Source organism: Periophthalmus magnuspinnatus, chromosome 13 (genome assembly GCF_009829125.3).
Source record: "Periophthalmus magnuspinnatus isolate fPerMag1 chromosome 13, fPerMag1.2.pri, whole genome shotgun sequence".
Taxonomy (NCBI): Eukaryota; Metazoa; Chordata; class Actinopteri; order Gobiiformes; family Gobiidae; genus Periophthalmus; species Periophthalmus magnuspinnatus.
In genome coordinates, this window is record NC_047138.1 from 1,396,034 (window position 1) to 1,468,122 (window position 72,089).

The following is a 72,089-nucleotide window of genomic DNA, read 5'->3' on the forward strand; positions in this document are numbered from 1 at the left end:
ATATAATTTCATATTTCATTGTGTGCAGTCGTACATCAGGTGCAGGTGCAAAGAATGGGCTGCGGAAATATATTTAAAATCAATTTAAAAGACCATGTGATCAGCGAGTTTGTGCTCTGCTGGGGTTTTTACGACTACTTTTGTCGTCTCTAACCGTGTCTTTTTTTATATTATGCCACAAAAAAACAGAAATAGTGCTGTTCTTACCTGTGAACTATAAGGTGATAAAGAACAGGACGTGAGAGCGAGACGTAGTTTTGTGAATCCTGCTATAACGAGGTTGTTTGGAGTTTGTTCACTCCACGGACTATTTCTGCGAGACGTTGGACCAGAATATGCAATATATGTTTACAGATCTTGACAATTTAGCAAGTTTTCCTGTGTTTTTTCTCCTGTTTAGTATTCTTTTCTTTAATATTGCTGTCATTTCAGTGCCTGCAGTTGTTGTGATTGGAATCCGAGGCATCTGTGTTCAGACCGCGGTGTCAGGGGTGTCGGGTTTTCGTGCAAAGTCTATGGATGTTTTTGTAGGTCGGTTAAAAGTCACAACTCTTTATAAAACACAAACACATCGTGGGGAAGTTAAATAAAGAAACAAAACAACAGACTTGAGTTAAATCTGATGAAAGTGTAAAAAGAATGAGTTGTCAGGTGCTTGACTCACTGAGAGCTGTGTCTTTAAATGACTGACGCACAAGTCTATGAAACTAGTCTTTTTGCAACTGCCGTCATCAAAATTCTCCAGGGATGTGACGCTAACTGAAGGCTCTGCTCTGTCTGAGGCTCGTTAGACTTTAATCTGAGCTTTATTTGAACACAATCTGACCATAAAGAGCAGACTTAGTTGTCAGAAGCTAGCTAGCATTAGCCAACAGTTGTTTGTTTTTTGTCACCCTTTTTATTTGAGACTCAAACTTCTGAACAGGACGATGAACGCTCAGGCTCCTAAAAACGTGCTGTTTAAATCCATTTTGTGCTGTGTCAGATGATCCTAAAACATTTTTTGGCAGTGTTTTCTAATCTGTGCATTGTGTCACCATGGTAACTGCTGCACATTCCACCATACACATACATGCAGAACACTCCCAGCATGACATCACCGCAATGACCACAACCAAAGTGTAGAAAGGAATCGGTAAGACGTGTTAGCTCTATGCTCTTTATAACATTTGTCTGTCGTAGTTTATGATTTTAGAGATTATTTAAAATGATCTGACTTTAGACTGAAGGGGATTCTGTGGTTAAATATCCCTGATTATCACTCCTAGATAATAAAATGTGCTTATAATCCAGTCTTCAAATAAGTATCCACATTCAAATTAAATTTTATATGACAGGGCTTCGCTTCACTCACTCGAGAGATATAAACTTCTACTGTGCTACTGTTGTCTTTTTTACTACAAAATCAAAGCAAAAGCCACATGTTAATATCTCTGCGCTAAACAAAAGCACGTCCAAATCCCCTAAGCATCGACTTCTTTCTCCGGGATTCATGTGTGGGAATATTTGCATAATGATCTGATATAATCACAACATTAGCCCGCCTCAGCACTCTCGAAGCACGAGCACCAAAGCACGAGTACGCCAACCAGCTCCAGATTTAAAGGGCCAGTGCACGATATTTTATGATCTGTTATGATGCTGTTTCCTTCTACCTGGAGTTTGGTTTTGTTTCTGTCGTAATGAATGTTGGATTAAAGATGCAGAACATAAACCGGGAAGAGCTGGGTGTGGGAGCTGGGTCCAAAAACCTGAAAACCTGAAGAAAACATGAGAAAAAACAAACAAAGTTCTACAAATTACACAACTAAGCAAACTGGACCAAGCAGATAATACACCACAGAGGACACCCTGATGATCTGGCAGCAGGTGTAGAAATGACGAGGCTCTTTTACTCCAGAGGTTGTAGCTTCATTGCTGATCGTCTGCAGGTGAGTCACGGGTGGTGTCGGACTTTCCGCTGAGCTCCAGGCACAGACGTAGACGGGAGAGACGAGACAGCGTCGAAAACACAGAGGAAAAACTCAAATCCTGACACATTCGCACATGTATTTAGGCTAATTTCTTCTCTCAAACTGAAAACACGCTGTTCCACTTTGTGTTTTTAAACTCCACACACCTTCACTTGAATCATTTGGATGATTTCAGATGATTTAACTTGAAAACTACTGTACCACTTCATGACATCACAAGGTGGAACAGAGCAATTTGAGGTTTGTGGATGCAGACAGACTGAATGAAACAAAAGAACATCACAACATGTCTTAAAGTTCACATACATTTACATTTTGTGTACTATAGCACCTTCATTGCAATATTTCCCATCAACAGAGCTACTCCAAGTCTATGAGAGTATTTTCCCCAAAGGTTTCAAATACTACAAAGCGAGCGTTAGTACCATATGGATAACAGACAAAACAATATCATCTTGACAGTCATCCCAAAACCACTAATTATACATTCTCTGTTTAGTTTGAATCCTTTGATGCTGGAGTTAGATGAGCGATATTAACACTTTATGAAAATCAAACAGACAGAAGCACAATCAAACCACAAAAGTCAGCTCTTTTCTAGTTCAAATTGTACTTCACAGAGAAAGCGGCAGACTCACAACGTAAAACATATGTCTGTAGTCGTATTATTATCAGTGAATGTCTCATTAAGGGCTGTAGACTCAGGGATTTGTAGAAGTTGTGCTCTGGTACAACCTGCACTCAGCTCTTTTGGAATCCTTTGCACATTAATACTGTGATATCACCGTGTAGTACAATGCAACCCTGCACATTTCACAGTCCTATCCTCGAGTTTTCAACTGTCTCAGCCATTATTTAACAGGAATGCTATATTACTGTATAGTACTGAAATAATCCCATTACACTGCAGCCGTTTGTGACACATGATACACTGCCTGGCCAAAAAAAAAGTCAAAAAACATCAAAAAGTGTGGCATTGTTTTCGATTTCTCTTCTTCAACGTCACAGATTTATTTCCATCCAGTGTTGCATTAATGTTTCACCTGTCGCATTGATGATGGTCGAGTCTGACGCTGCTCAAAGCTTCTCCAGCACAAAGATTCTCACTGGGGTTAAGGTCTGGACTCTGTGGTGGACGATCCATGTGTGAAAATGACGTCTCATGCTCCTGATCCACTCTGTCACTATTTGAACCCGATGAATCCTGACATTGTCGTCTTGGAATATGCCCAAAAATCCAAAGCTTTGCCATCTGAGCTCCTGTCGCTCCAGTTTGTTGCATCCCCTATAGATCTTATTGCATAATTTTGACTAGTATGTTCCCATTTTTCTGGAAAAGTCCTGTTATAGACCTGGTTTAGATCTGGTGCTACTCACATTGACATCGTTCTTACTCGTTGAGCTGCAGCAGAGGCAGAGAAAGCTCCACTCCTGGTTCTCAACGTCCACAAAAAGCTCTTGTGTCTTGATAAACTCCCCGATAACCTGCTCAAACCACAGCCTTCCCTCTCCCACACGCCGCTCCACGCTTAGTCTTATTTTAGCAGATAACACTCAACTTAATACATCTGTTTTTCAAGCACAGTTAAGAGTAAAAAAGTATTGTCTGTGAGTTCAACATCATCAGTGATTTGAATATGGAAATGGAGCTCGTGTGGATAACCTGAAAAGGCATCTGTGCTTTGAATGTGCTGAAAGGAGCAAAGGAGCACAGTCAAAGATGCTCTTGTGTTCTTCCTCCTCTGACTCTTCCTCCTCTGACTCTGCCTCTTTCTAAAGCTGTATTGTATTGTTGGTTCATTCAGCTCACAGCTCTATGTTCAGTGACTTTCCTCTTGTACAGCGGCTCCTTAAGGACTCGGCATTTACAGAGACAAACAGCGCTGCTCATTGATCCTCTCAGCCCGCAGTACAGTAAGATCAGGACACAGCAGTATTCTGCTCGCCGCCTTTTGTCTGCGGGACTAAACGAGACGTACTAAGACAATAGAGTGGGTGAATAACTTTTCATACGCGGGACTTTGCAGATCTTTGTCCCTGAAATTTAAAAAGGGATTTTGTTGTGAATTTGTGGAAAACCTGTTGAAATGGAGAGATGAAGAGATAAAAGCTCCACTTTCCTCACCTCCTCCTTCAGCCTGGTCCAAATCAATTTCTTGACCTCGGGGTTAAATCCAGAATTGATTTTGCGCTCTATATTTTTTATCACAGCGGACTTTTAGAAACCATAAACCATTTTGTTTAGTGGAAAAGTCTATACCTTTACTATTGAGGATGATGCGCAATACCAGAGATTTTTTTTTGTTTTGATCCAATACCTTGTACTTCTATCGCAAATATTGTGATCCTGATCTGATACGATACCAGTGACTTTTGTATAAATGTATTGAAACTCCTCTTTTATAAGAATCTTACCTTGCCGCATTCACTCCTCCCAAGCTTGAACGAGAGAGAGAAAAATAAGAAATCTAACCTATATTTTTTACATTACAAGCTTTACTTTCAAATACTTAATCCAGTAAAATATCTATTGGTATTTTGGTATCAATTCATCCATCATTTACCATCGTTATCCCCTCATAACAAATGCATTCTTCTATTCTTGGCAGACATTTCAGTGGTTTGGTTCAAGTGGTTGTTTTTGTGTGTTTTTTTTTCTTTCATACTTGAACAGGTGGACATTTAATGAGCTTCATTTCAAATCAAGCTGCCTCCCCTCAAGGTTTCTGTCTTTAACTGTACAAAATGTCTGCGTAGTGTGAAAATATAGTAACTTCAGCAGAATCGAGCGTTATCAGAGCGAGCGTAATGATCAAAGTATCTAAATGCAGCCGGTGTCGATTACCGATAAACGATAAATGAGACGATGTTATTTGTTTAATCTCTTGATTCCTGCGTCCAGCTTCGTGGGATTTGTGGCCTTTTCTCCAAAGAATACGAGGATGTTGCTAGTTCTCGTTAATGCGTTTGACTCATTATTCCCACTGAAATTCCATCCGGGCGTCTGTGATTTGATTTCAGCTCCATCTGAGTCAATTGAGGCTGACTGATTGGAATTTCTAATCAAGGCTGTCGAGAATGTGATGCAGTGCAGCTAATCTAACCAACCAAACCTTCTCAGAGTAATGGCGCACTTTTAACTTAACTCGAATTGTGTGATCCCTCAGTCGTCCAGTTATGATCTTTAGTGAAAGAAAAATAGTGCTCCCTCGTTATGTCGTGGTTCACCCTTCTCAGACTTATTTAGTGCAATTTTTCATGCTTTTTTGTATAAATGTGCATTGTGATGTGCGTCCTGATTGGCTGTTGGACTGTAGACCATTGTGTCGTGCGTCCTGATTGGCTGTTGGACTGTAGACCATTGTGTCGTGCGTCCTGATTGGCTGTTGGACTGTAGACCATTGTGTCGTGCGTCCTGATTGGCTGTTGGACTGTAGACCATTGTCCATCAGTCTCCTCCGTGCCGTGTCTCCTGTCCAGTACAGAATGTGTTCAGACAAATTTACATAAACGTTGGATCTCAGTGTGACTCTGAAGTGCTGTACGTTTGCGATTTGTTTTCTCCCCGACAAAACCCACAATGTCGATGAAACGTTCTGCACCGACAAAGACGCCTACGAAGGTTTGAACTTTGAGAGAGTTTAAACGAGAGAGAAATGTGAGAAAATGTTAACGCCTGTGTGAGAAAAGTGTATAAAGTGTGTGGTGAGGGGTTTTACAGACAAAAACATGGAGAATAATGTAAAAAATAAATCTGATACTTCGCAGATTTCATTTATTGCGGGTTATTTTTAGAACGTGACCCCTGCGATAAACCAGGGACCACTGTATTCAAAACTGTCAACTGGACAAAAAGTTGTAGGAGTGAAGACGTTTGGCCTCTTCAGTTCTGGTCAGATTACTGCTGGACACTGCCTTATATTTGTCTGAAACTAACACAAACTCAACTCAAATAGCATTTTTTCCACTAGTTCTTCCCAGCAGACTTGAATCTTAAACAACTAAAACCAAAGACACAAACGCTAATCCTGCAGCAAGTACGTCCAAGTCTAGATCTGGAGAAGGGTCGACCGTTTCTTTTTCAAAACTGGAATATTTGAAGAAGAAAACCATCTCTGTGCATCATCTCGAACACTTCATGGACTTATTTTTACCATCCAAATGCATTACAAACCACACGCTCAGCGAACAGTACAGCTACAAACACTGAATCAATACTGTGTAACTCGGTGCATGTTCAGACTGTGATGTTGCATGAAGATAAGCATCACCTATTATTCAAAATGGAGATGAGTTCCATTAGCATTTACATTACAAGGTGCCTATTTATCACATTTTAGCATCGCAAGACAGCATTTCCACCATCTTCTCAGAGCTTTTGTTGCAGCCTTTTGCTCCCATAGCGCTCTAATCTATACTATGATTTCAGTTATTGCATAATTTGTATGTGCTGAAGCTCCTTACAGCTCGCCTACACATCGCTTGCATTGATTAATAGAGTAAAATAAGATACGATTGTAATTTTCTGCATAGCGTCATCGCGTTGCAGCGCTCTGTATCTATCTGTACGCGTTCCAATTTGCAGTGTGTACGGTCTGGAGCCAGGCGAGGTTGCCAAGACACAACACAGACAAGTGACAATTTTGATAAATGAAGTGAGACTGATTAATGCAATATGAAAATCACCGCCTGCACGCGATGGATTTATTAGACAAGTAAATGGCCAATCATTTTCAAAGCCGGATTATACTGTGGATAAGTGCATATTTGCTTTATTTAACGCACTCACAGACATAATTCAGGGTTTCCTTACAAGATTTTATTTATTTTTATTCTATCTACAGCAGTTTTTAAGCCTGTCATGGTAATCACTATATCGACTTATCATTTAGTGTTTGAAAACTGGAACTATATTTTTTGGGGTCAATATTTATCGTGTGTAGTTTCTTGGCACTACTGAAGCATTTAGATATATATTTTTTTACTATATGATAAGATTTAAGCCATAAAAGGTTGGATTAATAACTTGTATGACTCACTACAGATGCAAACTAATGATTAAAGTCTTTTTTTCTGCTATTTATTTATCGCAGTTTACGATTTTCTAACAATATTGCAGATTTATAATAGTTTTTGATAAATCTGCCCTTGGGTTTTTGTGTCAGTGACGTAAATTAGCTGCAATATTATCGTTTATTGTCCATATTTATATATTTCTCTTGGGTTTTTGTGTCAATGGCATAAAATTGCTTCAGTATTATCGTTTATCATCTATATTTACTTCAGCCATATATCGAATTTCAAAATGTGTTAGCCCCAGCTGTATTCCAAGTGTATATAAAGTGATATCTAGTGTGTCGTACATTGATATTTCACTTAAAATGACATCGATAGCTGAGCGCCGGTGTCTGTTATTTGGCAACAGTTGGACTCTCACCTCAATTAGTCTTCACCGCAGACTGTGTAAAGAAGTGGAGTAATGTCGTGTATCATAGCAACCAAAGACCCAATCAGGAGCGAGGCTGTTGAAGGTAACGCCCCTTCCTGCACCGCCGGTTTAGCACCGAGCGGATGCTGTCAGTCAAACCCGTTGCCAACGCTAACGGGAGCAACCTCAGGTATAGAAGGCATCTGATATTTTGATTTACGACACCCAATATCAAGATAAAAATACTAGAATCATGTAGAGCAGGTTGATATGAACATTTTAAGATCAAAACCTAGCAGAACATAGAAGAACATAGCAGATTATCACAGTTTTTCAGGGGCTGTCAAAAACTGGCTTCTTGACCATCAGTCCTGCCCACACTAACTATACCAGACGGGTATTTGGCCATCAGATGTTCCCCTCGTGTGTACCATCTGATGGCCACTAGATTACCACATCATGAGTACTGTACTGTCTTAGTGTCATATTACTGTCTTGTTTACATTTATAATATCAATAAGGTACAGAGCGATCAGATGCTGCCCTCATGAGTATCTTCTGATAGCGACTACACTGTATTTATTCTGATATCTGTTGCATATGTCTCGCACTTTAATAACTTGTAGTTTGCACTATGTATTGACAATTTTGCACATTTGTACATTGTCTTTTGTATTGCACTTTTTATATGTGAATTGTTTTTTGTTTTTTTATGTTTGTGACACCAAGGACTACAGATGGAAATTAGCATTTTGCTAAATCTGGTGCAGCCATCTTTTTAATGTATCTGCACACTGCCCTTCAAATAAATAAATAAATAAATAAATAAATAAATAAATAAATAAATAAAACAACGAGCCTGACAGCAAAGAGGGGCCTCAGTTTTTCAATAGAATATGTTTTTTTTCAGAGTCAGTGGAGCCGGGAGTGTGCCAATGCTCATTTCCTATTTGGATCGTAGCAGTTAGCAGGTTAGCTAGTCTATGCTCTTTACCCCGATTGTGAGGATGCTTCAAATTACATGCAGTTATAAAACCTCCAGCCAATGTGCAGAAGGTCATAGCATAATATCATCTGCTCTCCACTAATGTGTGGCCACAGCTAAATGACATTTACCAAAGCTAAATCACATCTGTGGCGTCGTTGTGAGAAGAAATGGCCGTGATTCTCATCTATGAACAAACAGATGAACAGTATTTGCTGTTTGATCATATAACAGAGAACAGCCATTTTGCAGAGCTGTCTAAATCCAAGAAACCAAAAAAGAACTAGCAAATTCTCACTTCGAGGATCAGTTTACATTGTGACGAGGTTAGTGCTGTGCTCACTGACTATTACAATCTGCTCAACAGTTCAGTACTTAAATGATTACTGTCACTGTTTGCCTGCAGTTCAGTTGGGAAGCAGGGCAGCTGGCATTTAGCCCAGATGAGGAGTTTTTAGAGTAATATTGATTTACTTGAGACGGAGGTACCAGGTCAGATAATTCAGAATTGTGACAGGAACAATGACACAGTTGATGTCACATACTCAGCTGTTATGTTCTATGATGAAGTGCTGTTTTGCCTTTTCATCGGTAAGATTTTCGTTCAAATCCACTCTTTTTAATCCTCAGTGAAGCTCCTCATTTTAACCCATGAAGTAAAATATGTTCCAAATGGTTTAACTGTTCACGTAAAGCCTTAGCTAATTTTTTTTTTTCGCAGTTTAGTTGGAAAAAAACATACATTCTTACTCTGAGTGGGCGTGCATCTCCACAAACCTTACTCTTATTTCGCCTGGAGAAGCTTCCTCCTGCTTGTCCCTATGGGAATGTGGTTCCTTTGGCTAAAATATTCCACAATTAGGCCTAAAATGTATCTACATCCATGGAAAGTGTTCTGACGTATGGTTTTAACTTGCTGTTTCCATGGAAGCAGGTGGAGTTGTGGTGTTACCTTTGAATTTATAAAGTATTATTCAGAATCTGTGAGGCAACTGTCATGCATTTATATATTTTTAAAGGTTTTATTTGACACGACGGGGGAAGACGTCCACCAAAACTTCTGAACCAGGAATCAGTCTTTAGCTCTTCGTTGTTAACACGTTTATACTTTGCAGCGAAGAAAATTATTACCTCTGTACAGAATCTAATCCATAAACAGTGAACAGGGGCAAGCTTCATCGTCTGGCCTCATTCGCTCTTCCCTCACCTTTCCCCCGTCAGACCTTGGCATCAATATTTATGAATCGATTTGAATAATGTGAAGTGAAATGACAAAACATCACTTTGAGAGGTTGAAAGCAGAAATGGCTGGAAGGTGAGACGTGTAAGAAACTGGAGGTATAGGAGACTTCCAGCTTGATAAAGATCAGCGTGGTAAATTAAATATGAGTCCGATTGCAGCTCTTTGACTGAAAACTGACCGATACGCTTCTGGTAAATGCTGAGATGTTGATGTCAAAGCGTCGTGTCCTGCGTCGACCTGCCGCTTGACCTTCTCCGTCAAACTGAAACGCAAAAAGTAGAAGCTAGAGCGATTGCACTAGAGCAATGCACGATTCTTGTATCCAGGAAACCAGAGCTGGAGAGAGCAGCGATGTAAATGAATGTCTTCTTTGTCGTATGAAACAAAGGACGAGTATATTAGTCGGGTTGGTAGGCACAGCTGCTCAATGGTTGGATTACGCTGGTGGGTGGAGAGACTGGAGTCGGTATCGGTAACCATATCTGCAGCGACAGTCTCTCCACCCACGACCAATCACTCCGCAGACAGAGTGGGTGAAGTGCCCAAGAGCACAGTCGTAATATGAGCAGGTCAGAGGTGGAATCGAACCAACAAACTTAGTTACACAAGATGACAACACCGCCAACTGTCATTTCCGCTGAGATGCAATTATATCCCAGTGTGCGTCTTCTACGTCTGTCTATTTAAAGCACATGTGTCAAACTCAAGGCCCGTGGGCAAAATATGGCCCATGGCGTCATTTTATGTGGCCCGCGACAAAGTAAATTAAAAGGTTTAACTGTCTTAAAATGTCAGATACACAGTTACACAGCCATTTTTTTCATATCTGTGCAAATTCACACGCAATATTTGTAACTTGAATAAGTCATAAATATAGAAACTGTTAATTAGCAAGATTAAAAAGTAGTTGCATTTATTTTACATTACATTTTAGTTCATTTAGTGACATTTATCTTACAGTTACATCTGGCCCTTTGAGAGCAGCCATTTTGTTGATGTGGCCCTCTGTGAAAATGAGTTTGACGCCCCTGATTTAAAGGTTCACTGCGTAGCTTTTCTGTTGTGGTGTGGCATTAACCCTTTAAGGACTGAGCACATTATAGACCAGTATAGCTCGTTTAGATTTAGTTTTTCTTTTTTTAGCCATAAAAATCATGTTAAAGGAAGTATCAGCTTGCACTTTTGCCTTTTTTCACACAACTTCCTCTATTCTACACATCTATCCTTATTTTTCCTTTGACACGCTCTGATTGGTCGTCTTCGAGGGCGACGTAAGCTCATTACCGTAATGACAGTGTCGTTTGAATTTACATGAAGCACAACTGTTTGCAGAATTACGGCAATGGAAAGTCTATGGGGTTAAATATTTCTACCTCGCTTATTAAATGTGTTTTATTGTTATGAAACTGCCTTAAAACATTTACTTTCTTAACGTGGGCGGGGTCTACAGATCTAACCTTTAACCTTCCATGACTCTGCGCAGATAGATAACTTTTCTGACGTACTGAGAAACATTCCACGGAGAGTAATACTCCACGGAGACAGGCAATTTAATCAATATAATTTAATTTAATTGTAATAAGAGTGGTGTCTGAGAAGCTGAGACTGTTTTGGAATATCAACGCGCCATTATCAGCTGCAAAACACTGGTACTACTTTCTTTCTCCATTGTTCCGTCTCTATTTGCTTGTTGCAGGACTACAGCTCCGTGCATCACAATATAAAGATCCCCATCAGGCAACCACGCTTCCCTCTTTCAGTCTGCAGAAAGTAGCTGAATCTATTTCCCTTATCGCAGCGAGCACAAGACAATGGATAGAGTCTGAATGAATAGTAACAGGGAACACAGTGCTGGAAATTGATTTTGGACAAGTGTAATTTATTCAACAAAACATTGGAATCTCCAGGGAAAACAAACGTGTGCGATGAATGGGGATGTGTTTAGACCGGAGAGACACGTGACACTGTGAGGTAGAAACACAGAGGAATGATATAGAACATGGTCATTAAAGTGATAATGTGTAATAAATACAAGTGGCATTAACTCTGTGTGTGTTTGTACTATTGGGTTTATACAGTTCAATGCACAGTGTGGCCCAAAAGTCACTGACACTTTTAAATCTTCAGTCGCTCCTGTAATTCTTAAGTTAAACTCGCCAAATTTTAGCAGTAGATAAACTGAACCTTCCCACATTTTTGTCAATATATACAGTTATAATTGTTCACTTACACTTGAACTTATCACGACTTAAACTAGGGGAAGTAAAAATTTTGTGTTTGTCCCTGAACAGCCTGATCCAACTCACTTTGCGTCACATTTAAATAATTTCCGGCTTATGTCTCTTATTTGATCCTTGATATTCCGTTTTAAGTCGTTTATCGTCTGAGGTTTATTCACAAACACCTTTTCTTTAAGATCGACCCACAGGAAGAAATCAGGACTAGTCAGGTCTGTGGAGATACTTCCCCCTGTCTGTGAAAAACACTTATTATTCCTTTAATGTCGTTTACGCTCGGGACGTCTCTGGGATTAAAATGTCGACGGTAAAACACCGCTGGGTTTGTGCATTTGACCCATGTGACTCAAAGTCCCACTGGACAATGAGGCTCGTTCCTCGGTGCTGGATTTGCTCAGATTAATGTCAGAAGAGTCGTTCTAAAGGCTCTGGAAAAATACAAGAAACATATTTAGAAACAAAAGAGTTATGCTTTTTTTTCAGTGACTTTTGTGACACCCTGTATTTATACAAAAGTAAAACGCTTCAGTGAATAACCAAAGTCTGTTCTTAGTCAGGGAAACTTCCTGTGTTTTTCTAGCTTCATTCTTTAAATTCAGATTCAAATTCTGCTTTATTTTCATTACATTTGCACAAAAACACTGCAACGAAATGCAGTTTTAGCATCTAACCAGTGTGAAATCAGCAAGTACTAGATAAAAAAGACGCGTTTAACAGAATATTATGTAAACAGAGACATACTTTACATCTATAGTTTCATTTACCTTGAAAAGTTTACATTGTTTACTCAGATTAACACACCTGGCGAACCAGACCCTCCTCCTTTCTGCTCCAACTCAGACCAGACCATGAGCACATCAAGCAACCATCCAGTTTTAGAAGATTTCAGTCATTTATTTGTAGCATATGTCTCTCTCTTCTAGACGTTCAGACAAAATCTATAACTTATTTTACCTCTGATTTCCAGAGTTCAGTGCTTCCTTCATTGATCCTGCAGAAATCCATACTATTCCTCAGTGCTCTTGATTATTAGTTCCAGATCTTGCGTCTTTGCAGATTGTAAAAGTGTCCGGTGTTGCTTCCCAGATAAGTGTTTAGCCAATATAATCTACCTGAGCATCGTTTTCCAATTACTTAAACAACAATGAATTTAACTGACTGTAAGTTATAGGTTAATGAAAACTCTTTTTTACACAGTTTTATTGGCGTTAATGAAGCCACTCCAACTAAACGCAGTGGATTTTGAATAATATGGTAACCTCGGTGGACAATATACAAATATAATACAGGGCTTACGTTCTTACAAAGGTGGAAAATGTTCTGTTTCCCATCATGCAGCAGTGGTTATACGTCACTCTAAGGAAGGACAGCAGCTACGTTATGGTCATTTTGGTCACATTTCTTATCTGTAGCCCAATTTCTTACAGGAATGTGTGACCCCCACGAAGGGAGGGTTTAAAACACAAGTGCAGTCTGACTTTCTTCGATGCTAGAAACACTTTGTTAAACTCTACTTCGAATGTTGCCTGACGCTTTAAGACGACTGTATTGCTGTTTTAGTTTCCATACAGCTGCTCACTTTGTAGCTGTCCTGCAGTCTGGAGGGGGATGTGTTCAGGAATTGAGCCAAAAGACAAAAGCTCTGATAGTTTAATGCTGTTAATTACAAGAACTGAACTCACCGATCCAATATGAGATCCCCCGAACAAAGGAATCATCATATTTGTATCGTATCTTTAGGACGCCTCCTTCATAACCTGACTCCTGTCCTTAAACGATTCCAGATGTTCTACTCAGTGTTAGAAATGTGAGCCTCTGAACCCCATCACATCTATGCATTACGATCTTAAAGGGGCTGGAAGACGCGCAAACATCTAACGGTGAAGACCAAATATCTCGCTGTAACTGACAATAAACATCTACAGATTCCTGAGCTTCTGCGTCTGTTTTTCATCCAACAAAACAGAAACCGACACCTTCCATCCTCCAGCTTCTGCATTTCCTCTCGTGTCATGGCTCTATAACTTCTTAAAAATACATTACCGTGGTGTAAGTTTAATCCTGCAGAACATTAAAACTCTTATAAACTAGTGAATGTAATACTCCCTTTGTTCAGGAGTGGTCCACGGTAAAAAAAAAAAACGTTCCAAATTTGTTTTCTGGAAAATGATTTGATTTCACAAACGTTCTGAAAGCCTTTCTACCATGACCTGAATGAAACGTGTTTTTCCTCCAATTTCTTCTGCATTTCTTCACCTTTTCCAATTACCTTTCATGGCGTCCTCCTTACTAGCACTGCCCCATGTTAATAAAGTCAAATTATCGGCGAGTGCGTGTGAGGTGAGCCTCGCCGTGCACCGGTCTGACAGCGGCTCCACTGGGCACGCTCAGTTGCACTCTTCACCTGGTGTCACTTCTCTTTTTCTGTCCTCCAAAGAAATCAGCCACAACACTCTCTAAATGCAAATGCAGCTCTTTCATGGGTTTGACATTGATGCTCCAGTGAGAGGAGGGATTCTGGGGCTGTGTGGGTGGTGTTCAAAACCTCTCTGGGTGAATGCCAGATTTCTTTTACAGCCGCTGACACGCACGAAATTCAGCCACTAACATCTAATGCTTTGTCATATGCTCCTAATATGGATGTGTAAAAGTAAAAAGTGAGTATGTAATCACCGTCAAAGTCTGGTAGGTTCTTTTTTTGTTTAAAATTGTCCAAATTGTACCATTTAAATATGTGTGGATGTGATAGGAGTGGGATGGTCAAGGGGAAACTGGAACTCTCTGTAGAACTATCTTAAAACTTGCTTAACATACAGAATCTCTTAAAAATATATATAAATAAAAAAATAAAAAAATAAAAATCAAGACCAAAGAGCAATTTGATTTTTAAAAAACAAACAATCAAAATAATAATAATAATAAAAAAAAACACCACATTTTTGTTAGTGGATGTAATTTTCAGAATAAATAAGTTTCTTTAATGATACTGTGTGAAGTTCTACTTGGTCTTATGTAAAAGGTCAAAGGGCAAAGGTGACATTTTGTCATTTGTTACAGAAATGACTATCTACTTTCAATACTTGTTTTTGTATCAGTTAGTATTTCACGATTGATTCTGAATATCTAAATAAACTTCTTCTTCCTCTTCCTCTCCTTGCTCTTCTTCCTCTTCTTCCCCTTCTTATTCTTCTTTTTGTTCTTCTCCTGTTTCTTATTCTTCTTCTTCCTCTTCTTCTTGTTCTCCTTCTTCATTTTCTTATCCTTCTTCTTCTACTTCTTCCTCTTTGTCCTCTTCTTTTTCTTCTTCCTCTTCTTTTTCTTCTTTTCTTACTTTTCTTCTGCTTCTTTTTCTCTCTTTTTTATTCTTATGATCATTCTGATTATTCTGATCATTGTGCTGATTTATAAAACTCCTTATAAACACTAAACACAAGCTGTGGTCATTTCCTCTCATTTATTCTCATTTATTCTCATTTATTCTGATTTCTTGGTTGAGTCAGGACTGTACCTGATCCTCGTCTTTGTCAAACGCAGGTGAAGAGGTTTTGTTTATTTTTTATTTCTGGATAAAGCTGAGTCTCAAGTGTCTGTTCACATAACCCTCCATATGAAGTGGCCATTTATGAACAACACATTTGAATGTAACGCTCTGAAAGGCAAATCAGTGAAACGGAGCTTTATTTCTGGAAAAGCAGAAACTTATTTAATGAGGACTTGTGATGTAAGTGCTGTTCTTGTTAACACATGCAGTCTCTTACTTCACTTTGGCTGAGGTGATGAAATATAGTTAGAATGTATTTCACTGTACTGCAACGGGTACAAGTGAACTATATGTAAAAGAAAACCAAATGCTTTATTAAAGACATTAAAAAAAGGACATTTTCATTGAATTTACAGCCCTGAAAGTGAAATTTGACCTTTATGGAGCAAAGTATGTGAACTTTCTCCACGTCTTGGGCCTGGATATTGTACAGCTCCACATTTTTGGACACTCAAATAATGAAACAGAACTGGTGCGTGCGTCATCCTGATCCACGTGAGGAGTTTCTCGGTGTACGACCTGGTGTTTGGAGCTGTTCTGCATCCTCTCCACACCTGTCCGATCCTATTACATAACACCGCTGAGAGTCGACCGGGCCCGGCAGATGGTGAGACGATGACTGCTCATAATGGACAAAATGAATGTTTAAAACCTGCTTAATAGAAATCACATTGGATTTTAGGTGAGTCATGGGAGCTGTTGGACTCTTTATTAGGTTTAATGTGAGTACAGTGCGGAGTAGACGGAGCAGTGGTCGACGTTTAGTGAAACCGATAAAAGAAAAAAGGAAGGATGTGATTGACAGACACTGGATTATCATAGTTTCTTCTTAAAGACTCGTGCTCTGCTCTGTGCGTGTAGTATTTTGTCCCGTTTATACATTACGCGTCATAATAAATTACCTCAGGGCCTTCATGTTTGTTGAAATATGCCTCTTCAAACTCTCAGATTTCTCTAATCGTCCCCAATCGGCCACAAACAGAAGCACTGACGCAGACTCCAAAGAAACATCTGCTCTGACGTGAGCTTCCAGGAGAATAAAGTCTCTCTAGATGTTTCTCCAGACAGGTTTCAAAGACACACTGTTTACTTTGTGTTCTAAAGCTCCTCTGGATGATTATAGTCACACGTCTTTGTTCGCTCTATAGCCGTCACAACACGTCTCAGAACGGCAGTAATGCAGAGCAGATTCAAAGAGTTCAGCAGGATCGTGTAATGCGTTCAAAGAAAAACAAAACGTTGGCTAATGAACCGCAGCGTTTAGGGGTTCAGGGAGCAGTGAGGGAACGGGTGAGTTTTCAGACGGGATTTGAACAGAGAAAGAGATTCTACGGGACAGTCCTTCTTTCCTTCATCTTTAAGAACGTAAAGTTAAAGTGAGTTCTCTTGCTGCTCGTTTCTTTTGTGTCCATTAAGTCACTGCAGTTTGTCATTTTTGCCCTGTCATTTTAGAAAACTCTCCTGTTTCAGCCTTAATGACCCTATTCAACCTTTAATGGCCCTCCTAGTGTTCTCTTGTGTTTCTTTTTGTTTGCTTTGGGTCTGAGGATGGGATCTATGCTTCAGATCTATGACTCGAGACAAAAGCTGTTTCCAGTTTCAGTGTCGTTAGCGCCTCCTTCAGACAGATATAAGTCAGTGTCCAGCAGGAATCTGACCACAACTGAAGAAGAGACTTGGACGAGCAGCAAATCGTCCTCACTCCTGCGACGATTTGTCCAGTGACAGATTTAAACTTTGTCTTTCGCTATGGATCCTTCGCCCGGACGACTCAGGGTTTACACAGTGAACTTAAAAATAAAGTCTATTCAAAGGCTGTTCAAAGGTGCATTATGTAACTTTTCCAGAGAGGGGTTCGCCGCATGGATGACTTTAAGGAGATGTTATTGCTTTAGTTGGAATGTTCCAAAGGGGAATCTCCAGGGAGAAAAGCAGGTGTTACCAGAGCCAAAGAGGGAAATAGAGCCTCGAGAACCTCTGCATAACCAATCATGTTCCTCAAGGTGTTTCTGTGGGAAAAACACCGATAGTTTAATCCAGCGGTGCTCAAACTCTTTACTCCGAGGGCCACATCTTGAAAAATATTCGACATGGAGGGCCAGTGGTGAAGACAGCGGATAGTTCAGATGGTGCATTTAACACAGTTTTGACTTCATCCTTTAAATAAGGCCTGAAATATTAATATTAGGTCTGTAAAACAATGCAATATGATGTTATGTAGGTTATATTGGGAGGATTAGTCAAATGTGCCATAAAAAGTGCTGACTATGATTCATTGGGCCAGTTCACCTGAAGGCCAAAGGGCGTTTGGTCCCCGGGCCATAGTTTGAACACCCCTGGTTTAATAGATGCAGGATTCATATCAAACTGTTCTGATACTGATCGACTTATTCCAGAAGTCACTGTTCACATTGTATTATCTTACATGTTGCTGCAGATTAGTTCTACACAGCCGTTTGAAAACCTCCCAGAGAATCAGTGCAGTTTTGACACATAAACATTGCACATTTTACTCAAATCAACCAACTTTATGTCACATTTAGCTGCAAAACTTTTACCAAACAAACTGAAATGAATAGGATTCCCACTTAACCACAAAGAAGACACAGTTTCACAGCATTTACAGCAAAACTGGGCTAATAGTGTATAGTTTTCAGTTTGTACAGTCGACAGATTTGTGAACATCTCTTATAGTGACACGCACTTATACAGTAATACAGTAAATGTGCTATTTTCATTTGTTCTGCGTAGAGACAATCCCCTTATTGTTGCATTTTGCTGAGATAAGTTTAAGCTTTCCCCGGCTGGCACGGTGACAGCCTTTTCTATCATCGCACAAAATCTATACGGCACGAGTGGTACCCTAATGCAACGATGAGATAAAGTGTCTGGATGAACACTACCTCAGGAAAACTGCTGTTAGGCTCCGCTAAACCCAACACTTTTGAAATCAATACAGCAGCATTAGAGGCTCTCACTGTTATTGGTCCACGGCTTTGTTTTCAGAAAAGAAATGGCTTTATCTGAACAAACCGCTGCTAATCCCTCAGTTTACCTGTGAATTACGGGACGAAAGCAGAGCTGGCGTGAATCTGCTGACACTTTTACACTAATCTGTCACTAAAAATCGTCGTTTTTGTGCTTTTTGAGTATTGATCCCGTTACTTTCTTTTAAACTTGTGGCATAAAACGCATTTAGACGCTGGAGATGCATCATACACGTGTTTGTTCACCGTCTGATGAGTGACATTAAAGGCCCCGCGAGGCAAAAGCACTTTTCACTTTCAAGAATAGATCATGAATAATCGTCTGCCATGTTTATTCTCTTCTCACAGTAACAGTTTAATTTAAGTTTATTTATTTAGCGCATTTAAAACAACTCGTCCTGTCACGATAACACATTTAAAGTGTGATGAAGTAAATATAGATGGATGATAATATTGAAATAACGCAAAAGTTAAATGTACAAAATTGTAAAAAAAAATATGAACTGGAATAAATAAATAACAGGATGCAACATTTTCGTAGTTGTTTTGTGTCTAGAATGAGTCATAAAAGTCCATAATTTGATCATTCTAAAGCTCAAATCTCATTGTAATCCAGAAAATTAACCAAAAAAAGTCCAATGAGTGCATCAAAAACAGACCTGGAGTTGTGTTTTGTTTCATTCACATGTTCCTTAAAGCTAAAGCTCAAAATGCTCTGTTCCACCTTGTGATGTCATGAAGTGGTAGTTTTCAAGTGAACAGCTCCTTTTACATTTTATTCACTGGAGTTTAGTAATTCCAGATCTGAAATGATCCAAATGATTCTAGTGAAGGTTTATGGAGTTGTGGAGCACTTCCTGTATCACCACATGATGACATCACAAGGTGGAACAGAGTGTTTTGCATTTGAGAGAAGAGCTCAGTCTAAATCTGCAGGTTTGTGTGTTAAACGTGTGTGAATGAAACAAAACACAACTCCAGGTCTGTTTTTCATGAGGAACTATTTTTAAAAGATCAGAAAACAGCCAAATATGGAACCTTTAATAAATTACAATTGTTTTGTTATTTATTTATTTGTATTGCTAAGAAGTATCGTAAGAAGTATCCTGGGATATAAATAACTGTAATGATGTTCTGTGGAAGATTCCAGATTGTGATTTTGAGAATGACAATAACTAATATATATATAATTTATTTTTATATTTTTTTCCAGTTAAAATATGTAAATTCCACTGGATGTAAAGATGTTGTGGTCAAATAACAGAGCTCTTGTGATTATGGGAGAAGCTGAAATAAAACAGCCACAAAGACCCAGTGTTTACTGATTTATATTTTAGCGGATGTGTCCAAATTACAGCAATCACATCACAGATGTGATGTTTCACTTTAAAGTTGTCAATAGTTTCCATGGTAACCTGCTCTGTCTGCTCCGTCTGATAAAGCCTCAGAATCAGCAGCAACACAAACACAAACGACAAACACTGAACACACACTGAACAAACACTGAACACACACTGAACACACACTGAACAAACACTGAACAAACACTGAACACACACTGAACAAACACTGAACACACACTGAACAAACACTTAACAAACACTGAACACACACTGAACACACACTGAACACACACTGAACAAACACTGAACACACACTGAACAGACACTGAACAAACACTGAACAGACACTGAACACACACTGAACAAACACTTAACAAACACTGAACACACACTGAACAAACACTGAACACACACTGAACAAACACTTAACAAACACTGAACACACACTGAACACACACTGAACACACACTGAACACACACTGAACACACACTGAACACACACTGAACAAACACTGAACACACACTGAACAGACACTGAACAAACACTGAACAGACACTGAACACACACTGAACAAACACTGAACACACACTGAACACACACTGAACACACACTGAACACACACTGAACACACACTGAACAAACACTGAACACACACTGAACAGACACTGAACAAACACTGAACACACACTGAACACACACTGAACACACACTGAACACACACTGAACACACACTGAACAAACACTGAACACACACTGAACAGACACTGAACAAACACTGAACAGACACTGAACACACACTGAACAAACACTTAACAAACACTGAACACACACTGAACAAACACTGAACACACACTGAACAAACACTTAACAAACACTGAACACACACTGAACACACACTGAACAAACACTGAACACACACTGAACAAACACTTAACAAACACTGAACACACACTGAACACACACTGAACAAACACTGAACACACACTGAACAGACACTGAACAAACACTGAACAGACACTGAACAAACACTGAACAAACGCTGAACAAACGCTGAACAAACACTGAACAAACACTGAACAAACAGACACTGAACAAACACACACTGAACAAACACTGAACAAACACTGAACAGACAGACACTGAACAAACACTGAACAGACGTCACAATTGGCAGAAACGTTGATATTTCATGAGAGTTCTCTGTCTCTAAATCCAGGTGGAGCTTTTGTAGTACAAGTACACACATCTACAAACAGTACTTTACTTTTTCTCTAGGTATTATAGGACAATATTATGACTGTGGCACATTTATCTCATACTTTTCTGACATAAAGACAATTCTCTCTTCTCCACTTTACATGCAAATACATTTCACGTGTTTTCTCAGATTAAATACATTTACAAGAGGCACTTGAATATTCCAGAATATTCCATAATCTATAAATATTCATCAACACATGAAGCTGTTTCCATTTTAAATGCTCTGCACAGACGATGCTCACAGACCTGGATGTGGAACATGTGAAGGGACATAACTGACTTCAAAAGGTGGAAATTCTAAATTCAGTTCATTAAAGTTAATTTAAATATTTTGTATTTTAGAATAAACTGTGAAATAAGGTGAGGAGCCTTGAGTAGAGTCACACTGAGAGCAGCTGAGCATCTGCCTCCAGATGCCTCCTGGCGCCTCCCTGGAGAGGTGTTCTGGGCAGGTCCCACCGGGAGGAGGCCCCGGGGAAGAGCCGGGACACACTGGAGGGACTATGTCTCTGGGCTGGACTGGGAACACCTCGGTATGGCCCTGGAAGAGCTGGAGGTAGTGAGTGTGGAGAAGTTCTGGATCTTCTAGCTCAGACCACTGCCTCTGTGACCTGCCCCTGGATAAAGGAGGAAAATGGATGGAGAAGAAACTCATTCACATGGACAGTTTCAGGAGCTGTTTTGTGGTAAAAACTGTAACTTTAGACTTTACTTTCCTTAAACCCCCCCCAGCAGCTCCATGTAAATGTGAGTTTATGTAGGACAGAGTCAGTCCTGCTGAAGGCTGGTCTCACATGAACTGAACTCTGTGTCTTTCATTCAGCCACAGGCTCCTGTCTGTCCCTCTGTGTCCAGTCCTTGGACTGTCCTCTCAGGTCTTTATCTGGAGCTTTACTTCGTCCAAAGTGGGACACACCTCCTACATTTTTCTCTTGTTGACGTTGCAGGAGACACACACTCGTGGACACACACCTGGCTAAATGTCTCACACCGCCTGCGATCTGTTTCAGCTTATACACGGTCGTAAGAGAATTTATGGTCGGTCGGTTCATGACAGACAATAAAGAACCACTCTGTCGAGACTCAACAAGACAGTCCTCAGGAGAGAAGATAAAGACCTGGTTCTGCGGTGAGCTGCAGCTGGAGGAGGAGGAGTGTGTGCAGAGTAAAAGAAAGGATAAAAGCTCAAACAACATGCGCCTGATAAAAGGACATATACGAGGATATAGTGCTGCAGCTCTTTAGTCTGGACATTTATCCCCAGGGTCAATAACACTGAGAAAACATGGACCGGCACACTGAATGGAGCTGAATATTCAAGAGATAAGTGTTTTCTTTGTTGCATTTTTAGCTTGTCATTGAGCTTCAGCGGCGGAGTATCCAGATGCAGATGTAGGCAGCACATTACAGCAGACGACTGAGCTTCCTGCGGAGATGAACGCCGTGAATACGAATAGATCCTGACAGAAACTAAACACAACATAGGTTTTTGATTTCCCAGCAGCCTCTGGGCATCTGCGGGGTATCGTTTGAACGGTAAACACTGAAGTCTATAGAACTGTTATTCTGTTTATGACAATTTACAGGAAAGTGAAGAATCTTAAAGTGTTTTTTTTCTGAAGGGACCGGCGCTCTCGGACTGAAATGCGATTGTGTCAAGTCAGATTTAGGAGCAGAGTCTCACCCGTCTCACTAACGTCGTAGCTACAAATCATCTCGCTTTTGTACCAGGACAGTGTCGAGACTTTACAAGTGTTTTACCGTCTCCGTGGCGATGTATTTGATAGCGTCGGCGTCTGGGGGCGTGAATGTGACCTACACAGAGGAGACGCTGCTGCAAAATCCTCCGCCAACTCCACGGAGCCGCCGCCACAGGCTCCTCCAGAATCTCACCGCATCGATCCGACCGTGACGATCGTCTTAACAAACTTTTCACTATCCCGTGTCTTCTCTGACCTTTGACCCCCTGCACTCGCTCTCGTGCGTCTGGAAACACAAATATGTCAAACGTTTAGGGCGGTGCAATTATTCAGTGATTAATGATGTGTCTGGGTTTTTTTAATTAACACGTCTACAAACAATGCCCAGGTAAAAATACAAAGTTAAAACTATTACTACTACTTCAACAACTGCTACTACTGCAACAACTACTACTACAATTATTACAACTACTACTATTACTACAACAACAGCTACTACTACTACAACTACTATTACTATTACTTCAGTGATTAATGATGTGTCTGGGGTTTTGTAATTAAGATGTGTACAGCCAATCCTCAGATGAAAAGTAACAAAATAAAATAAAAACTGCTACTACTACAACTACTACGACAACAACAACTGCTACTACTACAACTACTACAACAGGTACTACTACTACTACTACAGTTACTACTACAACTACTAAGAGTACTACTACAACAACTACTACTACTACTATCACTACTAAAAGAACAACAACAACAACAACAACAACAATAGCTACTACCATAACAACAACTACTACCACAACTACTACTGCATCAACAACAACAGCTACTACTACAACAGCTACTACAACTCAGTAAAAGTACATGATCTGGAGCAGACTTTTGTGTTTCTTAAATGACAATGACCCAAAGTCTGTAGTTTTATGCTCATTATTAAATTATTAAAAGAAAAGATTTGGAAATTAATATTTAAAACTCACACAGAACACGTCCCATTTCTGAATCTTTAATGTGTTTAGTGGTTTTGTTCAAATTAAGAACTTGGGAGAAGAATTTATAGAAGTATAAGAGTGTGAGACTGTATGAAGCCATGAGATTTGTTCCTGTTGTCATTATTTTTGAATATCTGACTCTTATTTCTTCTTTGTTGAGCGTTGGAGTCGACTCTTTCTCTACACATGACCTCACGTTTACGTCTGTGTTTCGGTCGTGTTTTGGACGAATCGCACCGTATCCGGCCCATCGTCTTGTTTGAAACCCAACCTTGGCTCGTCAGTGTTGTTTTCTCCGTTTCTCTGCTGTTTTTTGCTTTAATCCTGTTCTTCACTACAGGGGCAGAGTACAACAAAGCCCCTCCTGAGCCGTCCTATCGCCTTTTTATCCTGCTCCGTGTGAGTCTATGTTTGAACACAAATATCATCTAATATTCTATCTTCTCCATGCAGAGATCCAAGACGTTCTCATCTGGAGGTTTTCTTTTTGGGACTTTCTATAAACCATCCACCTTGACACTGGGTTGTTTGGCTCTATATTGAGAATTGAATCCTTGGCCTTCTTGTTTTGAAAGATGGGACCTCTTCTGTGCTGCCTTTTCCTTGGAATAACTTTGGCTTGGATCCCAGCTGTCATATCCTTTACTCGTGTTTGGTCTCTACTTTCGGAATCAACTTTGGATGAGACTATTTTCGCTTTGTACACACCGTGGAAAGTATCGCGTGCTCGAGCAGAAGTGGTAACTAAAAGTGTTTACCTCGCAAGATGAATTCTGGTAAAATTCAGACGGTAGTTTTGTGGTTTGGGAAGACGTGAAAATGGTGGAGGTAAAGATATCGGAGTCTTTTCCCTCAACTGGATTTAACAAGTTTCATTTCTCGGTGGATGTAGTGAGCGAGCTGGAAATGTTTGTTAGAATGTCCCACCTTTCCCTCTCTTATTTATTTATTTTTATTTATTTAAAGACAGACATACTTATAATTTAAGCGTTTAAATACAAGGTCCAAGACACATTAGTAACAAGACATATTGATTCAAATAACAAGGCAGAAGACAATGAGACAGTTTGTAGACAAGGCAAAATAAAATAAGTGATTAAAATAAAATAAAATACATTAAAATAAAATAAAATAAAAAATAATAAAAATAAATAAAATAAGTAATTAAAATAAAATAAAATACATCAAAATAAAAAATAAGTAATTAAAATAAAATACATTAAAATAAAAAAATAAAAAAATAAGTAATTAAAATAAAATACATTAAAATAAAATAAAAATAATAAAATAAAAATAATAAAATTAAATAAAAATAAAATAAAAATAAAACATTAAAATAAGTAATTAAAATGAAATGAAATAAAATAAAATACATCAAAATAAAAAAAAACATTTAAAAATAGATAGAATTGAATAGAATAGAATTGAACTGAATTAAAAAATAAGCAATGACTGAGTGTTTATGTGCTGTGTGTGTCTGTGTATGTGCCTGTGTGTCCCATAGTATATCTAAAGAAGTGGACTAAGTGACTTTGACGTCACCCACAGCGTTCCATTCCAATCAGGTGTAGGAGCAAATCTGGAGCCGAGTTCCATATTAGGAAATCCAACTGCGTGTATCATAGCAACCAAAGAACCAATCCAGAGCGAGATGGTTGAAGGTAACGCCCCTTCCTGCTCGCACCACTGGTTTAGCAGAGAGCGGACGCTTAGCAACGCTGTCAGTCAATTCTGTCAAAAGAAGGCGCCTGATTAGTCTGTTATTAATGTTCATATCTTGATTTACAGACACAATAGTGAAATAAAAACCCCTGGATCATGTAGAGGGTTAATACGAACAGGAAGTGCATCCATGATCACTTCCTGTTTGGGATGCAGCGGTTAGCAGGTTAGCTATGAACATATGTGTGCGTCAGTGTGTGTCGCTAAAGCATGTTGAAGCTGAAGGGAAGAGTGGAAAAAAATAATAAAAAAACTAGATAGATTATGATAAAATTTTAAATAATAGTGATTTAAAGGGGAAAAAACACCTTTCTCAAGCTGTTTAGATCGATTATTGTAGAACTAAAATGGAATAATAAACATATAAAGGCCAGGTTATGGAGATATGAAGGCGAACGCTCCACATGACAAAGGTTACGTGTGATAAGGAGGTGGAGATGTATTTATCAGGACGGCTGCCCTTAATCTGCTGTCAATGAACGGAGCAGTGGAAAGAGAGTGGACTCCTGGGAAAACCGGCGTCACGTGTCCTACCCCGGATACACGACGCGGGTATAAATCTCATTATCTCCCCGCTGTACCATCCTCTGCGTGCTCATTCTGACCGTTTTACCGCAAACTGTCCAGAGAAAGCTTCCACACTCACTAAATCACTGCAAATTACAGGTTGGAAAAAGGTCTAATTTGGCGGATCAATACGAGCACAGGGCTGTTTGGAGAATCCATTCGCTAATTACATGTTGAGCTGAGGTGAGGACTCTAAGCCCCGACATGACGGTGGACTGCGGAATCAGGTTTGATCCTTGTACTTTGAGTTTATTTGAAAATGGATATGTTTGTGGAGTAAATTATACAGTCGTCAGGTTGAGATAAATACACCACCACAAAGGTTAAAGTGTGTTATTGTTCTAGAAAGTACTGACAATATAATGTAAATTTCAGACTATGAGCTGCTACTTTTTTTTCCACACTTCGAACCCTGTGGTCTATGTAACAGTGCAGCTAATTTACAGATTTTTACTGGCTAACGTCCACCAGGGGGCGCTCTCTAGCAGTAAACGCAAAAGTGAGACAGACGTGGGGAAAGATTCTGTGCTGAAGAAAACACGAGTTTTGATTTTGAGCTGTCATTTTGTGCATCACGTCACAGCCTCAACATGGAAAACACACAAAGAAATGTGTCAAAGAAGGAAATAGAGCCACTGCACGAAAGTTTGACGATTAAAGAAGGAAATAGAGCCACTGCACAAACGTTTGACGATTAAAGAAGGAAATAGAGCCACTGCACAAAAGTTTGATGATTAAAGAAGGAAATAGAGCCACTGCACAAAAGTTTGATGATTAAAGAAGGAAATAGAGCCAATGGTGCGACGTTGGAGGCGGCAGCGGGAAGAACTTAGTCAATATAAAAAGACGACAAACGGTTTGAGGAAATAAAAGCAGATGGTTCGTGTTGGTGCTGTTTTATTTTCTAAACCTGCAGGTGTGTTCATCCCGTGTTGGTGCCATGTTGGTGCAGATTTACACACACAGTCTTAAATTAAAACTCAAAAAACCTCCATGTACCGTCTTTCTGTGTAAATATCTCATGTTACAACAACAAAAAACCTGTGGCCTATATTCATTTATGTACAAAATGTATTTTCTTTTCAAATTTTGCAGGTGTGGCTTATATTCAGGTGCGCTCAGTAATCTGAAATGTATTGTATTTGTATTTATTTGCAGATTATGGTGTACTTTTATTTGGACAAGAAAGATGTGGTGCCAGGTTGTAGCAAAAATATTAGTCCCTGGACAGACTGATGTTAAATAAGAAGGTGGTGGTGGTGGTGGTGTTCAGCTGGTGAATACTTACGTTTACAAGTCTAGAAAACCTTCACTCTGCCACTTTCTAAAGATATGGGGGTTACAACAATCCCTTAAAAAAAACACCTTTAAAACAATCTCTAAAAACACAATATTTTGTTAAGTAACTTTAAGTGAACGCCATCGTCTTCTGTCTGTTGACCTGAACGTTGTACCTCATTTAATTACTGCCATTGTCTAACAGAATGTAAACAGAACCTTCAGAAATAGAGTGCAGAACATGAACTTAAAGCTTCCATCTGTAATTCGACTGGCCGACCCCTGTTGTATTCTCACATTTCACCACTAGATGCTGTTTGGGTAACTCCAGTCTGATCGTGTGTCAGTTTTGGCCTGGCAGAAGAAGAGCAGAGAGGTGAGTCTGAACAAAGGCCAGGTGAATGTAGAACTGGTCTCACATCTGCCACCTACTGGTTACAAAAATCAAATCGACTTGGAGATAGTAGCTTTAAATCTGCGTTCCACTTCTTGTTTGTGTTTTGGCTTTGTTGTGTCCTCTTGCTGCGCGTTATGTTTCAGAATAAAATAATAAAACAAAGATAAAGAGTGGTATGTGCTCAGTCTACGGGACATTGTCTTTGATGATTCCGTGTCCACCTCTGTGCGCGTGCTCCTGCTGGTGCGCCGTTAGCTTGGGGAGTCCATTGCTTCGGGTTTGATCTTTCTTTCTCATCTTCCTCGTCTGGCTCCTCTACATATCAAAGGTCTGGGTGTTGTTTTCCAGATCTCACAGAATCCAGCATAGATCCAGTCTGTTAAACTGAGATTTGAGATCGTCAGTGTATTTACAGTGTGTTGAAGCTTCTATGTGTCTCATCTGATTAAACACAGAAGCACATAACACACACGTAGATCTGTCACAATAACGTTATGAAGTTTGATATATTGCTGAAGTAATAAATAATTCGATAAATGATGGTACAGTATTGTAACAAATTTATGCCACTGACACAAAAACCCAAGATTTAAAACACAAATAGTGTCTGTGTAATCCTTCAGTCGTCCAGGCATGATCCAGAGTAAAAGAACAAATCAAATCTGCCAACTGAATAAAAGTTCCTTCTTCAGTTCTGGTCAGATTACTGCTGGACACTGCACTGTAGTTAGCACCTAGTTAGCACCCAGGGAGGAGCTAACTGTACCTTTTGTTTACAATCTTAGCCTACAAACAGAAACTGTAAGTGTGCATAGGTGAGGAAACTGTAAGTGTCTGTTTGTAGAAGTGTCTTGGATGAGCAGGCAAACATCTTCACTCCTGCAACTTTTTGTCCAGTTGTCAGATTTTTCTTATACTATACAAAAAGTATTCTAAACATAAACATACCATCCATCCATGTTCTTCCTCTTATCCGGGGCCGGGTCGCGGGGGCAGCAGTCTAAGCAGGGACTCCCAGACTTCCCTCACCCCCCCAGACACGTCCTCCAGCTCCTCCAGTGGGACCCCAAGGCGTTCCCAGGCCAGAGACATAGTCCCTCCAGCGTGTCCTGGGTCTTCCTCGAGGCCTCCTCCCAGTGGGACATGCCTGAAACACCTCCCCAAAGAGCCATCCAGGAGAACATACGCCCGAGCCTCAGCTGCTCCTCTCGATGTGTGGAAGCAGCGGCTCTACTCCGAGCTCCTCCTGTGTGACCGAGCTCCTCACTCTATCTCTAAGGGTGCGTCGAGCCACCCTGCGGAGAAGACTCTTGTCAGCCACTTGTATCTGCGATCCCGTCTTTTCAGTCATTACCCAGAGCTCATGACCACAGGTGAGGGTAGGAACGTAGATCGACGCTAAATCGCGAGCTTTGCCTTTTGGCTCAGCTCCTTCTTTCCCACGACGGTCCGATATTGTTAAAAATCTTAAATAAGCAGCAGAATGAAACATTTTAGTCAATATTTTGCATCTGTAATGAGTCATACAAGTTATTAATTCAAACTTTTCCGGCTTAAATATGATAATTTAGCCAAAAAATAACCCAAAAAATTCCCAGTAGTGTAAAGAAAAAGTACAACACGATAAATACTGACCTCCCAAAAACATTTCCATCTTTCAATAAGTCAATATAAACAAGACTCTCAAACACAGGCTCCATATGACACAAATATTAGGATGTTATAGCAGATAAATGCTAATGTCAGGCCAGTGAATATTTTCTTTCATTCTGCTGTGAAAAAAACAGGAAGCACAAGCAGCACATCTGTATAGCACCCCATGTTGTTGTCTTTCCAGTTTAGAATGTGATGTTCCACTGCCTGTTCCTGTTTCACACTTTCAGATTCAGACGTTTATTTGGAGTCTTTGTGCAGCCCTGGTAAATAAATCATATTATACAAAAATCTAATTCAGCGCTGCAGCCTCGTTATCACGGCTGTCCTTCGTCGTTTGCTTCCCCGGGGTTTTGAGTAATTAATGTACGTTGAATAATCCTGCATTCTTTTACATTAGATACATCAGGAAAGAAAATGTCCGTTTACTCTGTTATGGCAAAGAAAAATAAAATCTGTCAACTGGACAAATGGTCGTAGGAGTGAAGACGTTTGGCTGCTCGTTTGAAGAAGGAAACGATGGATCAGACCTGGACGACACAGACGTTTGACCGATTTCATATCTCCACGCAGGGCCATGTTTTCACAGCGGTTCTTAAAAATACGTCTAATAAAAATACGCGTAGGATACCAAAAATAATGCTGGATTGTGCGTCAGAGCAGCTTTGTGTTGTGACGATGTTTAGAGAGACATAGCGGTCCAGACGAGCCTCTGCAGAACGGGAAGTCAGTTGACCTTTTCCGATGATTCACTCGTTTTAGCTCAATCCTGCAGTTTACAATGACCAAAATAATGCACATGTTCCACATTAAATGCCAGACTAAAGCCGATGAAAGCCTGGAGCGTGTTTTTGTATTTATTTCTGACTCTGCTCATGCCTTTCCCTTCGTACTTGATGTGTAATTGTTGTAATGTCGCTGTTTGATGAAGTTATGTCAGTGTTAGAGTTTATCATGATGCTCAGATCACTCCTGTTTATGTGACGTCTAGACTGTCAAAATAAAGTTTAATTTAACTGTCACAATAGGATAAACATCTGCGGTGAAGAGCAGGGCACGTGTTATTGCATGAAAAATGAGTTGGATTTGTTTAATTTCATGAAGAACTCCGGGTTATGCAGACGACAGACCAATATTCTGATTTTTTTGTGAATGTCAATGGCCAAAAAAAAGACATTTCGTCTGTAAAACCTCAAAACAAGAGCTGCTACTGTCTGATAACAAAAATATAAACGTCTACAACTAAATATTAACTCTGTACCTGTCGTTTTAAACAAGGAAATCAAGTCAACGAGACTTTCTGCTACTGTTAAGCTGATTTTCTTGTTTTATTTGTCAGGTACAAACTAAATATTTAGCAGTTGTAGACGTTTATATTTGTTGAATCTTTCATGTTCGTTACTTGCCATTGACACTCATAATGTTGCCATTTATTCAAAAAAATCTGATTGTTTTGACGTCACGTGCATAACCATCATATATGAAAAATGGTCATGAATTTTAAATATACCATTATTTTTGTCTTGTTTGTTGGTTTAACAAACACAGTTCTTGTTCTTAGACACACAGGATCCTTGCATACACTTGGTACTACTGGAAAACTGGGCTGCGTCACTGTCAAAAAAGCTAAAAAAGTGTCTTAAGAGCGGTGTGGAGAGGATTAGATTTGGCAGTGGAGGATCTCCTCTGGTTGTGAGTGGCGTGGCTAAAGCTGTTTGTTATCTGTGGACACACTTGAGTGAATTGAAAGATGCATTTGTCACAGCGGCGCTCTGCCCACCTCTGTCCCCGCTCTGCCACATGGCCGGTGTCTTTGTTCTCTTATCTCACATAGCGGTGAATGGATTTGAGCTGAGCCGCTCTATGACAGCCACACTCTGTACTGTCAGGGAGCTGCTCTGGACTCTGTGTTAACATGAGCAGGTAAACAAGGGCCTCCTGGTGCTCGGGTTTACTCAGGCTCATCTCAATAAAGACGGTGTAAATGTCATTTCAGAGGGAGGATTTGTGCTCTGTGGCTTTCACTGAGCAAAGCAGCAAATTATGGTCCTGTTTGATCCATTAAACACGTCCAGTTATACTTTTGTTTATATTAGAATACTACCAGTGGAGCAATGTAATGAAGTACAAGTAGAAAAGTACTGGACAAGTCAATTTTACAATGGATCATTTTTACTTTTGCTTCACTTCATTCGAGAGCAGTATCTGTACTTTCTACTTCATTACATTTTTGAACTGGTCTCAACAGTATTTTATTTATTTATTTTATTTGAGGGGTTATTTTTACCATGTTCGGCTTTGAGCTGAACAAACACACAAAATCATAAGAAAAATAAGAAATTGATTTGTATTTTTACTGTTAAACAAAACATGTACATTTTTAAACATGCACTTAAATACTTTTAGTTAACTCAATCTTTTCATGTGATTTAGTAACGTTTTACCTCTGTATTTGTACTTTACTTACATACATCTTACTGTGTGTACTTTTTACTTTTACTTCAGTACATTTGAGAGCAGTAAATGTACTTTTTACTCCACTACATGTGTCAGTCCAACCTGAGCCGAGGAGCAACGGAAAAAACGGAAATAAACAGTGAAATAAAAGGAAAAACAGAGAAACTTTACAAAGAAATCAAAGATGGAACTGTCTGGTTTTGAGGCGAGAGTCACTTTTCTGTTTATGTGAGAGGAAAATGGACAATGTCGTGAGAAACAAGAGGCAGATGCTGAAAAAATCACACTTAATGAAATTTACTGTGTTGTGCAGAAAAGGTTCTTTGTTTTGGAGATGTGCAAAATAAGAAAGTCAAATATTTAAAAAGCTGCTAAAACTGAAAACTGGAGTGTGTTTTTACAGTCAATTCAGTTTTTGTTGAATTTTTTTGAAGCAAACGACATTTACACGCACGTATTTGCACGTTTGTGGTGGATTGTCATCGCACATGGATAATATTGTTATGATTGTTATTATCTCCTCTTCTGTGGACTGCAGTCCCTGAGGTGTAGGAAAAATAATACATATTTACAAAACAATTAACTGCGCTCAACTAAAGCAAAAGCAACAGAAATGAACAAAACTGAGGAAAAAAACACAAAAATGTACCAAGTTACACTGATGTTCTCTGGAAAGACTGACCTGCCCCGTTTAAATACTCTCATCCAGGTAAACTTCATGTAGTATTTTAACTTTACTGTGTACTTTTAAGAGCCTAAGCCACTTTAACCTAAAAGTGTTTAAAATAAAACTATAAACACTTAAACATTGAAACAAAATACACACTGAAACAATAAAAAAGACCTTAAAGCAGAACTCCCCTCCACATGGTACGATCCACAACCCAAGGTTTTAAAAATGGCCGACACAGGCCACGCCCTCATCTTTGTCTGGACCATGTGGAGACTCAGGTAAGAACAGATGCAAATGTTGAAATGAACTGAGTGAATTTGAGCAAATCAGATGTGTTTAAAGTAACAAAGTGTAAGTGTGAGGTTTAAATTAAAGTTTGACCAAAACTAAAAGACAAAATAAAACAAATCCAGGAGAGTTTTGTTTAGTTATTTAGTTGAATGTTGGAAAATGATATGAAATGAGCAAAAATGTGAATATAAACCAAATTAGGCCGAGATTAACAGGACAAATTATGTTTTAGGTTTTATATTAAAGCTGCGCCGTGTAACTTTTCCACGTTTTGCTCGTGATGTTGTTGCTTTGCCTTGAATGTTCCACAGTATCCTCATGCATGCGAACAAGTCGGATCTACGGAGAAGCGAGTTCACTCACAATAAGAATGCATGATTTTTTTGAGGGTTTTTTCAGCTTTAAAACACCTGAAATTGAACACACATGTGACTTATATGTTTAATGCCATACTGTGGAACATTTTAGGCGAATAACACAAAACAAGTTCCTCCATGAAGCCTGAAGTTCACTCGTTCATTCGTTCCATGCTCCATCTCATCAGACGTTTGTAGATAAATCCTCTAACAAGGTCACTCCAGTATCACTTTATTCATTTTTTTTTCATTCTCTTAAACAAGGGCAGTACCTGTAGAGCCGACGATCATTAAGGCTGACCTCAATAGTGAACGTACAAAAAGTAGGTTCAAGGGAGCGATATGACCATAAATCAAACCGTAATAGCAGCCTGACACTCAGCTGGGGTCCTCAGTGATGGAAACCACCCTGAACCAGTGACTGCAGATGTAGAGTCTTATTCAGGTCAGGAGAAGTACTGAGACTTACTGTAGCATCAGACGTGTTACCGTCAAAAATAGTGTATTGTTTTGTAATGATGTGATGGTAAATGGTTGTTTTTAATGTCACTGTATTTGAAAGACTCTGGTTTCATGTTGAGAATGTGCTTAGTTCAAGTCGTCGTGTTTTATCTTGTTTCCGCACTATTTCCAAATTTTAAATTTTCAAAATCGACTTTTCTGAGCTTTTATCAATGTTAACGTTGTTTCTCCTTCTTGTTTACCTCTCGAAATAGTATTTGGAGCGATTCGTGCATGTTTGAGCAATCTTTAAATTACTTACTTGTACGTACTAACTTTGTTCTTGATTATTTTTCTTAATGTTATGTGCATAAAAAAAAAAAAAATCTGTGTGATGTGCAGTTATCCATCGGAGGGACCAACAGCTGCGTGGTTCTTTCTTGTGACGTCAGTTCCGATCCCATTTTAGATGAATACTGCGATTTAAAAAGTGCAAACTATAACATAAGGAGACACAGGGGTCATAGATTATAAATGTATATCAGACACAACAACAGGTTTTCTTTAATTGTGATTTTATACCACAACAAACCAAGTAAAATTGTGTAATATAGATCAAATATCCTGTCTAAAACTGCAGCCAAATGAAACTAAAAAGCATCTGTTTAATACAAATGAACTCCAAATGTGCTGTTTATGCTCCTATACCATTTCTATTTTATTTTTTTGTATTTAATTTGCAAAACATAATGGCTTTGCTGACATGGCCCCTCCGCCAGGTTGAAAACAGCTGATATAAATATATATTGTTTAGAGGAAAATTCCAGTTTAAATGGACACATTGATATTATAAATGATATGAGCACAATGTCTGTCTTGCGATGAACCGGTGTTTGATGAAAATGAGCTGGATGCTTTACTCTGGCACGTTCACATGCTGGAATAACACGTGTTAATGAGTGTGCACTGGCATTTAATACATCCAAAATATGTACACAAACATGTCTAAACAGTATTATTGATATATCCAAATAAAATAACAGACAGAACATTGTGGCTGTTTCACTACAGACCTGAGATTCGATTGAGTTGTAGAAACTGTGAATAAAGGTTTTTTTGAATCAATGTTTCCCCTGTCAGAGGATAAACATTCAGCAGCCGTCAGTGTCAGGCTCAAGACGGTAAAACGTCGCCCGGAGTCACAGTTTTTGATGCAGCATGTAATTTATATGCATCAGAGCAGAGACACATTGGACTGTAGTAAAAGCTCTGACACTGTCCTCTGCACGAGCTGTGCACAGAGGAATGAGGTTTGTGACGCAAAATGACTCAAAATAACTTTATTTTGTTCTTGGATAGCGGAGCCGGCCTTGCTTTTTAACTTTTCTGCTAAGATATAGTGATTAATATGAGCAACACTGTCATGTTTTTGGAAAAATTCAGACGAAACTGGTTAAAATCCATAGAGTATGCCCACGCCGACTGTAAAATGATTTAATTTCTCAGGCTAATTCCAAATTTTTTTGAGAATTTGTAGATTTGTGAGTGCGTCCATAACGTATTTTAGTGAAAAGTCTGTTTATTTTCTTAGCTATAACTCGTGCAGCTATAACTACAAACGTCTGCATCTGTTTTCATCGCAGTATAACTAATCTCTGTATATTTTTATCGCAGTGTCGATGCGTGAGTAAATTAGCAGCAGTATACGTTGCAGTAGTTAAATTTCCCAGTTCATTGTCTATCGGTTCAGTTTACCTGTAAAACTGTGCCAGTGCGAGCTCAGCTTCCAGCAGCGAGAAAAACACATTTTGTTTTTACTGTTAAAATATATTTTCAGTGCACAGCTCCCTCTGGTTTGGACTGGAAGCTCGGTGCTAAATAATAACGCTATAACAAGAGGCCTGGGTGCTCTTAAAGGAGAGTAGTGGGTCTGGGGGGCGACATAAACCGCCCATACTGCAGCAATTCTGCCATAATGTGTTAATGAGCACTTATAACATGCATTTCCACATTCTACCCACTTCTCCTCCCTGCCCGAGACCTTGGACTTATTCCCAGGTGAAATATCGGCTAGTTTATTATTCTCGGAGTGTGTGCTGTAGTAATGGTTGTTGGGGTTAGTTTCAGATGGAAAAGGAGAGACAGCTGACAGAAAATGTGTGGCAATGTCCATCCTGTCAATAGTTCTAGTCATTCGAATGAAATAATGGTAATGTATGCTTCCATTATGCAATACTGTACTGGAAAAACGTGCAGTTGTAGTTTAATATATGGGAATAAAACCTCAACTACTTTGCATTTCATTTTTTTTTAAAGATGAACTGTCAAACGCTCGTACAAAGACGTCTTAAAGTTGTTCGTAAAGCCTGAATAATGTAATGTAATCTCAGTAGACTCACTCGATTGTTCGTTGCGTTGATGTAAACGGCTTAGTCTCTTCACAAACTGAACCGAAAGTCCTCGTTTTATCTCTTTCCAGCGTCTGAACACCGTTTTATTTTCCAAGTTGGATGTTTGCCAGTTGAAATAAATCTTTGCTGGTTTAAAACAAATTGATTCTAGTTTTTACAGCCTCCATGAATTTGTATCAAGTTTAATTTGCATCATTTTCAGGCGCTAAGATGAGGCTCAGGTCGGATGGTAATTGCTTAGAGTTTTTGGCACTGACTGTATCCCATTATTAACTTTTCAGAGACGCCAAACACTGAATCCTTTTAGTCTCTGATTGACAGCAAACAGTAACTTATCTGCGTTTGTTACACACTCAGAGGCTTTAAATCTCATTATTTTTAGCTGGGAGTCGTTCTGGCACGAATGGATCATTGTTTATATACGATTTTTTTCATTTTTTCTGAACATAATTGCATTTTATCAAACTAGAGTTCAACCTGGAAAGACTCAGACACGAAAAACAGCATCACAGTAATGGCGGACTGTTTAAATGAGTTACGTTTGGCGCTCAGACATAACGAAGAAGCGCGTGACCAGTTAGACGACGTATAGGTGACGTTTCGACGCGAGATGTGGTGGACGTGAGGATGAGGACGAGGAGGTGGGGCGCGGCACGAACTCGAGAGGTCGTGCGTCCGCTGTGAGGGTTTAAATCAAACAGACTCGCCGCTGATTGGACGAAAAGGGACTAACACGAGGAGGTGATGAACGGCGAGGAGCGGGGGGAGCGCGGTTACTTCTTCCAGGCTGAGATCACGCCGTCTCCTGATCTCATGCGCATATTTTTATAAAGTGTGTAGCACCACTCATGCAGTTTGCAGAGTTTGTTTAAACTTGGCAGGATTGATGAACTGTCAGGCTCGGAGACGGCGATCTATGTCCGACCTCTTGTACCATGTCCGGGAGGCAGCGTGTTTTCGGTTGAAGAGGACGTGGACAGAGAGTGCAGCTCATAACGCGGGTCAGGATAGTAAGAGTCCGCTTACTTTTTAGACACTTCTACATAAATCTGACAGTGGGAAAACATCATAAACCAATCGTCCTGTCATGATAAACCCCATATCGACTTGTTGTTCAATACGTGATGGATGGAACAGGTTCAGAAGTGGAGATTTTTGTTGTTTTAGCTGTAATATGAAAATATTTGAGCTGTAAAGAGCGGAATGAGCGACTTTTATGGCTAATTACTGCTTATTTTTGCTACGTGTCTGTTGCAGCTCAGGCTTTTTAATGATAATATCCATTTAAAACAGTTTACTGGGGATTATCTTGCGTTGTTTTTGGATCAGTGGCATTAAGTATTTTCAGTTTTATTGTTTATCTCAACATTTCTCTGTACATTTGTTATCGTGAGAGGTCGATAAACCAACAAGTCGGACTGGACGCTGTGCCGTTAAAAGTCAAATCGTGATCTTATCCTGGTGACCATCTACTTTTTTGGTCAAATTGGCATATTGCGATTCCCTGCGTTGTGTTTTTTGTCAGGGAATATGGTCAAAAACGGCTTCTCTTTGGTCAAAAACAGATCACGCCTCCTATTGGTCGACCCTCGTATCGTCTGAGTGAGTGACAGACGTTTTTAGCCAATCAGTGAAGAGTAAACTTTCAAAATCGCCCACTTCACCCACAAACATAAGTCATATAAACTCAAATAAACTTACTCCAGGCTGTTAACATTTTACTGCATAGTTTAATCAGTTTTTTGGCTTTTGTTGAACTTGGCAATAATCTTTTTTTTTACAATTTTATACCAGTTACTAATGACATTGACCCTTTGCCACAGAGTTCGTCTCCACATATTTTGCTCCAACATTCTTAATATTAATAACTGCAGTATAAGGTTCAGAGTTGAAAGTTTGAAACGGTGAATTTCAAATGGATGAGTCCGAGAGGAAGAGTCTGAAACATTTATTTCCAAGGAGAGAAAAGACAACTTTTATCATTCTGACAGCTGGAGAAGAACGATATCGCACTCAACCTCTGACTCCCTCTTTTACTCTTTAATATTCTACTTCTGCAAACTTATGCCAGTATTTGTACTTTTCACAAGAAGTTATTATACAGACAACAGTAATGAAGTTATACTGAGCAACACAGCGCCAAAAGTTACATGTGAGTGTAAATGATAGAACTGGGAGGGGAATGTACGGCATCTCTAAGGATTTAATTAAGCCACTTGTCGATCCTGGTCATTGGAGCTCAGGTCAAATAGAACTGTGTGAAAAGAGAGTTGGTTGGCCAGGATTTATAGAATGTGATGAGCCTAATATGGACCAGAGGATTCACTCTGATTCACTCCAACAGATCAGTGTGTGGAGGAAAAACAACTTTCTCCAAATAAACTCAGACAAGACTCAAGTCAGAGTCTTTGACCAGATAAACAAGGAGAAAGTGTCAGCGTCACCTCCAGTCTCTCTCTCTAAAACCTTCAAATCAGACGAGAAATCTAGAGGTAATACTGGACTCAGACTTGAACTTTAACAGACACATCAAATCAGTAACATCTGCAGCTTTTTAACGTCTAAAAACATGTGAAAAATCAAAGGTAAACTGTCAAAACCAGACGTAGAGAGACTTATCCTGCATTTGTCTCCAGTGGGTTAGACGACTATAATGTCCTGCTCACTGGACTCTCCAAACGAGCCACAGAACAGAACATCCAGAACATCCAGAACATCCAGAACATCCAGAACATCCAGAACATCCAGAACATCCAGAACATCCAGAACATCCAGAACATTCAGAACACTGCTGCTTGGGTCAGGACTAGAACCAGGAAGTACTTCACACGTGTGTCCTGTGGCTCAGGTCTGTGGCTCTAGGATAATTCTTGTGATTGTTTTAATTTGTTGTATGGTGATTTGAATGTCTTTCTTCTGTAAAACACATTGAAATTGTGTACAAACTGTGCTGTACACATAAACTTGTCTTGCTTTAATACTTTAATAAGACATTTAAGACAGTTACTCAAGAAATGCTACATCCCTCAGAGTTTAGCATTAATCTAATACCAGCATATGCTACTTAGTTTAATATATTTGTAAATCACTTGGTTAATCACCGTCGTCATGTTGGGGGGTTGTAAATATCTTGGGAAGAGATTTCACTGATCTGGATAATTGAAATCACTGAAGCTGCTGAGTTATACCAGAGCAGTCAAACACGTCTGAGACTCATGTAGAGGAAAAGGTGTGTGTTTTAACGCTGAAACGTGTACTCTGTGTGTGTTTGTGTGTGTGTGTGTGTCTGTGTCTGTGCACGTCCTGCCTGGCTCTGTAGGTGTTGTTGCTTTACCTGGGACGGTTTGGTCAAATGTTGGAAAGACTTGAGACCTGTTTGTCGTCATGACTCTAGAAAATGAGGAGCAAAAATCACTGAGCAAGAAAAATGAACGCTCAAAATGAGAGTCTCACCTCAGCTTCTAATAATACAGTATAATATTATGAGAATAGTTTATTTATTTGCTTCTAATAATACAGTATAATATTATGAGAATAGTTTATTTATTTGCTTCTAATAATACAGTATAATATTATGAGAATAGTTTATTTATTTGCTTCTAATAATACAGTATAATATTATGAGAATGGTTTATTTATTTGTTCCATTGACTGAAAAACTTGCCTCTGAATGTTGATCACTTATTTGGGTCATAATTTAAATGTCTTATGTTAAACACAATTGAAAACTTGTGGCTTAAAATCATGTTTCGTTATCATCAAAAACAGACCTGGAGTTGTGTTTTGTTTCATTCTCACATGTTTGAGTCACACTTTATTATTAGTCTGTTACATCTACAAAGCTCAAAATGCGACGTTCCACCTTGTGATGTCATCAGGTGGTAGTTTTCACGTTAACTCCTCCTTTTACCTTTAGTTCAGTCGAGATACGTGGCAATTCCAGATTCGCTGAAATGATCCAAATTATTCTATAAATGAAGGTGTGCGGAGTTTAAAAACACAGCGGAGCACTTCCTGTATCACCACACGATGACATCACGAGGTGGAACAGAGCGTTTTCCTTTTGACAGAACTCTGAAATCTGCAGGTTTGTGCGTTAAACATGTGTGAATGAAACAAAACACAATTCAACATCTGTTTGTGACGAAGAAACGACATTAGAACCACAGTCGATCAGAAAATCAGAATCAGAAAACTTTTATTTATTACTATCGTCAGTGAACACAACGCACAAACTAGGAACTTCTACGGTGATGAAGTGCAACATAAAACACTGAAGAATATAAATGTTTAAACAGATATGCTTAAAATAAAATAGTCTAGAGGTAGATGCATACAAAATAAATGGGCCTTTTCAATAAAAACATTTAAAACACTTTGTAGTTTGTAGAGGAACAATTATTATTTGTAAGTCGTAGTAAGTAAATGTATTTTAATTAATGTTTTAAAAGTCAGTGTAGTGTAGATAAGCGGCTTTGCTCTTTATTTTGTGCGGCAGAACACGCACCATATCCAAATGAAGTTTTGAAATACCATTTTTGAGATTCGTTAGAGCGATTTAAAGTGAATATTACACTATGTTCTGATGCATATTTTACTGTTTCCTCGTCACAAACAGACCTAAAGTTGTGTTTTTTGTTTCATTCACACAAACCCTGCACATTTAAACTCACATGTGAATAATTTCAGCTCTGCAATTTCCAGTCTCTGCTAAAGCTAAGACGTAGCTTAAAATACCACTTGATGACATCACAAGGTGGAACGTCGCATTTTGAGCTTTGGAGATGTGACAGACTAATAATAAAGTGAGACTGAATGAAGCAAAACACAACTCCAGGTCTGTTTTTGAGGAGGAAACGACATTATAACACGACTAAAACCTCACGAGACTCCATTTTTGCGTAATATCGAACCTTATAAACTTTAAAATATCGTTTGCACAGCCTGCGTGTGTCGATCTAAATCCACAGTTTCTCCTTTAAGACTCGTGTCTGAACTATTCTCCAGACGGTCCAGGGCAGTACATGTGGTTATTGGGTTTCTCCAGACAAACAGACACATCTCAGAAATGTGATTTAACGCCGCTGCAGGGAAACAATAAAAAGCCCTGTCAGTCCGTCTATGAGAAAAGATTTGACTCCGGGCCCAAAGCGGCGCTCGAAGAAGAAGAAGAAGAAGAAGAAGAGCGCCCCCTGCCCTGAGACGCACGCTGCTCTGATTATTCATGAACTCAGGGTCAAGGCTGGAGTAGATGCAGCAGATACAGAATTAAACCTGTGTATCTGTGACGCTTTACACACTCCATGTACATCAGTCTGAAGGAAATACTTGGTACTTCCAGGTCAAAAGGTGCAATGTGGAACTTTTCTGATGTGGGGGGTTCGTGTGTTCACATGGGAGTGGAATCTTCAATAAATGCAACATATTTGACTTTAAATGTCGGACTGTGGAAGTGAGTTTGTTTAAAAATGATCAAATATCTTGAATGACGTGTTCTTACTGCAAGGTCACCGCTCCACAGATCTGACTTTGTATTCAGCCTAGTACCTGTTTGTGTCCGTAAAGATAAGTTTAAAAGCTACTACTACTACACCTTCTACTACTACTACTACTACTACTACTACTACTACTACTACTACTACTACTACTACTACTGCAACACCTACTGCTACACCTTCTGCTACTACTACTGCTACTACTACTACACCTACTACAGCTACTACTACTACTACACCTACTGCTACACCTTCTACTACTACTGCTACACCTACTACTACTACTACTACTACACCTACTACTACTACACCTACTACTACTACTACTACACCTACTACAGCTACTACTACTACTACACCTACTGCTACACCTTCTACTACTACTACTGCTACACCTACTACTGCTACACCTACTACTGCTACACCTACTACTGCTACACCTACTACTACTAAACCTACTACTGCTACACCTACTACTACTACACCTACTGCTACACCTTCTACTACTACTACTGCTACACCTACTACTACTACTACTACAACACCTACTACTACTACTGCTACACCTACTACTGCTACTTCACCTACTGCTACTGCATCTACTATGACTACTGCTACACCTACTACTTTTACTACTAGTACAACTACAACACCTACTACTACACCTACTGCTACTTCTGCTGCTATAACACCTACTACTACTACTACTACCACCACCACCACTGCACCTACTACTGCATCTATGACTACTGCTACAACACCTACTACTTTTACTACTAATACTACTACTACTGCTACACCTACTACAACTATAATACCTGCTACCACACCTACTACTACTGCACCTACTACTATACATTTTGTCTGTATTTGATTAAACCATTTTTGAGCTGTTTATTTTTATGCCAGATGCCCTTCCGTCAGTGTTACTTGAGTCTGTGGCTGGATTTACCCTGAGAACAAAAATAACAGTTTTGATGATTGCGTTTCCAGGGAGGTTAAAGGTGTGTACTATTACCACAGGAACTACTTTCATCCCCCAAAGAAGTATAGAATGATACTATAATACTCCATATATGCAGTACATTAAATCCTGCACTTTGATGTACAGAGTCTCTTCACCTGAAGCCGACCACCGTGGGTTATTTGATCTACTTCTGTGTTTTATTATTTAATCTATCGCAGCTGATCTTCTCTCGTTCTATAATATGCCGTATAAAATATTCATAGTAACTTCTGTTTTAATAGATTCTTGTTTCAGATCAAGGTTTAGTTTGTTTTCGACTGCTCTCTAGCGCTCTTCCTCACAGTGGTCACGTGATGTTACTGCGACGCGTCCGATCAGCTGAGTTGAACAGGTTTTGGCGCCATCTGCAGTCCGACGTGTACAGGACAGTATCGTAGGTGTGTGAGAGTAAAAATGCCCCTCGTCCCGGTTTAAAGTCCCGTGGACATGTTTCCATATTTCAGTTGTCTCCTTAATCCAGCGACGATGTTTGTTTGTCTCCGTGCAGCGTCGCGTGACCACTCTGAGGCGCTAGTGAGCAGTCAAAACTGTCAAGAATGAAGAAAATGAAAAAAAATCTATTAAAATAAATTAAACAGAAAAACTCATTGGACTATAATGAAATTGATGTTTCAGCCCTGGATGTGATCTGTGTGTGATTATGAGGCACATGGTGAACTGAAATTCTCCAAAGCATTTCACGTAAAAAATTTACACTCGATTAACGATATTATCACCATAATTATTACACCAAGGTTTACAGTTTTTTTTAAAAGTCACTAAAACATCAGTTACCAGAGAATTTACGGGTGTTAGGATTAAAACAATCCAGGATGTTTGTCTCGTAAATGCGGTTGTGTGAGTCGCTGGTGTGAGTCGCCCGTATGTGTAAGTCGCTCGTATAAGTCGCTCGTGTAAGTCGCTGGTCTTTGCCTTCTGAGTCGTATCTTTTCTCCTTCAGACTCTGCAGATCGGTGGCTCGTCTTGTTGCTCTTGTTTTTCAAATCCATAATAATTCCACACATCAGATTCACCTTCTCGAGTGGAGGATATAAATGTGTGGAGTCACTGGGATCAGAATCCACTGCCCACGAGCCGTGAGCCGTAGACACAGAAGCTACAAGTTTCATTGCTATGATAGAGCGCCCCCTTATGAGCAAACACCAGAACTAACATTTAAAGAGTGTATTAAATGTAAAGGTGATTATAAATGTGTACAATGATCCTGATTATTAAAAAAATGCGACACATGATTCATTTCAGACCTTTTCATATCTGGTCAACTGAAAGAAAAGCTTATGTTAAAATAAATGATCAGACGACTCACTGGACTGAGTCAGTGCTCGTCTTTATTAGGTAAAAACACATTATTTGTGGCTCCTCTGCTGCGGGCTGGAGTGTGTAAAAGTGTCATTTCATGTAGAACTCTGCAGACAGAAGCTGTTGTGGTGTTTTTGGTGTGTTTCTGTGCACTCAGCCTCCCACTGTGCACAACCACTGCACAAAACAGACATGACATTTGTGAAAAAAGGTAAATGTCCTCTCTGGCTTCCTGTTGATCTTGTTTTGTGCAGACGGTTTGACGTCCTGTGATGCTTTGTGAAATATTCTTTGGGATAATTCTGTCGTACATTTACTTTGAGCGTCAGGAGATTCTTACAGTTTTATTTCTGGATCATTTCTCCAACTCTTTTGCACCATCTGAAGCCAGTGGTCAGGGGGATTTCTGCATAGTGTCCATTTTGAGTATTGATCATTCATATTTTTATTATAATGCACCTGCTACAGATTCAGTCTAGTCTAGTTCTTTTAACATTCACGAGCCGAGCGCTGTAGAGTCTTACACCTCCTTTTCAAACTCCGAGTCTCATGTGAAAGCTATTATTGCGACGTCGGATTCAATCTCCCTCTCTGTCACTGCGCTGAATTTCTTTACTTCAGAATAGTATTAAGATCTGCACTTTTAGAGGGAAGTCACACTCACAACTATTTAACAAATCAAAAACTTCCTTTTAGAAGTTTTAGACGAACACACGGAACAACTCTGCGTTTTTTTTCAGCCGTCCTTAAAAGCTTTACAAACACATCGCTGCTTTCTAATCATAAATTGTCTCTTTTCTTTTGCAGGTAAGACTGACATTTCTGCCTCGCTGTGTTGCCAATTCCCAGTTCTCAGACGTCTGTTCAGTAAGTGCGGGAAAGCGTTTCAGTTTTAGATGAAATGCAACAGAATTTAGAGAAGCTGGTGTGCGATATTTGTCACGATAATCACTGTATCGACTTATCGTTCCATAAATGAAAGTGGGAATAATGTGTTTTGGGGCTCAGTATTTATCGTGTGCAGTTTCTTTGTTAAAAAAAAAAAGGATTTTGGGTGTTTTTGTTGGTTGTTGAGCTGTAGAAAGTTGAATAAGTGACGTCTACGCAGAGACTGACTGAGTTTTTTCACGGTCGATGTTGATCCCGATTGTTTAGAACCCAGAACAACCGATGTCCGATATTTTTGGGCCAATATGTTGATTAGTTTCTCCAAATTCTGTTGTATAAATTTACCACAAACCCTTTTTTAATGACAAACCCATACGAGAGCTGCGTGGTCACATTTTATGCAGATATCTCTTCATATTAAAGTGTTAATTTAAAGCTTCGTGTGTATTTTTAGGCAGCAGCTCAAGCCTTTTAATGTTACTGTTGATTAAAAAATGGTTTTACTGGAATTTTCTTGATTTTCTGTCATTGAATCAGTTGGATAAAGTACTTTGAATCCTACTTTGACTCATACCGTTGCCTTAAATTGCAGAGATGCGGCCGTGTCCTTGAACGTTCACTTTAGATATTTCAGTCTTTGTCATTTAGTTTTTTTTTTCTATTTAATTTAATGAATTCTGAGGATCTTACTTAAGGTTGCATGCACATTTCTTATTGCTCTTGCATCATTGTTGCTCTGCCCCACAAAGTAATTGCAGGACTGGCAGGATCGTTTTTCACCCAGTGTTTTGTAGCTTAAAGCTGCACTCGGAATACCTGAGACAAATGAGGCACAGAAAATCAGCCGTAATGGATGGAGAATGAAACCATAGCTGCTTTTGTTTATTTGGATTCTAAAGGAAACATCTGGAAAACATTTTATTTATGCTATTATTTTTTAAAATTGTCTTCTGTTCTGAGCAGATGTAATAGAGATTCATTGATGCAGATGTTCTCGTCACTCGAACACTAAGAGCCGTACGAGAAAACGCTTTAAATACTGACGTGTTTATCTGTTTGAAAAGCTGAACGCCGATGTTTACGAAAAAAGAACATTAGAAGAAAAACGGAAAAAAGGAACCATTTTTTTCACGCAGGAAAGTAAAAATCCTCTACTCTTCGCACAAATATTACGTAAAAGCAGCTCTTAGGAACAAAATAAAATAGTTTTGTTCTGTCTCCATCCAATTAGAAAGTGTTTGTACTGTCGACAAACCAGGAAGTAAGGCTTTACGCTGTTAGCATGCTAGTTGTTCTAAACAGCGGTATTGAAAAAGCTCTCGTCCGCGATCAATGTAATTTAAAGAGTGAGATTTATTTGGATTTTTGACATGTTGCCGTTTGGATTAATAAAAAGAATGAGACAATAAAAAGGCTCATTTTAAAGTGACGGGAGCCGCTTCAGAGTCGGTGCTCGATAACTGAGCATAGATCCGTTTGAGAAAGGTTCCGTCAGCACAGATTCGTCTCTAAAGATGCCCCGTGTTTCTCTGTGTACAGACGTATTGACAGAAATATTGACGTGAAGTTGCTGTAGTGGCGTGTGGACAGTTTACAAGCGAAATGGAAACGGACAAGGCCAGAAAGAGCAATGCAGCTCAACACGTGTCAATATGTGTCTGTTTGATCTGAGGAGCAGGTTTGTGTCTCGTGACGTCGTCGTTCATAGTTTGTGTAAAAACCTGATTGTTGTGATTGGTTTGGGCAGAGGATAGAGCCGCGGTGATTGATCCAGGGCAGTCAGATTTAATCAGGAAATAGCTTTTGGTGCAAACTCAGCATTGACTGTGCAGAATCAGGACTGCCTTGTTTGTCAGACATGTACTGATTATCAATGTTTCTCTGGGAAAGACTAAAAATATAAAGCCTCGACATCTTGTTTCACGGAGAAACTACGTGCAAACAGACGGTCATGGAGTAGAGGTTTATAATGCAACATGGAAACTACACTCTTGTCCTGAGAAAATGTACTTTATTTAATCTCAAGATACATTTGTGGGAGTTAAATATTTTATCTTGCATATTTCTTAGAATAAACAGCCAATTTAGAGCGTACTCCATCGCAGCTCGTAGGTAACTGAATCGATGCCTGGAAAACCCATTGAAAGTTCCCAACACTTTCTTCAGAATAAATAATTCACTGTGTTTATCTCAGAGTTACATTATCAGCAGCTCCACTCTGGTTTATTGCATCATTGCACAGAAGCGTTGCATAAACACATTTGACTAAAATGTACATTTACTCCAGTCCGAGATGCAGCAGGTGAACAGGAGAAACTCTTCTGTTCAGAGATCAAACTGAAGCTTATTCTGTAGTTAAGTCACATAAATGTCAAGAAAAGGGCCTATTACAAGTACAAATGTATAAATATGGAGTTTTATGTATAAAGATGCCAACACTGCAAATATTAGATGCATAAATCTGAAAAATGGACAGAGGCAGTTTTAAACGTCTTAAATGTCTGTTTCATTTTGTTTATATATTAGATTAAAAATAGGAGGAGATTTTGGAGATTTTATTGAGTATTTGAGGGATTTTTATTTTGATCTAGTGTATTTTCCCAGTCGATGTCGTTGATTACGTCGACAGATCATTGCAGCTCTGATGTAGGTGCTTCTTTGGAGATGATCTGCCCCCGTGGGAGTAAAATACTTTTTGAGAAACATGGCACTGTTAAGTTCTAATGTCCCGTATAAATCTGTGGATACAAACTGATTAAATGAGCTCGTTCTACTCTGTCTCTGCACGTTTGTACTTGTGCTGTGCTGGGTGTTTATTGTTTGGCAGAATCGAGCCTCTGACTGTGAGTTCAGCTGGAGTCAGATCACTGGAGAGGCTGCCTTTGATATTTAACTCCAAACATCACCGTCTATAATTGAAACAAACATGTCACTTCACGTCAGATTATTGTTTATTCTGCTGCAGTCATGTTGAGTCTGGAGCTGTAGAAGTCGCTCTGCAGGTTTGGAGAGTGGATCAGTCTGAAGAGTCTTTGAGTCTGTAAACATGTGTCTGCATAATTACACCACTAAACCGTTTATTTATTATAAAATGATCTCTTATTTTGGTAGGTGTCAGAACATGGCCATTGTTGGAAGTTAAGAATGGTTTTATATTTCATTTTTGTGTTTCATGTCCAACCAGTGAAACATATCGATGCTTGTCCTTCCTCAAATACTCAAGTAGTAGTACTCAAATACTCTCAAGTGAACGTTTGATTATTCTTAAATCTCCAGCACAAATAATCATAATCCAGTCGTGTCATTATTGATCATATTTGCTGCAGTAGTGACAAAACAAGTCCAAGTGAATCAACAACAGCATTTAAGATGTTTTAGATGTTTTTTGTGTGTGTGTGTGTTCGTGTGTGTGTGCATGCTTGTGTGTGCTTGTGTGTGTGTTCGTGTGTGTGCTTGTGGGGGTGTGTTGTGTGCGTGTGTGCGCGTCTGCTTGAGCATGTTTGTGTGTGTGTCTGCATGATTGTGTGGGCGTTTGTGTTTGAGGGGGCTTGTCTATTGTCTATTTCTGCATGTTGGGGTGTTCTTGTGTGTGTGTGTAGGAGTGTGTGCATGTGTGTCTCTTTTTGTGTGTGTGTGCTTGTGTGTGCTTGTGTGTGTGTGCTTGTTTGTGTATGCTTGTCCGTGTGTGTGTGTGTGCTTGTATATGTGTGTGTGTGCTTGTGCATGTTGGCGTGTGCTTGTGTGTGTGCTGAAAAAGCGCAGGTGTCTTACTGTGGACCATCTGCTCCTCTTAAAGTCGGCTGGTCATTTTCGACAGCAGAAGGTCACCGTTGCCCGTGACAACACGGAGGGGGGTATAAACAGAAACGCCCCAGTAATGAGGAAGAAAATACACAACAGGAGCCGCCTCTCACTCAGGAGTCCACCGCACAAAACACCTTTAAAGTCAGTGTTTGAAAATGAGAACATTAAAGCTCAAAACACACGACAGACGATGAAGACGGACACGTTTACATCAAGTGACCACTGAAAGCCCCGCCTTCTGTAGGCCGTAAAGACCAATCAAAACATGTACAAATGTGTCGGTGCATTTTTATTTCTGTCTCCACCCTGCACATAACAAAGCTATTTATGTATTTATTGTTTTATTTATTTGTTTTATTTATTTATTTGTTTTATTTATTTATTGTTTTGTTTTATTTATTTTTTATTTTTTTTATATTTTATTATTTTATTTTATTTTTTTGTTTATTATTTTATAGTTGTATTTATTTTGTTTTTTGTTTTATGTATTTTATTTTATTTTACACGGAATTACACTGGATGAAACAGATGCATTATTTCTTTTTTTTTTTTTTTTTGTCATTTTATGTTAATTTAAAATGCGCTGACGTAGGTGCATAACGTTCATAAACTCCATTTTTCTCACAGCATTATCACGTGTGCAGCTCCGCCCTGATTTCAGACGTCTGTTATGATCAGATGTTAAAGTCCTTCCACAGTTTCAGGTCAGTAGGAAGCGTAATAATGCCTCAAAATAAAACACAATGGCCTCGACACACCTTCACATCCCGCCCTAATCGCTCTGTTCTTTAATAGACCCTGTTGACTTCCCTCCTCGGTGGGATTAGGATCACAACTTTCACAAAATTGTCCTTGTTTGATCCTGAAACAGCTGTGACTCCTAACTCCAGCGTCCCACACGTTTAACACTCAGAGCAGCAGTGAGATCCCATTCTGTGTGAAATGAGGATGTTGATTACACCTCCTGTTGTCCAAAGTGCGATTTTTAGCAGAATTTTCACCTCTGGCCATGTCTTTTTCACATTTTTCTCTCACCTCTTCACACCTCGGCAACACCGTAATTTTAGGGTTTGTTATTGTCGGTGGGAGTATGAAAAGTGCAATTATTTATTCACACCATTTTGTATTCAAAGGAAATGAAATAGTCTGGTGAATACTTTTTTACTTCTCAAAACCGTAAAGTGTGAAACCGAGAAGATAGTTTTGCTTTTCACTAACCAGGTCCAAACAATAAGGCTCTACAGGAAGCAGCAAATGGACAAAGAGGAAGATTATGTATGTATTTATTTATGAAACATGCAAAATCAACTCAACTCATTCAGTGTACACAGCACTACTTTATAAACCAGTACTTTTTACACAAAGTTCCACTGCTTTAGGCCGTGTTTGTCTCACTAAACCCGGGAGCTCCTCTTGACGATACTGGAACTGTTTTAAAGATGGAGCCAAATCCCTCTCATTACTGCCCATTTTTATTTTTTCTTGGATTCATGTTTGTGGAAGTATAAAGTCTCTCCTTGTGTTGGCTTTGAAACTCACATTTGGGGAATAAAGACTTTAATCAAAAGCTGACACATTTGAACAGTGTCCAGACCTGCCTGTGGCCGAGTTTACGGAAAGTTGTACAGGTTTGACACAGCAGCTTTGGAGCAGAGAGAGTTTAATAAGAACAGCACAGTGATAAATGTGTGTCTCTGAGCGTCTCTGAGGCCCAGGTGATCATCTGGAGCTGTGTCTGATCACAACACAGGAACAAGTCACAGAAACAGAACAGCTCAGGACACAACTGTGAGACTCACTGGAGCTGCCGTTTCAAATCTGCACACTGATATTTAAGTCCATGTGTAAAGTGCTGTCCACGGTGCTGAACAGTGAACGTTTAGTTGGATGACCTTTTAGTTAGAGAGAGCAGAGTTAATTATCTCCTCAGTAAATGGTGAATAGCAGCGGTGACCACTACTACTGTCTTTGCCCCAGGCTCTGACCCCGTCGAGCGGTCATTTTGTTCTCTTGGTCATTTTGTTCCTCTGTCCATGGTGCTGAAACTGAACAAACCAAATAGTATGTGCTGAACTTTTGCTAATACTGCCACTTAGAGAAAATATAAACTTGAACCAATGACTGTATTATTTCCACAGAAGTGAGTTTATATTTTAGTTACATTCCTCTTTTGGCTGTCACAAGCAGAACTGACGCGATAAACGTCTGATTTCTCCATGATAAACATTTTCACCAATTAAGACGTTCATGTAATGACATGTATATTTGGTTTCCATGCAAAGTCTTATATTTTATCATTCACACCAGCTTGTGATGAATATTCATTGTGAAACAGAAATGTTATGTGTGAAATATACTGTAGCTCTGCACATTGTGCCAAAGAAGAAGCTTTGAAATGATCTTGAGTGGACTCAAGTCTATTTGATCAGTTCATCACATTATACATATGAACTACTTGAACAAAGACGTCTGTGCGGCCAATCAAGTGTCTTAATGTTATAGATTTATAAATAAATAAATGACTCTGTATATTATATACTGTTTAAAATCTAAGTAATTATGAATGGACTAGTCTTAAAATAACCCTGATGGTATTTTGATCATCGTAATCGTTATCTGAACTTTCCTGACTATAAAACACATGTCAGAGGATGTTTTATAACAAAGAAAGTGGCGGTAGTAAATCCAAATATCAAAAACCAATGCATGATTTGTAATTTTCCAAAAATATTATACTTCATTTGTAAATATGTCCTTCAGTCACCATATTTCAGTTCAAATTTATTTAGGAACTCTTAATATAAACCATAATTGACTGCAGTTTGCTGACATAAAGCAGCTCTTGTGATGTTTAAACAGCGTCTGTGGAGCTCGTTCACTTCCCTCCGTGTGATTGATGCCTCCTGCAGTTTGGAGCAAGGAGCAGACATAACCAGTGTTCTTCAGATTCAGACTGTCACGGCTCTGTGGACAGAAAAGCAGGTATCTTCTGACACTGCCAAGTTGAACCTTTGCTGTTTTTAAATGTTCTCATCCAACACAGGAAACTATCTGTCTGCCAACGTCTCTGCCAGAAACACAGGGTCAGCACTGTGTCAAACTGATAATTCTTTATTACAAGATGAATCCACATTTTGTGTTGAATTGGTTAGAAATAGAGAGTGTTTTAACATTTTAAAGGCCTATACTGCACTAAATTGTCTCTTGTGAACTTGAAGCCATGTCATAATGTTGGCACCTCTTCAAAAACATCCCTGGAGTTGTGTTTTGTTTCATTCACACGTGTTTTCATGTGTCTACACCTCCAAAGCTCAAACGTTTTCATGTTAACAGCTCCTTTTACCTTTAGTTCAGTAGAGATAAGTGGCAGTTCCAGGGTTGAAATTGTCCAAATGATTCTAGTAAAGGTGTGTGGAGTTTATAAACGTAGAGGCGCACTTTTTGTATTACCGCATGACATCACAAGGTGGAACAGACTGTTTAGAGTGTTTGAGAGCAGAGCACAGTGTAAAAACACAGGATTTGAACTCCGTGCAGTTGCCAACACAATAAACCTGTTACATCTATTGTTACATCTATTTGTTAATGCTGATAAGTTTCACCTCCTTCTCAGAGCGAATGAAGCTGTTATTGTCAGTTTAATGGTCTACTCTGAAAAGTGTGTGAAAGGCAAAAGGCTTATAAAACCTCAGCAGTGATATAATGAAAGTGAAAGGTGCATTGTTCACATTGTGCTGCCGTACACACCAGCACTCGACGTCTGCGGAGAAGAGGGAACGCTGCAAGGATCTGAGGAAAAAACTGGCTCATATAAAACAGAAGAACAGTGAATACGAGCAGACCACGGGCTGGAAACAGTGACCAGGGAGCACCAGGGACCTCCAGCGACTACAAGGAACCTCCAGGAACCACCATAGAACCCTAGGGAACATCAGGGACAACTAGGAAGCACCAGGGAGCACGAGGGAGGACCAGACAGGATCAGGCAGCACCAGCAACAACTAGGAAGCACCAGGGAACATCGAAAAACACCAGGAAGGACCAGTGACTACTAGGGACCTCCAGGAACAACCATAGAACCCTAGGGAACATCAAGGACAACTAGCTAGCACCAGGGAGCACGAGGGAGGACCAGGCAGGACCAGGCAGCACCAGGAACAACCAGGGACCAACCAGGGACCACCAGGGAACATCGAGGAACATCAGGAAGGACCAGTGACTACTAGGGACCTCCAGGGACTACCAGAGAACACTAGGGAACACCAAAGACCACCAGGGATCAGAGGCCGTCTTCGGACAGTTATCAGTGAATGAGTTTGTCGCTCTCCATGGTGCTGAATGATGGAACATATGTGACCATAACACAATGTAATTATTCACTAGTCGAATTCGAAGTTGAAATGAAAGTTAAAATGTGATTTCAGCTGGTGACCCATGAACCTGGAGTGTGCCTCTTTCGATACGTGAAACCATCACTAACCTGGGACCAACACCTGCTCTTTATGATTGAAAGTGACTCCACGTTTCCACAGTGTCATGTCTGAAACACAAACATCTCATGGACATTATGTTGATTGTAGTGATGCTGCAAAGTGCCACACAGTTCAGTCGGTGCAGATTGTATAGCATTTCTCTGACGGCTGCATGTTTGTTTAATGGGTCATGAAAGGCAAACAAGGCAAAGTCAGTGGCGGTCAAAGGCGCTATTTACTAATGTGATGTACTTGAGCATGTTTATGGTTATTGTGTTCTGTGATGGACTGTTCTTAAGCGCCTCTGTGTGGGGGCTGGGATGTCTGTGTATCATTAGTGGCTGCAGTCCAGAGGCAGCAGCAGCAGATATATGGACATTGCTCAGTGGACTGTGGACGTTTTTATCTAATCTGTCAGCTGTGCCTGTGACTCACTCCCCAAACTGTCAATCATCTCCCACCATTAGGAGATTCAGCTGTTCACTGCAGCCATGGGGTGCCAGTAGTATAGTGTCAACACAAGCAATATTTTCCCAACTTTTCACATATTTGCTGCTGGCTGAACCTTAGCCGACCTCTTCCTTTCCTCAACCTCGACCTTCGGAGCAGAGATCTTCACCCTTCTCCCCTCACACGATCCTGGATGTGTCGCACTCTCCCTCTGTCACTTCAGATTTCTTTTTTTCCTGCTGGGTTTTGTGGACTATTTCCTTTTTGAGGAGGGTTTAAGGACAGAGGATTCTCTTGGAAAGTTATCAGTTTGTTTCCTGTGAATGTGTTTAATTTTGTAACGGTTTCTTTTAGTCAAATGTACTCTCTTTATACGGCTAATGCTGGTGTTGTATTGAGTTGTGCAAATTGTATTGAGCTGAAATATCAATGCAGATTAGCATTTTCACATTAACCTTGGCGTTGTCTTGCGTCTCAATTCGCTCGTTGTGAAGAGTGTAGTTTGAGCATTGAGCGCCAAGTCATTTATTCTGACCGTGTTGACTCTAAACACTGCTGTATAAATATTAATCCTACCCATGTGTTTGTGTCTTCCTGCGGCAGTGTGGATGCTTAGGTCTGCTTTCATCACAGTAAATATTGCACTAAACCTTCAGTGTGTGCATAGACTGTTGTATCCGGAGAGTTATTAGTGTGACTTCCTCAACCAAATGGCAAATGTCATTCTAGTACAACTCATTTAACCTCTGACAGTTTTCCTGTTTCAGCTGAGGTGCTCGTTATAAAAGATTTCCTGTCATGTGTCTATATTTCTCAGTGATTCCGAGGACAAGGACAATGGCACTTGACCCCAAGCACAAAACGCAGCTCGGGTAGTTTAGTCTTTTATGGTCTCAGCTTTGGAGCGTTCCCTGGTTTTATCCAGACCAAACAGAAGCTGCTGACTGAGCAGAGCTTGTTCATTTATTGAAGTCAATAGTGTGAGATCAGACTGAGCGAGAGCTGATGATCTGAACCAGACTCTTATCCAATAACAATCATCTCTGATTCATGTTCACAGACAGATTCAGGTCAGCTGCAGTTCAAATACAGAGAGTGTGATCAATAGTGATGATAGAGGGATCGTAAACTGCTGTGCCAAATGGGATTCTGACTGGTCAGAGATTATCAGATGTAATTGCAGTACTGTACTGTCACTACCAGGTCAAGGCTCATGTACTTTGAGTGTATTTTATTAGAGAAAATCTTTTGAAGTAAAAATCCAGGTTAAAGTCATGACAAATACATCTCATTTATTTATACTTCATCATTTATTGAACTAATAAAAGATTAGTTTTAGCATTTTTAATAATAGAAAGTAAATGCAGAGCCGTGGGCAGAGATAGGGGGTAGGTGAAAACAGACATTTCCTGATCACTCAAGCCTTAAATGAAGCACAACACAGAATTACTTGGTATGCATGAACCGAAATACAACTGTGTAAGCTAATTATGAGGGAAAACCTTTATAGAATGGTTAGAGGCTCATAAAAGGTAATTTTACATAATGAGTTTTAACTTGTAATGAAGAATGTGGTGCTAAAATGAGATGAAAACAATGCGTGCAAAGATAATATGAGCACATTACTAAAAATGGACTGTTGCTCTGCCCTCAAGTCCCACTGGGGCCATTAGCTTTACACCATTTGAGTGAATATGGCCATTGATCCCCACAGGAGGAGTCAAGAGCAGCAGCACCTGATCTGAGCCATAACTCTCCAATGCTGAGAACAAGGGCAGAGCGGCATTGTGGGAGGTGGAGTCCTTAAACAGTGGGGTTGAGTGTCAGGATGGAACAAATCCACAGGACTGATGAGACGCACAGCTGACATTTTGTAATTTGAGACTGGAGTGGCGTGATTGCAGCATTCTTCACTAATGCACGGGTCAGTCCGATGGTTTTCACAAAAAGGATTATTTTATCAGATCATAATTTGTTTGATTTTCATACCTGACTCAATGAAACATATACAAAACTGTCACAACTTCTCATCCATCCAAAAGATAAAATAAAATAAAATAAAACCAGAGCGCAGATGTAACGTCACGTCTGAAGAAGTGAAGAAGGTGAAACTGTCAGGTATGAAAAACAAACCAACTCTCGTCTGAAACCATAAAATGTTTTAAAACTTCTCCAGTTTTAATGTGAACTTCGGTGACAAACTTACCCTTGTTCGTGTGGATTTGTGTGACACTAATTCACTGTGGCAGTTGGCAAGACTGTCATAATGAGAAACAGGAAGCAAACATTTTATGATATATAGCCAAATACCCGGCCGTCACTGCAGGCTGCGGAGCTTTGAGTTTGGTTGTAATGCTGTTTGTCGGATACAGCTCCAGTCTCCCACAGTGAGAGACTCAGCAGGAGGAGGCCAGGAGTCGGAGCCGCCAAACGGCTCTGCCAAAGTCACTGAGCTGCTGTCGCCGCAGCTACAGACTGAGTGCATACATGTTAGCGGCAGGTGGTCCAGACTAGTCCCACATTTGTAATTTGTACTAAATGTTTTACAGTTTAGAAACATGAAAAACAGAAAAATAATCCACCGTGATGAGTTTGTAAGTCCTTTTCTCAATTTGTAGAAGCCAGAGCGGAGTTTTGCCATCAGGGTAATGCTAATGACAAGTACCATGCTTCCTTCCTTTCTTACTTCCCGGTTTGTGTAGAGTGAAATACTTTAGAATTAGATTTGCATTAAATTATAAACACACAGTGGTCTCATTTCGACCTTAAGAGCTGCTTTTACAAAATATCTGAACTGGAGCAAGACAGTTTTTACCTTACTGCATGACAAAACAAAACTTCTCTTTATCATTCTGTGGGTCCCTGTAACAACACTGTCTTTTCATCTTTATTTTGCAAAACTGTAGTCTATCCAAAACATACGCAAGAATGAAAATGAAATCCTAAAGTACATTTTCCACACAGATGAAACTCCCATCTTGATAATAACATTTTAACCCATCAGTCAATTTTGTGTCTGAACGTTGTATTTCCCTCCAATAAGTTTACGTCTAAACTCAAAATATAACCCATGATCCGTGTTCTAAATGTAAATGTGTCGCTGTCTCTGTGTCCAGGTGCAGACGAGCACATACTGTGATCGCTCTGACTTTAATATGATTTCTGAACTCTGTGTTCTCTGCTCCTTCAGATAACCTTGGCATAATCAAAGGGCTCTGAGGGTGAAATGGTGGAAGAGAAAACGTAGATTTAGCAAACCTTCTGTGGTGGCTGGATGAATAATGTCAAACCAAGTCCCAAATGTTTGTGGAATTGCAGTGACAGAGCTTTGGCTGATGTGATGTGACTCTGCAGATGTTACCTTGACTTTTGGTGAAGTTTAGATTTAAAAGGTGAAGTTTAAGATGCACGGTTGGTTTTCTTTAAATCATGTTGTACTTAGATGCAGCAGTTGAACTCAGAGCCATAAAACCACCAAGACTTTCTATTTCTGTCATCCTTCTACTGGAAAGAAACTCCCCATTATGAGTTTTATTACATGTGCGTCAACCCGTTTAATTCACCTGTTGCCCCGCCCATGTGCTTTTGCGTTTGTGGGAAAAACAACACGAAAACTTAAACCTGCTAAGTGAAAACAAAAGCGCAATTAGACGCCAAGACAGGAGTTTAATTCACCTGTTGCCCCGCCCATGTGTCTCCTGTTGCTGCTCAGTTTAATCAGATGAAATGTTAAAAAGACGTGAAGCCTGTTGGATTTTTGCTTTACTTTACTTTCCCCAAAAGGCTTAAATGATGAATTACTGTTTAATGTAAAGATGTGATGAAGACGCACATTTGTTTGCCTCTGAGCTGCATGTAAACTCTTGGAGCCGTCACTTATTTAGCAAAAAAAATGTCAAATTTATAGTTTACATTTGTTACCTTTTTAGTTTGATGATAATCTTTATATTTTTCTAGTCATTGTCCATGTTTTAACTCACAAAAGATGGATGTAAAGTGAATTAAACACAATTTTGTGGGGACACTGGGGTCTAATTGTAAATGTTTTTGTCATTTTTTTCATTGTTGTGATTGGTTGACGGTCCCTTAATTTATATAAGAGGAGGGGGAAGGGCTGTCGTCAAACTTGAAGGTCAGAGGAACCAAAACGTTGTGTGAATTAAGAGTGAGACAGTGTGCGGGAGTTTTCTTAACCTTTCTGAATCACGTCTGTCAGTTTAATCATTAGTTTATTGTCTCTTGAACATAACAAGGTCATTTACAATATTTCCATTGTTCGAATGAGTTTCTCTCCCTGTGGTACAATTGACAAAGTGAAGTGGCTCTAACACATGGCATCACCAGGGAGTTTGTCCTTTGTGTGAGATTCCTGTGTCATTACCACCAACTGTCTGAGCAGTTTTGGACAGACGGGGAATGGGCGCATTAGAGTAAGTGGAGCTGATGATGCTATCCTTTAATTATTTGCACTAAAACCAATCAACCCTGGTCTTTTTTTTTATACTTTTCCCTCGTGTCTTCAAGTGTCACATGCAGAAAAGATTGTGTTTCAAGATATCGGTAAACAAACTCAAATCCAATGAGATGTAGCTGCTCATTGTTTGGTTTACATTGGAGGGGACACTGTCATACTGTTGTCTTTTTTGTGAAGTTGTTAGCAAACACATTTACACTGCACGCCTCAAGCGGACACATGGCGACGCTCCCAGAAACCCAAACTGCACATGCGACGTCCACGATAAAGAATGAACCAATCAGTGTGCGCCGTGTTTGATGGATGTAATTCTGAGTCTGCTCCAAAGGCCTGGGGTCACAGCGGAGGAGACAGTGTGGTGCATTGTCTTTATTGCTGTTTACTTCCAAACTGTGATGCTTTTAGCTGATTGGATGAGCTACACACCCAGACTAATGTAACCCGCTCACGATGATGCGGTGCCTTAGAGTCTTGTACACACCCGTCTCAGAATAAAAACACAAAATGAAAGTTGTAATGGTTTTCTGGACGACACACTCTCACAAATTAAAGGTTTTCTATGCAAGTTTTCAGGTGTGGGCTCGCTATTTATTTATTCATTTATTCATTTATTCATTTCTCGCTTTTTCTTTTTTGTTGCTTTCGTTCTCACTTTGTTCTGGCTTTTGATCTTTCTTTCTCACTTTCTTTCTATCTTTCTTGATTTTCTTTCTTTCTCGATTTATTTCTCGCTTTGTTTATTTCGTTCTCGCATTCTTTCTCACTTTCTTTCTTTGGCTTTCTTTCTCGTTCTTTCTTTCTCGCTTTTTCACTTCCTTTCTCACTTTCTTTCTGGCTTTCTTTCTCACTTTGTGTCTCGCTTTTTCTTTCACTTTCTTTCCCACTTTCTTTCTTTCTCTCTTTCTAGCTTTCTTTCTCACTTTGTTTCTCGCTTTTTCTTTCACTTTCTTTCCCACTTTCTATCTCACAGTTTATTCTCGCTTTCTTTCTTTCTGGCTTTTCTCTTTCTTTCTCTCTTTCTTGCTTTCTTTCTTTTTTAATTCTTTCGTTCACATATGTCGTGTATTATTATTATTATTTTTATTATTTCAAACGCTCTCATTCTGTCACTGCACAAACACAAAGCAGAATCCTGGTCCAGCGGTTTTTTAAATCTTATTTTCAGGGTTTTCTCTTTGTCTTATTCTTTTTCACTGCTGGTTCATTGGACACCTCCACTTACTAAAAGTTGTTTGTCTAAAGTTTTTCTCAAATAGTTTGTCCACATTTTTCCTGCGTGTGCACAAGACTCTGAGCTCTGGAAAGTCCAGATTCTTTTGGATGTTTATCGTCCATATGTTTTTTCAGCTCAAAATACAGCAACATAACTCTCAGTTGTTCAGATAAATGAGGAAAACGTTCAGTTCAGGTCACGTCCATGAGCTGCGTGTCAAAGTTCATATATTTGTAATGTTTTTTTTCAGTTTGAAGCGACTTGTAAACAGCCCGTGCTTTGAATCCAGGCTCCATTTTGTGAATCCGGTCCATGTTTTACTGCATAATGTCACTACACAAATGCTCCGGCGGTAAATGTTGTTTTGGTGCATGGAGCCGTAGCATTAGCCGTAGCATTAGCCGTAGCATTAGCCGTAGCATTAGCCCTAGCATTAGCCCTAGCATTAGTCAGATAAGTCGTTTTGTAGATCTCTCTTCTAGTTGTGTTTATTGCTTGTATCTGAGCAGCAGTGAAGCGTCGCGGCGTAAATGTTCACCTCTTTAAACCCACTGTACTTCCTGCTTTCTGCTCAGAGACGCCGCTCCTCCTGGTCCATTAGTGTAATTGAGCACATCGTTATAAACCCGAGGAGATAAATAATGGACAATGAAAGCGATGACTTTAAAGCTGCTTTTTGCACAGTTCCTCGGTGGATCTATACTCAAATGTTCAAATCAAACAGAAAAAGCCTCATCACTCAGTGTTACTTGGGCTCTTTTTGACAGAAATAGCACTTGAGTCATATCGGACTTGGCAAATCTATAATTATATCTATATTTTTAAACAGAGGGAGATGGGGCTGGTAGTTTTTCTAAAAATAAGTACAATATCCTATATCCACAAAGCACAGAAACACTTTTAACTCCAAAGCATTTCTAAAATTAGTCAAACCATTCTTTGCTGGCGTTAAATGGGCTTGGTACTGCGTGAAAAGTACTCGTCGATGGCCCGGGGTCCGCATCATCAACAAGGAGACTGATGGACAATGGTCTACAGTCCAACAGCCAATCAGGACGCAGAACACAATGGTCTACACTCCAACAGCCAATCAGGACGCAGAACACAATGGTCTACACTCCAACAGCCAATCAGGACGCACGACACAATGCACGTTACTCTAAAAAAAGCACGTAAAATTGCACAAAAAATCCACAAAACAGCGAGGTCACAAAAGGTGAACCATGACACTGATGGACGCCTGTACACAGACCCTGCACGGTGCTAGTTGCGTGATCCATCTGTCGATTTTGCTCGTCTGAACTCGGGGAGAAACCTGGAGACGCCAAACCCGAAGCTTAACTGGTGACCACATTCACACATTCATAAAGTTCTTGTAACAAATGAACAGCACCTTTCACTATATGCTCTTTAAATCGCTCGTACACTTTAATTGCACACAGCACTTCAAAAAATACAGTGGCACAAAAGGTATCAAAGAGGTCCCCGGGGAAACGAGCTCCCTTAAAAAGGTTCCAGGGCAGGGAATGTGTAGGGGGGAGGCATGTTGGGTATTTTTAAATGGTTCATGGGTTTTAAGTGTGTTTGGTTTTAGGGTTTGTGTTTTAATATGTATAAAGTTTGGTTTGGTTTCTGGATTTATTGGGTTTTATGGAGGTTTGAGTTTTAACCTCCTGAGACCCGAGCTCCTGCAGGACTTTATTTGCAAAAACTATTAAGAGCTTGAACACAGACATTTTGCATGAAAAAAAACAAAATGAGAAACAATTGTGCCTCTAGGAACAATGTGTCTCATTTGTGCTGCTGAGAGGCGCAGGAAGACATATGCCTTTAAATAAAAAATTAAATTAAATTAAAAAAAAAAAAAAAAAAAAAAAAAAAAAAATATATATATATATATATATATATATATATATATATATATATATATATATATATATATTAAAATACAATTAAAAAACAAAATAAAATAATATAAAAATAAATAATAAAATAAAAACAAATTAAGATTAAAAATAAATACATATTCTAAACTCTTAGAAATATTCAAAATTGACCATGTTCTTGTTGCTGTTCTTCTAAAAATGTGCACTGTGTACAGATGAGGACGCCAGGTCTCAGGAGGTTAAAGAGCCAATGTTATTTTTTAAACACCCCTATTAATTCACACTAGTTTAATCCAGTTAGTTGGACAGGATAAAAGGATCGTACAATGTTCTGCGGCTGGAGGAGATACTGCTCCTCTAACCTCCATTTGCACGCTGCACTTTGATAATTAATGGAAAAAAGAAATAAAAATTGTGGACCACACCCATGCTGCTGCTGTCTTCTGTCCCACATCCTACCGCCAACGGCCAGCCTATGTTACAGTTCTGGAAAAGTGTACTTTAGACCCCAGTAAATAAAACAAAATAAACTTCTCGTGACAGTTTAGTGTCAGGGTTGTGTTGTGTCTGATCGTCATTTACACAGTAGATTAAAGTGTGTTATTCTGTCCCTTTAAATTGAAACACACACTTCACATTCAGCTCTCGTTCTGTCTCGGTCACTTGGGGTCAGCTGATAACAAGATGCCACAATTGCTCCAATATTGATTCAAACCATGAGGTGATTCTAAAGCGAGGTAATGGCCACAAAACAATGGAAGGCAATGAAAGCTCGGGTCTAAATCAATGCCGCGGAGATAAGTTTCCAATAGAACCGAGAGATACAAGAGTCGTCCAGTCTGTCCTCACGAGCCGCTGTTTGTGTAGAAAGATTCTACGAGTACGAGAGAAAGATCCACAACATGTACTGCGTCTTTGGGGAAATAAGTCTCGTTATATTCAAAAATGCATACGTAAAACACAGATCTCGGGATTATGTAACCGTTTAAAATCAGAATTATTTTATTATAACAAATCTTGTATCTCTTTGAACTGGAGAAAGCAAATCTGTACTGAATCATGGAGATAAAATAAAAATACAGACTTCAGACTCCACGTTAAAACCTTCAGATTATTTCACACAGTTTAAAATACGTCACAAAAGTCAGTTGGTCGATCTTGATAAACTGTCTGAATGTCTCGTTTGTTGAACTTTGATACTGGAGCTTTTAATACAAATCTCATGATTGTCTACACCTGAAATGGGGAAATATGGTAGAAAAGTTATTTTTCTTCCCAAAAATAAAAACATTTGAAGGACATAGAAAACTGAACAAACGGGTGCCACTAATGCACTTTAATAATCTGGTGATAAACATTTCTAATCACATCTGCTCCTGTTTTGATGCTTTAAATGGACTTGTGTAGTTGTTCATTTTGTTTTTGTTTGTATTTTGTAACAGAGGACGTATGAAAGAGCTGCTCTCATTGGGCTTTCCCTATGTAAACAAAAAAAAAAAAAAAGAAGATAAATATGTGAATGAAATGTTATACAAAAAAACATGGCAAATAAATAACATCATATTTTTATTTATTTATTTATTATTTATTCAATTTTTTATTCAAATTAATAAAAAAAATATATATAAATTTTCTAAACAGAAACTCTCCACAGATTAAACAGACTTGAAATGACATGAGAAGTTTCCAAACCCACAGGCTTTTACTTTTACTATCACTGTGAATCTGATCATTGGTGAATAAAATTAGATTTTTTTTTTTTTTTATGAATAATTTGTGGCGTTTCATGTGATTTTGGTTGAGATTCTTCAGATTTTCCCCATTGTTTTTTTTTTACCAGTCGAGTTTGGTGCCAAATTTGTGCCAAGATCTGTTCCATAATCACGACTTGAGCATCGCCCAAACTCAGAAAGCCATTACTGCAATTGTTTCAGATGCAAGATTAATCATTTTGGCAGAAAGAAAATGAGAGTCAGTTGAGGCTGCCAAAACTGAACACACTCGAGTGGCAAGCTTGACTAATTAAGTAAGACTGATTATTGTGATGAGAATATTACTGTGTGCGTGCGGCGCTCTAATTAGCAGAAGGATAAATCACCTGTGACTCGCACAAACCGTCTCTCGTTTCATTGAGCTCGTCTAAAGCTCGTCTGATGAATGCTCTGTCTTCAATCTATGTTTAAAATCAACATTTTCCAGCAAAAATTGTCTTATTCATATAAAACTCAGTGTAAATCTTTATTAAAGCTGCACTGTGGACTTTTTCTACTTTAGTCCATGGAGATGTTTCTTGTTTTCCCTGTGATGTTGAACAAATGACTTTAAATGTGTCTGTGCTGCATCTGTTCATTTGGAGGATGCTTAAAATTCACCTATCCATAGATCTGAGCTGTAACTTGGCCGTGTGGTGCCAGCTGCTCGTCTCCATATAGAGAGAAGTTAAAGTCGTACTGTGAAACTTTATCTGCAGAACAATAATGTCTCCATGGAAACAAAAAGCGTGACTAGACCCTAAAGCGAGACTTCATCAGATTCATTTCACTTCTTTGAATAAATATATTTAATTTTGGACTTTTTTAATGTGATCACAAGGCCAGTTATGTTTTAATTATGTAGCACATTTTAAAAAAACACAAAAAAAAACTTGAGCTTCAGATAAAAGTCAGCAAAAAAAACAAAAAACAAATGTACAGATCACACAACACGTGAGAAAAGTACAATCAAACACCAAAATATTCTGTGTAGATTTAAATACCAGGGGGAAGAGGTGAGTTTTCAGTCTAGTCTTAAACTGTGTTAAAGACTGAGAGGATCTGACAGACAGAGGGCGCTGTTCCATAGTCTGGGCGCTGCCACAGAAAAGGCTCTTGTCTCCTCTGGTCTTGAGGCTTTGGGCACAGCAAGAGGAGCTGGTCAGCTGACCTCTGACCTCAGGGCTCTGGCTGACCTCTGACCTCAGGGCTCTGGGTGTAGAGCTGCAGTGACTCTCTCAGATAAAGACGACCCATAAAGTGAAGACATTTAAACACAATCGATGACATTTTGATTTGAACCTGATGTAAACAGGAGCCTGATGTGGTCTCAGTCGTGGTCTCCTCACACTGGCTCCCTGTCCAGTTCAGGATTCATTTTAAAATTTTGACATTTATTTTTACTGCAGTCAATGGTTTTGCTCCTTCTTATCTGTGTGACATTTTGACCCCTCAGCCCAGCAGAGTCTACAGTCTGGGCAACATCTGCTGGAGGTCCCCCTGTCCCGGGGCAAACAGTGGGGCCATCGTTCTTTTGCAGTGGCCGGTCCAAAACTCTGGAACTCTTTGTCCATTGAGTTTCGTTCCATCTCTGACCTGCCTCTGTTCAAAGACAAACTTAAAACCTGTTTATTTAGAACGGCCTTTAACACTTCGCCCTGTGACACTTTATTTTAATGGTGTAATGAGCTTTGTCGACCTGTTTGTGTGATGTTTATTGTTTTTAATCGTGTTTTTAATGTTGTACAGCTCTTTGGTCGGCTCTGGTTGTTGAAGGTGTTATAGAAATAAAGTTTGATCGGTCAGCAGACGAGCTGCAGTGTTCTGGACGTTCTGTGAGTGGAGTCCAGCCCCACAGACAAAGAATTACAATAATCCAGATGCGACGTTACAAATGCCTGGATGCTTTTTGGAAATCCGGCTGAGGAAGGTAGAGCTTTACTTTAACTGAAAGACTTTGTCCAGTTTGTCCAGAGTCCACTATCACCCCAAGATTTTCACAATAAATACACAGATAAATGTGTCTGTCTGCGTCTGTATGAGTCTGTCTGCGTCTGTTGTGTCTGTCTGCGTCTGTTGCGTCTGTCTGCGTCTGTTGCATCTGTCTGCGTCTGTCTGCGTCTGTTGTGTCTGTATGAGTCTGTCTGCGTCTGTCTGCATCTGTCTGTGTCTGTCTGCGTCTGTCTGCGTCTGTCTGCGTCTGTCTGCGTCTGTCTGCGTCTGTCTGCGTCTGTCTGCGTCTGTTGCGTCTGTCTGCGTCTGTTGCATCTGTCTGCGTCTGTCTGCGTCTGTTGTGTCTGTATGAGTCTGTCTGCATCTGTCTGTGTCTGTCTGCGTCTGTCTGCGTCTGTCTGCGTCTGTCTGCGTCTGTCTGCGTCTGTTGCGTCTGTCTGCGTCTGTGCATTGTCCAACTTCAGATGCAGATAAGTTGCAGCGTTTAGACTGACCTCAAAATAACAATTGGCTTGAGTGATTTTAAACGTGGTCATTACTGAGTGAAAATCATAACAAAAAGACTAGATACGTTTGTCCAGACCAGGCTTCTGAGTAACTACTTCAACCACAGTGTTATCAGCTGAAACTGAGTCACACAAAGACTTCTCCAAAATGACTTCAAATTATTCCCAATAAATGACAAGCTCTTTGCTTCAATCGTCTGCAGTTTGAGATAAGACCCATTCATTTTTATCACGTGAATACGACCGGCCAACTGCTGCGCACAAACATTTGAACCCACATGTAATAAAAACAAGAATCCAATCGTCATTTCTCTGGACACGTAATTGTCACATTTCCATAGTCAATTTCAATGCTAATTTAATTGTGTGCACCAGAGCTTTTTTTTCCACATCCAGACCAACAGCCGTGGACACGAATCTACAAATAAATGTGAAAACCGCAGCAGAGTGTCAAAGCCAATTATTTCCCTGTGTTGAGGTGAATAACAGGGATAAGGAGACGCTGATAATGTCCAGGGAGACCACCAGCCCCTCTGCTCTTAACTGACAATACACAATATTATTATTAGACATGGGCCACTGTGCCCAATTATTTTCAATAAATGTATTGTATATTTTATAGTTCTCTTGTTAGGTTTTGACCTCGGTGTGCGCTGCATGTACTGCACTGAGGTTATGGTCTTTACATTGACACAGGGAATAGTCAATTTACTGTACAGAACTGAAGGCTTCAATAATGACAGTCAATAAAATGGAATGTTTTTTGTTTTTTAATACATTTACCCACACGATAAGCTCTACGTCCCAATGGTTGTATTAAAGTTATTTGTTTTAATCTTATTACATTCAGCCATATTAGAGACTAGTTTCAGCGTCAGGTTTGTGGATCAGCAGAAAACTGGGAGTACAAAAACATACTATTTATATTTTACATAAAGCTGATAGATGGATTATCAGATGTTTTTCCTCTCTGTCCAGTGCCCGTCCTCCATGCAGCTTCCCGTCGTCGTTTGTGGGATTATTACATTTTTGGGGATAACAGTGGTTTTTATTTGAACTGTTTCTTGGTGTCATGGTTATTGGCGCTGGCTCTCACCCACTCTTCATCTGTCCCTTCTCTCCTTCTGCCCTCCAAAGAAATCAGCCTCAACTCTCTAAATGCAAATTCAAGTCTTTTATGTGCTGCTGGGGTCCACATGGTTCTCCTCTGAGAAGATTGTGTATGTGGGCGTGTTTTTCCACTCTATGGGTGAATATAATTGACATTTTAAGTTTTTAAAGTGCACTCTGTCACTTTTTAGTGGAAGTTCTGCCACCTGCTGTCTCCATGGAGATGTTTTTGTGGATTTGTCATGTGCACATTTAACTCGACCCATAACCCTGCAGTGGGAGTGAGGTTTGGTAAAGATGCATGATGTAACTTTTTTTGGACAAGGAAACGCCATCCACTTGTTTCCATGGAGATGACTTGGCTTTGCCTAAAATATCTCACAGTATGATTGATTGATTCATGAATCATCAGTGTGAAACATTGATGATTTTATTGCTCAAAAATCCTTTGCAAAACATCTGCAATCTTATACAAAGTTTTTAAAAGTACAAAATAATGAAAAGTGTTGTTTGTTTTTTTACCACATGGCAGCTAAAGCTAAAATCACACCACGTGTTTCATCAGGGCAAACTCCAGGTGGCGTCACAGAGCAGATTTAGGCTGTGTCCCAATTCGACAAATGCACACTTCGTCGGGTGCATTGAAGGGCACTCGTAATGCTTCACATGACCTACAACAGAGCGACATAAAGATCTGTCTGAGGTGGCTCTCAGTGACGTCCTGTTCCTTTGGTCAGTTACAGCGATTACTGTAAAACACAAATGGTGAGCGGAATTATCCCTTATCCCTCGTGTATATTAGTGTAGATATTGTAATGTTTAATATTCGTCCTTATTTATTTAGCGACATACCATAAGCGCACAGACAGAGGTTAAAGTACTCTCCGTGGCTTAGGCCCGTCCCATTTTGGCACAATGGCGGCTACACGGAGGAGTACCCTTCGTCGGCCGGGTACTTCAAAGTGTACTTCAAAGTGTACTTCAAAGTGTACTTCAAAGTGTACTTCAAAGTGTACTTCAAAGTGTACTTCAAAGTGTACTTCAAAGTGTACTTCAAAGTGTACTTCAAAATGTGCGTTTGGCAAATTGGAACAAGTCCTTAAAGTGATAAGTTGGCACATAGTCACCTGGTGCATGATGGGACATGTCACCTGGGCAGAGTTTAGTTCCTTAGTTCATTTAAATTATACAAATATTCATAAAAAAGTATATTAGAAAAAAAATACAAAAGTGAGATGTATTTTCTATTCAATTCATTTTATTTTTGTAACGCCCAAAATCACAACAACAGTTGTCTCGAAGGGCGTTCATGTTTTGGTTGATGGGGGAAACCGGAGTACCCGGAGGAAACCCATCCAGACACGAGGAGAAACATGAAAAACTCCACACAGAAAGGCACAGAATTTTCTAGAGCACAGATCTTAAAAACATTTATGAAACTATGCAAAACATAAAAAGTATGCACTGATTCATAATTATCACATGAAAAAAGTCAAAGTATAAAAGTACACATTCAAAACTGGACTTAATAACTCCCACTTTACCTAAAATATAAACTTAAGTACAGTACTACTTTTACTTTGTTACATTCCACCACTGGAGCAGCGTCGCCTCCACAGATCTGACCTGTTACTGTTCAGTGCTGCATCGATTGTTAGTGAACGTTAAATATAATGCCATACTGTGGGACATTTCAACAGGTGTCATACCCTCAGGACAGACAAAGTTATGACAAAAAGGACATTATTCATGATGTTACTAGAACAAATATCAGTGATTTACGTTAAAAACCTTCCACCCTGGACTAAGGAAGACTGTCGGTCGGGGCTCGATTAGAAACTTGTTTAAAAAGATAAGACAATATGGAGCATGAACTGTGAAATGAAGCCTTTGTCTGCCATCTACCATTTATCTGGGCACTGAGCTAAAACTACAGTTAAACGAGTGCACGTCTGATGGAGAGATGCAGCAGATGTCCTAATTGCACTGTTCTATTATGGGACGGCAGTATGTTTCCCCCGTGTTCATAAATGTGACGCTCTGTAGAAAAAGACTCTGGCTCATTTCAAGGGGAGTGGGTAATAAGTGTGTGAACGTGCTGACTCGATGCTATGGGAAAGAACAGTAGCTTTTTGTGCATGTTTTGTATGCGGCCTGTGTAATTTGGAGCATGATTTTGCCACTAATTAGTTCTCCCCGAAGATTAATTAAAGCACATCATAGTGTTGCCTCTATTCTTTGCAGCTGTGTGCAAAAACAGCAAAAGTTCTCGTTCATTAGAATACAAACACCATTCTGACCTGTATACGGCCCAAGGCAACGCTCTTTTTCTTTTCTTTTTGAGTTTTATGCAGATTAACAGATTGCTTTAAGTCATCTGTGCAGCGCTGACGACGCTTCATTTTGTGATCTAATGTTACCAGTGACATTTAAGTTTTGTGATGTGTTCATTTTGATTTTGTACGCTGCTATAAGTCGCACTTTTATTCATAGTTTGTCCAGGGGTGTGACTTATACTCAGATGAGACTTATATGTGAAATGATTCAAGTATATCGTTTCACATCTACGTTATTGTTACACTGACAACCACAGGAGGGCGCTCTAGGCTTGTGTACCAGTATAACGGGAGTTGTTCAGAAGTGACACCGAGGATGAAGAATTCAGTGGATTTATTGATTTGGAGTGAGATCCAGAGTAAACTTGTTGTTTTTTCTGCTTTATTTATCTGATTAACTGTTAATATCTTACGTTAACAAACCAGACACGTGTTCAGTTCTGTCTGTGCTTCATGGAGCTTCTTGGTCTCTACTTCCTGTTAGCGTCACTACTTCCTGTCCAAGTTTATCTCTATGTTTTAGAAGAATCTTGCAAATATAAATAAATACTGTTAATAGATACTGTTGTTCTCCATTTTATTCTTCTTATTATAACTTGACTTTAAAGATAAAATGTCTGTTCTTGGTCTCGGATTTTGTAAAACAAATTTCCCCAAAAATGCGACTTATAGTCCAGTGCGACTTATGTTTTTTTTTCTTGATTATTATGCATTTTTCTGCTGGTGCGACTTCTACTCCAGAGTGACGCATAGTCTGGAAAATACAATAACTTAAAATCCGTCAACTTTGATTTAGTTTGATTACAATATTCAATCTCAAAAGCGAAATTTCTGTTCAAAATGCTGCAAAAACTGTCAATCATGAATAAAATGTCTGTTCTTGGTCTCAGATTTTGTAAAATAAATTTCCCTAAAAATGCGACTTATAGTCCAGTGCGACTTATGTTTTTTTTTCTTCATTATTATGCATTTTTCTGCTGGTGTGACTTTTACTCCAGAGTAACATATAGTCTGGAAAATACAGTACTTGTTGGACTGGCTGCACGCCTTTGTCACTTTGAGATTTAAATACTTTCTGATGCGTGTACTTTTACTTCTGTCGTGGGAACTTGTATTGTTTTATCGCTGGCGTCTTTGTTTGACGTTTGAGAACAGTTTTGGTTCATTTCCAGGGGAGTGGATAGTAACTACGGAAAAGAATGTTGTTTTTTTGTGCATGTTTTGTTTTTGTGTGCAGCCTGTGTAATTTGCAGCATGATTTTGCCACAGATTAAGTTAAAAGCAGTGACCTGACGTACTGCGCTACACGTGCCACTGTGGAAATCCTTCTCCGCAGTGAGTCGTGTATCTGCTCTACACTGCGGCCCGTAGTCTACCCTGGTATTGACCTTTCCGGTGACTCAAACCTGATGAAAAGAGGAAAAAGAGAGAGGAGGAGACGGCTACAGCTTTTGTCAATCAGCGCTTTGTGTAGCATTTACTGTGGGTAAATTGGTTTAAGCCCCGACCGTGTCCTAAATCAGAACACAAGAGACGTGCGTTTAAACAGAAGTCAGGAGAGGTTTGTGGTTTACAGAAAAGACGATGGAGGCGAGAGTTTTACAGCGAGTTTGTGCTTCTGTTTAATCCTGTGTGAAGACTATAGGACAGTTTTAAAGGTGCAGTGTGTCACTTTTCCTGTAGAGGGTTTGCCACAGCTGTTGCTAGTCTCTGGGATGTGTTACTGCTTTGTCTGGAAAGGTCTGATCTGTGGAGAGGTGAACCCACTCACAGTAAGCGCAATATAAACACATGGAATGATTATGCAAAATAAGGAAGTTAAAGGCAATTGTAGGATATCTCAGGCAAAACAACATCTCTATGGAGACGAGATGCTAAGTGTTTTTATTTATCTGGTGTTATTGTGTAAATTTGCCATGTCTGTGTTACGGCGTTTGCCCTGGGATCGTCATGCTCTACGCTCCCCTGTTTACTTAGCCATGTTTCAATTGCGTATGTAAAAATGCAGCTGTTGATCCCACTTTTCCAGGGTTTGCTCCACATCCCACATCCCCCCATCCCCGTCTGGTTGGTGCATCACTTAGATACACGTATTCTCTGTCAAACTGTGCGTGTTTTGCGAATTTCCAAGACCACTAGAGGTCGCTAACAACCTACCTTTTGTTTCTGATTGTAACTCGATTTCCTTGATTGGCTTTTGTAATTTATTTTGTCCCAGTTTGAACTCGTTAAGCCTCCTTTTATTGCATATTTCAAATTTTTCGTCACTTGTAACGTTCACATTTACTTCACAATTCAAAAAAAACTCTTATTATTTACCCTTTTATCTTCTAGGTTGTGTTACTTCCTTTCATCCCCAGAAATGGTTTTAACAGTCTGTATAAAAGACGCTAATTTCAAGGGGAATGGATAATAACTGTGTGAACGTGCTGTCTGGATCCTGTAAGAAAGAATGGTGTTTTTGTTGTGCATGTTTTGTATGCAGCCGGTGTAATTTGGAGCATAAATTTGCCACTAATTAAGATAAAAGTTACTGCGGAACATTCCCAGCAAAGCAACATCTCCCCCTATCAGTTCTACTTTGTTGTATGGAGTAGCTGTTCTGTATAAACATGCACAAGTCCAAAGATTGCATAGTTAAATTCATTGCATTGCTTATTTCCTGTAATGTACTTTTAAATGTGACTTCTCTCATTGATTGGTCGGTGCCCTCTTCACACTAATTAGCCCCGAGCTCGACCCAGACCCGGAGAGCTGGCACACATCCTCTGTGTTTGGCATAGGTTATGTTCTCTCCTACAAGACCAATCTCCTAATTACTCTGAGCTGAAAGGGCATGACGCGTTCAGCTGCTCGCCTTGACATAGAGGCTAATGTAATGTACTGCTAAGCTAATGGTGTAAAAGCTTTAATTAAACAAAATGCTTTTAAATTCATTCCATTTCCTTTTCCTTTTCTCTGTGTCTGTGCATGCTTCCTGGTCTTTCTATGGAATCTGCAAAACCAGGTAACAGCGTTTTTATTCTGCCTCCTAGTGTTTGGGAACGAGCTTTACAGATAAAACAGTTTCTCCAATAAACATCATGACGCCTCTCGCTGTTTTGGATATTTACGGAAGAGTAGATCATAAAACTGTAACAAACAAATTTCTGCATATCACAATCACGTTTTATATTCCTGTGAACAAATATTATGTGGAGCTACATAAAACAATTGCATATAATATATACACAACATTAGCTTAAAGACAGCTGCAGCCAGTGAAAACTTGTGTAAAACTGTTGATTAGCATCGTGCTAACATGAATGGAAAATCCCATAGACATGCTAGCCCTATTACCGTTTTCTATTTTAGCACAAATATACACTGTAAATCAACTAAAAGTGCCTCAAATGAGTTTATAGATCGAGCTAACATGTTATAACGTTACAATATTCACAGATATTTGCATGGGGACAGTTTAAAAGGCTTAAAGTC